The sequence below is a fragment of the Oncorhynchus tshawytscha genome, linkage group LG13 (assembly GCF_018296145.1).
Source record: "Oncorhynchus tshawytscha isolate Ot180627B linkage group LG13, Otsh_v2.0, whole genome shotgun sequence".
Taxonomy (NCBI): Eukaryota; Metazoa; Chordata; class Actinopteri; order Salmoniformes; family Salmonidae; genus Oncorhynchus; species Oncorhynchus tshawytscha.
Genome location: NC_056441.1, coordinates 50,603,117 through 50,675,205, shown reverse-complemented (window position 1 = coordinate 50,675,205; position 72,089 = coordinate 50,603,117). Strand labels below are relative to the sequence as shown.

The 72,089-nt window shown below is 42.5% G+C and overlaps 3 protein-coding genes across 4 annotated transcripts in view; 1 reads left to right on the top strand and 2 right to left on the bottom strand.

The window, feature by feature from the left end:
• The window catches only part of LOC112265078 (prostacyclin receptor), a 50,124-nt gene extending 46,225 nt beyond the window's left edge, over nt 1-3,899 (top strand). Inside the window, exon 3 of the mRNA XM_024442104.2 lies at nt 2,839-3,899. Coding sequence (XP_024297872.1) covers nt 2,839-3,165 — 327 coding nt within the window. The 3' untranslated portion in view covers nt 3,166-3,899. The remainder of the gene's footprint in view (nt 1-2,838) is intronic.
• Nucleotides 3,900-19,622: 15,723 nt separating this feature from the next.
• calm3a (calmodulin 3a (phosphorylase kinase, delta)) lies at nt 19,623-32,877 on the bottom strand. The gene is made up of 6 exons (XM_024442103.2): nt 32,688-32,877; nt 23,257-23,287; nt 22,692-22,835; nt 21,435-21,541; nt 20,382-20,517; nt 19,623-19,752 (listed from the first exon to the last, which is right to left on the bottom strand). The coding sequence occupies exons 1-6, from the start codon at nt 32,688-32,690 to the stop codon at nt 19,724-19,726; spliced, it is 450 nt and encodes a 149-aa protein (XP_024297871.1). The 5' UTR covers nt 32,691-32,877; the 3' UTR covers nt 19,623-19,723.
• Nucleotides 32,878-41,343: 8,466 nt separating this feature from the next.
• Nucleotides 41,344-67,806, bottom strand: LOC112265076 (galaxin). Of its 2 annotated transcripts, none has more exons than XM_042295869.1 (12): nt 67,718-67,806; nt 64,936-64,967; nt 64,254-64,396; nt 63,437-63,565; nt 62,896-63,122; nt 54,498-54,529; nt 53,816-53,958; nt 46,287-46,387; nt 45,348-45,577; nt 42,885-43,213; nt 42,603-42,659; nt 41,344-42,435 (listed from the first exon to the last, which is right to left on the bottom strand). In XM_042295869.1, exons 3-12 carry the CDS (start codon nt 64,393-64,395, stop codon nt 42,164-42,166), a joined length of 1,662 nt encoding a protein of 553 aa, XP_042151803.1. In that variant the 5' UTR covers nt 64,396; nt 64,936-64,967; nt 67,718-67,806; the 3' UTR covers nt 41,344-42,163. The 2 variants fall into 2 exon arrangements, with proteins under 2 accessions (XP_042151803.1, XP_042151804.1); XM_042295870.1 differs by having other exon boundaries at nt 42,257-42,435; nt 42,542-42,659.
• Between the last annotated feature and the right edge of the window lie 4,283 nt (nt 67,807-72,089).

The window sequence follows — 72,089 nt, the reverse complement described above, 5'->3', positions numbered from 1 at the left end:
CCCTGCTATACCCGCAATAACATTTAGTTAAATATGTGTATGTAACAAATTTAAATTTGATTTGATTTTTGAAACACTTGAAAGTCACTCGACCCTCTGTCTTATCACTCCCAGGAACACCTGTAGTCAGCATTAGACGGCAAATTAACACAGTATCATCAAGACTTTGGTCACAAAGATACATGAAAACAGGAAATGGTTCTTTCTCTCTCTCTCTGGGATCCACTGCTTTGCTGTCTCTGAGATGAGCAGAAACATAACTTTATCATCCCGTTGAAACAGGATCTGAAGGAGAAGGGGCGCAACAGTCCTCCAGGAGCCAAATGGAGACTAATAGGCCACTATGGACTTCCATTATGGGGCCTGTTTCCTGATAGCAAAGGCCATCAACAGCACCAAATGGCCTATAATGGGTCCATGTTGCCCTGCTCTGGCCCCACACAGACTGTACCCAGGTAGATGCACCCTTAGGTGTGGGTGCATGTGTTTTATGATTCTTGTATATGCCTTTTCCAACTGATGGATCGCCCCCCCCCCAGACTGTGCTGCCACTGCACCCTGTCACAGAGCCTTATAAACCACACACATTCATCAGTATGGAGCATGTTTAACGAGCGGCTGATGCCTCTCATCTATCCTGCGTTCCAAACCCACACTCCGTGACAGTGCCCGTGATTTGTGTCCCTCTTAAAGGATACCAGGTCTGCCCAGAGGACCATATGTGGCAGGGTGGCAAGGAGAAGGTGGCAACAGTAGCAGTGTTTTTGTGAGATGTTTTGGCAACATGTAACAACAAACACCATCTTAGGCTTTTTTCACAGTACACATCCAAATCACATTTCCTGCATTTTATTTTATTTTCTATGATTGTGTTTAAAAATATATACATATTCTTCTATGTATGTTTCCTAGGCTCCTGCCTTGAATGTATAATTGCTTGGTCTTATAATGCAGGGCTCCCTCAAAAAAAGAGACCTTGTTCTCAATGGGACTCCCCTACCTAAATAAAGGTTACAAATGTGTGACATCCCACCTGGACACCGTCACCATGAAACCATATTATGTATTCATCTATCACTGTTCAACAGGTTCCTAGTTTGTAACCATAATTCTTAGAGGCCTTGTAATATATTAGCCTGGCTTTCACCAGCTCTCGAAGTCACAGCTCGCTGTGTGGTCACGTGGGTCGCACGTCAGCCAGGTTAGTAATATATGCCATTCAGCAGACACTTACTGACGTACTGACTTAGTCATGCGTGCATACATATTTTACATATGGGTGGTCCCGGTAATCAAGCCCACTATCCTGGCATAGCAAAGTACCATGCTGAAGCAACTGAGCTACAGAGGACCACAATGGTCAGCCTGTACAGTATAGGGCCTCTCAACTGTCTTATGAACTGTGTCTGACCCTTACTGCCGCAGTTCAGACTCCGAGAGGAGCCCATATAACATATACGTCCTCTAACTCAGCCTGGGGCTACAGTAATGGCAGCAATGGTAGATTTATTTCACTATCCCTCAGTGCGCCACACTGGATGACACGTATTTCACCCCTAGGCCATCCTTTCACTGTGAATGAATAAGTGAGCCAAAAGCTGGGACCAGCAGCTGAATCAGGGAACAGCTGAATTGGGGAACAGCTGAATCAGGGAACGGCTGAATCAGGGAACAGCTGAATCGGAGAACGGCTGAATCAGGGAACAGCTGAATTGGGGAACGGCTGAATCGGGGAACGGCTGAATCAGGGAACAGCTGAATCAGGGAAAACATGCTGTGTTTATAATTAATCCTCCACTCCTATGAATGGAATGAATTACAATATCTGTGGTCCCCTACATCCATCATTAGTCCTCTTGATTAGGATGCTTTGGGGTTAAGTTTAGGGTTATGGTTACAATTAGGATTAGGGTAAAGGGTTAGTGGTTAGGGTTGCGGGTTAAGGTTAGGGTTAAGTGTTAGGTTAAGGGTTAGGGAAAATAGGATTTTGGGTGGAAATAAATTTTAGGTCCCCACGGGGATATAAAATAATGTGTGTGTGTGTGACTATTTTGACATCAGTTGTGCAATGTGGGGATTCACTTCCATTAAAGGCATTGCTAAATTTCTACAGAGACATTAGTTCACTGTGGTTGTGGCAATTGGCCAACACAGACACAGTGTCTGCACAATGTTCTCCGCCTTTTTATAATGTCCGTCAGTGCGTTACAGGACATTGTCTGTTTTGGCTAGTTAGCCTATGGGGGAGATGAGAGAGTGCGGTGCTGCTCCTACTCCCTCCTGCATGCTGATTTGGCACGGCTCAGACCTGTAATGGTCCCTGGGCTGCTCCCACTCCGTCTTTTGGGTTATTACTTTTCACTCCTAGGCCTTAGCAACAGGGAAACATTTACGCTGTGACACGACACCACTCAATCAGGCCACGTAATCAATTATGGGGCTGTTTATTGAATATATCACAGGAAATAAGGGGATTGAAGACGGAGGAAAGGAATGAGGTGGCTGAAATGCTTTTGGTGCCAGCTGCTCTCTGTGGCCAGGATGTCTGTCTGTCTGTGTCTGCCTGGCTCGTTCTGCACTGTCCTGTATACTGGCATGTGATGGGATTTTATAAAGTATCTTGTCCTTACTCCTCGCTTTCTCCCTTGTCACTCTCTTCCCCCACCCCTTAGTATCCAGCACTGTATTTTTCTGCTGTGTATCTCCACATAAAACTTATTTTACATTTTATTTTGACGAGTAAGAGTAGCTGCTGCATGTGCAATAGCTAATTGGGATCCTAATAAACTAAACTCCTCAATATCTAACTCTCTCTCTCTCTATGTCTCTCCTCCTCAGATTGCCGGTTTTGCCAATGCCATCGAGCCGGTGGGTGACGACCAGGAGAACCTGCTGGCGTTCCGTTTCCAGGCCCTCAACCCCATCGTGGACCCCTGGGTCTTCATCATCTTCCGCAAGTCCGTGTTCCGCCACCTCCGCTCGCTGCTGCGCTGCCGCTTCACGGGGGGAGCGGTGAAGAACACGGCCCACTGCACCTTCTCCTTAACCCCTGACGACCACAGGGAGTCTCCCAAACCCTTGCCCTCTGTTTCCTTGCAGCCCAAGCTATACTCCAGCCTCTTATGTGGGGGTGGGACTAGGGGCAGGAAAGAGAATGGGATTTAGGGATGGATGGATGTAGGAGAGCAGACATTTGGGGGAAGGGGTTCGGGATTTAGGGTTTGGAGAATTAACTTTTTTGATTATTAGTACCTTATCCACTGTTGACTAGGATACATATAGTATACCCGATGCATGAGTATACCCGATGCATGAGTATACCCGATGCATGAGCTACATGTTTCATACATGTGATTGCCATATAAAAAGACTGCAAAGTGAGCGATTATGCCTCCAAACACACTGAAAACAAAACAAAAAACTCCAAGCAACTGAAATGGATGTATGCAGGAGACCACTAAGGGATTCATTATGGACAACCAGCCCTGGAATGGCAAAGGACTCTGTTGACATACAGTGCCTTCAGAAAGTATTCATACTTTATTTTTACCTTTCAGCAATTCAGTTAATAACAAATTCTTATTTTCAGTAATGGCCTAGGAACAGTGGGTTAGCTGCCTTGTTCAGGGGCAGAACAACAGATTTTTACCTTGTCAGCTCGGGGATTCGATCTTGCAATCTTTCGGTTACAAGTCCAACGCTCTAACCAGTAGGCTACCTGCCACCCCTTGACTTATTCCACGTTTTGTTGTGTTACAGCCTGAATTCAAAATAGATTAGATATATTGTTTTCCTCACCCATTACACACAATACCCCATAATGACGAAGTGAAAATATGTTTTTAGAAATGTTTGTAAATGTTTTGAAAATGAAATACAGGAATATCTTATTTACGTAAGTATTCACACCCCCTGAGTCAATACATGTTATATTCACCTTTCAGAGCGATTACAGCTGTGAGCTTTGCAGCAAACCTGGATTGTACAATATTTGCACGTTATAATTTTTTTTAAATCCTTCAAGCTCTGTCATTGCTATACAGACATTTTCAAGTCTTGCCATAGATTTTCAAGCCGGATTTAAGTCAAAACTGTAACTAAGCCAATCAGGAACATTCAATGTCATCTTGGTAAGATACTCCAATGTACAGTATATTTGGCCTTGTTTTAGGTTATTATCCTACTGAAAGGTGAATTCATCTCCCAGTGTCTGTTGGAAAGCAGACTGAACCAGGTTTTCCTTTAGGATTTTGCCTGTGCTTAGCTCTATTCCGTTTCTATCCTAAAAAAGTCCCTAGTCCTTGCCGATGACAAGTATACCCATAACATGATGCAACCACTGCCATGCTTGAAAATATGAAGAGTGGTGCTCAGTGATGTGTTGTGTTGGATTTGCCCCAAACATAACGCTTTATATTCAAGACATAAAATCAATTTCTTTGCCACATGTTTTGCAGTTTTACTTTAGTGCCATGTTGCAAACAGGATGCATTATTTGGAATATTTTTATTCTGTCCAAGCTTCCTTCTTTTCACTCTGTCATTAAGGTTAGTATTGTGGAGTAACCACAATTTTGTTGATCCAAACTCAGTGTTCTCCTATCACAGCCATTAAACTCTGTTTTAAAGTCACCATTGGTCTCATGGTGAAATCCCTGAGTGGTTTCCTTCCTCTCCGAGTTGGATACATGTAGCTTTGTAGTGACTGGGTGTTGATACACCACGTAAAGTGTAATTAATAACTTCATCGTGCTCAAAGGGATATTTAATGTCAGCTTTTTTTTTTTACCCATCTACCAATAGGTGCCCTTCTTTGGGAGGCATTGGAAAACCTTTGGTCTTTGTGGTAGGATCTGTGTTTGAAATTCACTGCTCGACTGAGGGACCTTACAGATACTTGTAAGTGTAGGGTAAAAACCATGTTAACCACTATTATTGCACGGGTGAGTCCATCAAAATTGAATAAAATGTTATTTGTCACATGCGCCGAATATTTACTTACAAGCCCTTAACCAACAATACCGTTTTAAGAAAAATATTTACTAAATAAAGTAAAAAATAAAAGAGCAACAATAAAATAAGAATAATGAGGCTATACACAGGGGGTACCAGTACTGAGTCAATATGCCAGGGTTCAGGTTAATTGAGGTAATATGTACATGTAGGTAGGGGTAAAGTGACTATGCATAGATAATAAACGGCGAGTAGCAGCAGCGTAAGAAAAGGGGGGGCGACTCAATGTAAATAGTCAGGGTGGCCATTTGATTAGCTGTTCAGCAGTCTTATGGCTTGGGGATAGAAGCTGTTAAGAAGCCTTTTGGACCTTGACTTGGCGCTCTGGTACCGCTCACCGTGCGGTAGCAGAAAGGGTAGCTGGAGTCTTTGGCAATTTTTAAGGGCCTTCCTCTGACACTGCCTGGTATAGAGATCCTGAATGGCAGGAAGCTTGGCCCCAGTGATGTACTGGGCCGTACGCACTACCCTCTGTAGCGCCTTGCGGTCGGAGGACAAGCCGTTTGCCATACCAGGCGGTGATGCAACCGGTAAGGATGCTCTCGATGGTGCAGCTGTATAACTTTTTGAGGCTCTGAGGACCCATGCCAAATCTTTTCAATAGGTGTTGTTGTGCCCTCTTCACAACTGTCTTGGTGTGTTTGGATCATGATAGTTTGTTGGTGATGTGGACACCCAGGAACTTTAAGCTCTAAACCTGCTCCACTACAGCTCCGTCGATGAGAATTGGGGCGTGCTTGGCCCTCCTTTTCCTGTAGTCCACGATCATCTCCTTTTGTCTTGATCACGTTGAGGGAGAGGTTGTTGTCCTGGCACCACACTTCCAGGTTTCTGATCTCCTCCCTATAGGCTGTCTCATCGTTGTCGGTGATCAGGCCTACCACCGTTTTGTCATCGGCAAACTTAATGATAGTGTTGGAGTCGTGCTTGGCCACGCAGTCATGGGTGAACAGGGAGTGCAGGAGGGGACTAAGCACGCACCCCTGAGGGGCACCAGTGTTGAGGATCAGCGTGGCAGATGTGTTGTTGCCTACCCTTACCACCTGGGGGCTGCCCATCAGGAAGTCCAGGATCCAGTTGCAGAGGGAGGTGTTTAGTCACAAGGTCCTTACCTTAGTGATGAGCTTTGAGGACACTATGGTGTTGAACGCTGAGCTGCAGTCAATGAACAGCATTCTCACGTAGGACTTCCTTTTGTCCAGGTGGGAAAGGGCAGTGTTGAGTGCAATAGAGATTTGCATCATCTGTAGATATGTTGGGGCAGTATGCAAATTGGAGTGGGTCTAGTGTTTCTGGGATGATGGTGTTGATGTGAGCCATAACCAGCCTGTCTAAGCACTTCATGGCTACTGACATAAGTGATACAGGCCGTAGTCATTTAGGCAGGTTACCTTTGCTTTCTTGGGCACAGGGACAATTCTTTACCATTAAACATATTATTTGACTTGTTAAGCACATTTTTACTCCTGAATTTATTTAGGCTTGCCATAACAAAGGGGTTGAATACTCGAGACATTTCAGCTTTTCATTTGTAATGAATTTGTAAGCATTTCTAAAAACATAATCCGTTTTAAATTCAGGCTGAGTCAACAAAATGTGGAAAAGTCAATTGGTATGAATAGTTTCTGAAGGCAGAGTATATACACACCCGGTGAAGCCCGTGAAAACATTGCACTAGGTCTTCTGTCCAGGTATCACTGAACTCCATTTCCAAGCTGGGGAGAGAATGTTCCTGTTAAAATATCTACTAATAATTTTGTTAGCTTACCAAAGATGGTATGGTGGTGTCCACTATTACTACCTTATGGAATTTAGAATTCATCACTTCCTGAATGATTTCACATCTTGTAAATGTACAAAACAGACAATATGCCCTTGCATATGCCCAAGTCATTCAGGTCATTATCTTAAAATGACATTCACAACAGTGTAGTCAATCAACATGCAGGAATGAGAAAGATGTGATTTTGTTATGCTGTGTTTTATTGACAACTTCTTTGCCTTTTAAAATGTCTCTCTGATCGGTCACATAATGGATGTGCGGGATGCAGGTCCCAGCTAGCCTCGTACGAACCATCCTGATCTCGTGAGCTGACGTGCACGGATCCGTGTCGCGAAACAGAATGTAAGCGCGTGAGATCAGAATGGTTCGTACCAGGCTAGGTCACATCAGGTCATCTTTCCTACAACGTGACGGCCTCTTCTTCGCGCATGTCCCCTGAATCTGGTCAAGTTTTAATGAGGGCCAATCTCTCTATCTTCTTTTAAGGATGAATGGATCGTGGATCCTATGCATGTGCACGTGACATGTCTTAAATCCATGTCTCAGTTTCCAAACTTTTGCGTCCAACACTTCCGTCATCATACGCTGTTGTGGGTAATCAAATCTAGGGCGTATTCTGGGCTCATTGTGAGAGACCTGTGTCTATGGCGCTATTCTGTTGTACAATATAGTGTATGGACATTCCTTAGTGCACTCACTCAAGAGGGTACCTATTATCTAATTCTTATCAAGCTAATTCATTTGACCTATATTGTCACAGCAAAATAATCCTGCAGCAAAATGATTTGAACGTTTAGTCCATATTGTTTCTTGATCGGTGGTTATAGGCTATTAGCTGGTAAAAAAAGAGGCTACATGAAAAGTGCAATACTGTTAATATAACCCGTGTGTTTTCAGTGAATTTATGTACATCATGATGCTCATATGCATTTAATGCAGTGTAGTGATCAAATGAAGATCCTACATCTGTATGAGTCTGTTTGAATGTAGTCAATATATGAACTGCTCCTGTGTCTGTAGTTCTGTCGTTGAAAAAGCTCACAAAACGATGTTTGAAGTTGTTGCTTTTTCTGTCCTCTTTCTCCTCCGTCACTATGGCTGCGGTTACACAGGCAGCCCAATTCTGATATTTTCACATACATCAGATTTTTAAAAATAAAACTTTTTTTTAGAGCTGATCTGATTGTTAAATAGGCCAATTACAAAAACAAAAACAAAAAAAAGATCAGAATCTGGCTGCCTGTGTAAACGCAGCCTCTGATAGTGATTGCATGAAGAGTGCTGTGTTTGCTGGTGGTAAGTCCTTTTTGTGTACGTTTCTATGTGTTCTCTCAGTTGTATGGATGTTTTGTGCTGTTGTGTTTGATGTTTGTGTATGTGATTTGTGTTGTGTTTTGCGGTGTGTTGTAGTGATTTTGTTTCCTGAGCTATGATGTGCCACATGCCCAGTGTGTGTTCCAGTCTAGCTTCTTGCACTTGAGAATATACGGTGTCAGATATGTTCTTGCAGTAATTGGGATCAATTGTAACAAATGTGAATACATGTTAGACATGTTTTATATATATATATATATATATATATATTTTTTATATATATATATATATATATATATGTTGCTGTACATGTTCCTATGTAAAAATATTAAAATGCTAAATAAAGATTAAGAGTATATATAACGTGTGTAACTTCCCTATTGTGTGAATTACTTTCCGCATGTACACTACCGGTCAAAAGTTTAAGAACACCTACTCATTCAAGGTATTTCTTTATTTTTAGTATTTTCTACATTGTAGAATAATAGTGAAGACATCAAAACTATGAAGTAACACACATGGAATCATGTATTAACCAAAAATGTGTTAAACAAATCAAAATATTGTTTATATTTGTGATTCTTCAAATAGCCACCATTTGCCTTGATGACAGCTTTGCACACTCTTGGCATTCTCTCAACCAGCTTCATCTGGAATGCTTTTACATACAGTCTTGAAGGAGTTCCCACATATGCTGAGCACTTGTTGGCTGCTTTTCCTTCACTCTGCGGTCCGACTTATCCAAAACCATCTCGATTTGGTTGAGGTCGGGGGAATGTGGAGGCCAGGTCATCTGATGCAGCACTACATCACTCTCCTTGGTAAAATAGCCCTTACACAGCCTGGAGGTGTGTTGGGTCATTGTCCTGTTGAAAAACAAATGATAGTGTGCATTGAATTCTAAATAAATCACTGACAGTGTCACCAGCAAAGCACCCCCACACCATCACACTTCATGCTTCACGGTGGGAACCACATATGCGGAGATCATCCATTCTCCTACGCTGTGTCTCACAAAGACACGGCGGTTGGAACCAAAAATCTCAAATTTGGACTCCAGGCCAAAGGACAAATTTCCACTGGTCTGATGTCCACTGCTCGTGTTTCTTCGCCCAAGTGTCTTTGCAGCCATTCGACCACGAAGGCCTGATTCACGCAGTCTCCTCTGAACAGTTGATGTTGAGATGTGTCTGTTACTTGAACTCTGTGAAGCATTTATTTGGGATGCAATTTCTGAGGCTGGCAACTCTAATTAACGTATCCTCTGCAGCAGAGGTAACTCTGGGTCTTCCATTCCTGTGGCGGTCCTCATGAGAGCCAGTTTCATCATAGCGCTTGATTGTTTTTGCGACTGCACTTGAAGAAACGTTCAAAGTTCTTGAAATGTTTCGTATTGACTGACCTTCATGTCTTAAAGTAATGATGCACTGTTTTTCTCTTTGCCTTTTTGGGCTGTTCTTGCCATAACATGGACTTGATCTTTTACCAAATAGGACTATCTTCTGTATACCAGCCTTACCTTCTCACAACACAACTGATTGGCTGAAACGCATTAAGAGGGAAAGAAATTCCACAAATTAACAAGGCACACCTGTTAATTGATATGCATTCCAGGTGACTACCTCATGAGGCTGGTTGAGAGAATGCCAAGAGTGAGCAAAGCTGTCATCAAGGCAAAGGGTGGCTATCTGAACAATCTCAAATATAAAATATATTTTGATGTTTAACACTTTTTTTGGTTACTACATGATTCCATATGGGTTCGTTCATAGTTTGTCTTCACTATTATTCTACAATGTAGAAAATAGTAGAAAATAAAGCAAATCCCTTGAATGAGTAGGTGTTCAATAACTTTTGACCGGTAGTGTTTGTTTTATTAATCTGTGACTATACAGAAATTAAACGTGGAAAATATACTGTATGTCTTGTAGAATTCACAGAGCTTTAAGACATTACCTGTGTGTTTACATATAAAGTATAAAACAAGACAAGATAAATAGGAAAATGGTTTAGTTGGGATTTAGACAACATAGCTGCTTTGAACATGCTAGTCAGTCAACACACAAAACAATTGCATCTGGGAGATGACATGAACGTTTACGATTCTTAGAAATATATAGAAAAAAACTGTTGGTTTATTGACTAGATCAACATCTATGGTTTTACAGTAAGTATACATATGCAGTCATAAAGTATTCATAAAACTTCACTTCCCCATATTACATCTCGAAAGATCGTATCAGAAGCAGGCAGAGCATATAGGAAAGGTAGTTGCAGAATAACAACGACGCAGCATATAACCTACAAAAAAAGAAAAGAGGTCATCGAACGACAACTGACAGTATAGAGTTGGCACGGACCCCAGCATCCCTCACCAGAGGGACTATCATCTGAATGAGGGCAGGAAACCATAACCAAGACATACTGTAGACTCTGCAAAAAAATAAAGCCTGCTCCTTTAGCAAATACTTACTGGAAGAAAAAAACTTTAACACGTATAAAAAGTAGAGCAGCTTTACTGGCATATTAAACTGTAGATGCTTCATTTCACCGCAGTGTTTGTGTGTGGGCGAGCGGGCGCGTGTAAGAGGATGTGAGCAAGATTACAAGCCAAAAACAGTTTATTCATAATGACGCAACAAATTCCATATGTCATATTCTCCGGTAATGGGATTCCACTAAGTGGTTGAAGATGGTCCTTCATTTGCAAGATGATATTTCCTGGGATAACAATAGATTTATTCATCACTAAGAGCCAATACAGAAACAGGCGCTCTGATACCATCAAAAAGCCCTCTGCCTGTCTTCATGGTCTTTCATCATCGTCACCGTTATCACAAATACTTTTGTCGAGCGAGGTGAATGTCATTTTGTGCAGGCTAGTCACATAGCTGATTCCTCATGTAATCACTCATGGTTTTGTATTATGTGGGCTCAAAACTGTAAAACCATCAGGCCTGTCTTTTGAGACAGTAGCATTCCAGATACACATTTGGCGCAGATCATTACTGATGATTATATCTTGCGATGTCTGGAGAAGTGTTTTACATCTCAGGAACATCATTAACATAATAAAACGGTCCTATAAACAAATCTGTATCTGAAATGCCGTGCCCGGGTCGTTCGGCAGTGACAATATTTTCTAAATGCGTCCTTCCTTCATTGAAGTCATTGCTAATGTATCACAATACTTTTGTCAATTTAGTCATGACAAGTCGATTATGAATAATGCAATATATTATATGCCATTTAGCAGACGTGTGTATCCATATAGGTGGTCCCAGGAATTGAACCCACTATCTTGGCATTGCAAGCTTTACCAACTGGGCTACAGAGAATCAGAAGCATGGAAGGATGCTTTGCTCTAGTTTTGGAACAGCGCCCTGGTCTGTTCCACGGACAGGAAGCCCATCACCCTGGTTATCTGTGATTCACCAGAGTCTTGACAGTGATGAATCTTTATCTGAAGCAGAGCACTAATGAACAGCAGTCCTGGCCCTCACTGAGGTTGTAATTAAAAGTGTTACTTGATTAACCAGATGGAAATAGAATGGACGAACAGAACAGGGAGTGATGAACTGAGATGAACCAGACTGATACGTAGCAGTATACACACACTTCCACGTGAGTATTTTCTTTCATTGTCTTTCATTTTTTCTTTCTTCCTCAGCACTCAAGTCTTTCTCAAATTCTAATTACGGGGGGGGGGTAATTGCCCACCTTATCTGTCAGTAACCCTGACCCTCACCTGAGACACTCAGTCGACATCTTTCCCTTTCCTCCTGATAAATGATATTGTGAAACAGTGATCATCCTTTGACCTCTGACCTCTTCAGCTTGGGGGTGTGTTGAGAGATACAAAGACTAAGGGCTTGATTCAATCTGTAGCACTGAAGATCCACCCTACAGAGCGATGGAAATTTAAAGGCTATGTTTCCGCGTTCGTAGAGACTGCATTCATGGTAAACGCTGCATATGTCGGGTCAATTGGAAATGACCTTTAAATTTCAGGCATGATATAGCGCTGAACTTTGGCAATATGGATTGAATCGCGCCCTAATGCTTAATTGTGTGACATTGCAAAGGAAAGCCTTTGAGAGTTTGAGAAGGGTTTTAAGTACAATGATAGAGTCTATGGGAAATTCTCATCTGAAATCAATCCATTGACTTATTGATCTTACAGGGAATTTATGTTGAAAAGAACATGAACCAAAGTGCGATTTTCAAACAGCAGTTTTCTAAGTGTTATTACATGGGGAGCCCCTTGTCTGTCTTTTATTGATAAAAAGGCCATGATCCTCCGAGTATGACTCACATTTCATCTAATTTCAAATACGATCTGCATTTTCAGAGGGAACATCCTGTGTTCTAACAACACCAGAATGATTGTTATATTTTATTTTGGTGGCTATTTCCAGACTGATTTTCAAAATCAAAATCAATTATTATTATTTTTTTTACAGGAATGAGAATCCTTCTAGTTTTCTACATAGATATCATACCTCATTGCTGATTGGACACTTTCAATCGAGAACACACAAAGCAAAATCAAAGATTGATATCTTGACTTGAGGGACAATACACTTTTGCTCTCTGTGCAGCATGCTTCGTGTTACCTAGTTTACCTTAAGGTGATGTGTTTAACAGAGATGGTGTTCCACTCCAGGAAATTCCGTCAAGGACTCCTGGCAATGACTCCCCATGGAGTAATTATAATGACCATCAGCGATTAATATGTCAACCTCCAGTGAAAGGTAGGCATCTGTTTTCTGTAACTTGGAACAGAGGACATCACTCCTTGTGGTGCATAGAGGCTAGACACTTCCCTTAACCAAGGGCTTTTTGGTTAAAGGGAAAGTAATTAATGAGTTTCTGCAGATGGATTGATCCCATCTGACCACAGCTATCCCACTTTTCCAGAAGTGCATGTCTGTCCAGTTGGGCCTGTTCATGACTGCAGAACAGAATCAAACACCTCATTATAAAAGGTCATGACTTCCATGCCTTCGTTTAACCTTTAGATTTGTAATGGCAAACTAAGTGAGGGAGACACAGTCACTGTTACAGCCCTAAGGGTCAATGTCCAATGGCCCAAGAAGCTCTCTGAAGTAGCTGGGGCAAATCATGTTTCTCTCTTTGGCTGCAGTTATCAAAGGAATTGCCCTGACAGGCTACCAGAATGGGGCTTTTTAGATAAACGCAGAAAATAAAGTCTGAGCTTAACACGGGCTTAGAAGATACATTTTGTTCTATGTGATATAATATCAACCAGTTAACATGACTTCATGATTTATGAAGCCTTTATGCGCTTAGGTGCTTGTTTTGATTACATAAATCCTTCAGAATTCCCAAAACGTTATGTTAGCGGATTAAGATTATTTCATAGAAGAAAATGTATAAGATCTCCTAGGCCTGTGTTTACCACGGACCTTATTTGTGGCATTTATCCCGCAAAAAACATTAATTTCCCCATAGGCTTTGACCAATCAGCCATGGCGTAGTTATTGACTTAAAAAATATGCAATTACTATTGCTCCCCAATGGGCACAGACGTCAATTCAACGTCTATTCCACGTTGGTTCAACATAATTTCATTGAAATTATGTGGAAACAACATTGATTCAGTGTGTGCCCAGTGGGTCTCTATACCTTCCAGGTTATAATAATATTATTGTATTTTGCATAGTATATATATATATATTTTTTTTGTATAGTGTTTTTCATTACAAACAGGAATATCAAAGTCGCTTTGAAAACCAAAACAAATCTAGTGATCTAGCAGGCCGTGGTTGATGGTCTTTCACAACTTCATACGTCTGGTTGGAAAGGCAGTTTGGAAAGGCAGTCAGTAGCTTTAGCGGAGGGAGCAGTGGCGTACCACAGGAAAGAGCAGTGCTCTTTTTGGGGGAGGAAACAGTTCACTTCCTACAATTCTACTCATTTCACCAGAGAAAAATGTGCAATTTTATAGCTAAACTCATGCTACTCTACATATTGTGCCATGAGGCCGAGAGAAAATGTTGCTGTTTTAAAGCCCATTTACTGCTATTCTACACATATTGCCATGGGGCAGAGAAAATTTGCAGTTTAATAACTAATCACATATTATTCTACACATTTTGCAATGAGTCTGAAAGCATTTAGCATTTTTAAAGCTAATTCTACACAATTCAAACCAGTTCTGCTACATTTGATATGTGGTACAGTAGTAGCACATCAAATGGCCTGAACTCTCAACTTGAATAACTTTCGATTTGATGAAAAAACAAACATTTTTTTCAGTGGTGACGGGTGTCTGTAAAAAAATGATGGGTGGCAAACAATAACTGAGTCATGAAATGCGAGATAATTAGAAAGGCTACATCGATTGTGTTATATTCCCTACTTAGATTAATGTCAGGGGATAATTATATTATCTTATCAATGAGACAGAGACAGAGCAACAAACACCTAAATGAATAATAAGGCTTACGTTAGACCAATACCTTCCAGACCTTGAGGTCTGCTGAACCGATCTCAAGCATTAAATCAGTCTCACCTCATTGAAATGTTAAAAGTTCAGTCGCTTTTTATATTTCCACACTATGAGGTCGAAATAACACTCTGAAATTGTGAAAATTGTGATAATTCCATTTTAGTGTGGGAGCTTTAAAAACAAATTAAGCCTGGAATTTCAGCCTGTACAGCATGACATCACAATCTGATCTGATTATTCTGACCAATGACCAGTCATCTTTTATTTGCATATTCATCCTCCTACTGTGACGGGGTAAACGGATGAACTCTGGATTATAGACAATCCTATCCGCAAATCAGGGCTGTGTATGTCAATATATTTACATTTGTATCAACACAGCCACAAAATCAGACTGAGCATATCAATGGCAAAAGGAGGATCAGGGAAATACATTATAAAAATATATGTTGAGTTATTTTCATGCAATAAACACACAGTGGTGATTTAAAAATCAAATGTTATGTCTACTTAAACGATAATGCCCGAGAAGCCGGTGTTTGGAGGGTATATTGGCACCGGTGTTGTTAGGCAGCAGGTAGCCTAGTGGTTAGAGCGTGGGGCCAGTAACGAAAGGTTGCAGGATCGAATCCCTGAGCTGACAAAGTAAAAAAAATATAAAAAAATGTCATTCTGCACGTGAACAAGGAACTTAACCCACTGTTCCTAGCCCGTCATTGTAAATAAGAACTTGTTCTTAACGGACTTGCCAAGTTAAATAAAACAAGATGAAGTAGGGGGCTGGCAATCTGTGCCAATATATCCTACAAACACTGGCTTTGAGGGCATTTTCACTTGTATACAACGGGTTATCAACATATTCAAATAATAATGGATTTATTTTCGTTAAAATCGTTATTTTGATTAATTTATTCATATTATTTCATCCTTCCACAAGATATAATCCTGACACAAATCTAGTGTTACTGGAGACGCGACCCAGTTGTTCAGTCTTTTTGTTCTGTATCTATGGACGCAACCCAGTCGTTTGTTCTAAGAGTTTCATTGCCATACTGGCTGGAAACGTTATCCCTTTCTTGCTAGCTAGCCAACTACAGTTAATTTACAGTCACATCAAAAAGCCAGAATAACAGCAAAGTAGCTGCATTTGCATTTGTTTAAGCTGTTTTCTAGTGACATTTATTTGCATATATCCATAACATTGAGCTAATGAAGCGTGATTTTGTCTGGCATAGAAAATGTGCTCCCTCGTCAGGACACTTGTTCAGAGGAGCTAGCCAACAAGACAGCTACAGGAACACAATCACTTCAAACAGAAGCTAGAAAGACTGCAAATTGGCTGTGTGTTGTTTGAACTTTTTTCTATTTAATTATTTTTGTATATATCCATAAAAAGGATGCCAGGCGATTCATGATTTTGACTGCCTGAGAAACGCTGTCTCGTCCCAACTCCCGACACGTTCATTACTATGGGACAGCAGGAGATCAAATTTCAATATTGAAACAATGGTGCAAATGTCAGAGACAGACAAGGTTTACACAAATCTCCGCTGTTGAAAACAAAATGTTAGTCTAAAAGAAATGTGAGATACTGTCTAGATGCTTTTATAGTGGCGATCAAGTTTATAAATTGCCTGGCTGGGCTGATGAGACAGTGGATTGTGCAGTCAGATGGAACAGAGTAAATAGGCATTTTAACGTCATAGATTTGGCCGGTGGCAATTTGTGGAATGGACACCGGCTGGAACACGGTTTTAACCAATCAGCATTCAGGATTAGACCCACCCATTGTATAAAAATTCTATAACTGTCAGCTGACAAAGGCTTCTGAGCAGATTCCAAGACAATGATACAGCATCATCTAGTGAGGATATGTGAAACTACACCCAGAGCAGAGCATCACATAAGGCCATTTTGTCCTCCACACAACTATGAAAAGGTGAGGACAACACAAGAGTTAGAGGACTCTATATGGATAAAACCCGCTTTGGCATTTATGGACATTGAGGGCTTCCACCATTTGAAAGTAGTTAACTGAGTGGGAATTCCTGTGTTAAGGAAGGATCACATAATTCCACCTTCAGGAGAGATCAGCCAATGAATTATACTTGTGAGCAAACACTAGGTGGCAGTAAAAAATTTTTAGTTTATTATTACACCTTGTCGGCTCGGGTATTCGAACCAGCGACCTGTCAGTTATTTGGTTCCTTCAGATCTGCTGTAGTTGGAAGCATATTTTGTCTACTACCAGTAGGGTAGGCACTCTAATGCAACAGACCAATACCTTGTATATTCACTGAACAAGTTTACTCCTAAATATCAGATTATATTGAATTTCTTACACTAGTGCAGTAACATCTCTACATAAATTGTAGTTTACTCCCCTTACACAGGCACGTTGCCCATTCACGATCATGTGTTTAAAAAAAACTTTTCATTTATTTTTTACAACCACCAGACTATATTTAGGCAGTTGAAGTACAGTAAAGGGGGTCATAGCTTTCCAGCTGAGTGATGTCCTCAGGTTCCTAATTAATGTACCGGAGCTACTTACTGTACTATAAAATAATCTATCACATCCAACCGGCCCCAGAAATGATGGGTCTCATTGGCTGTCCCTGTCCGTCACGTGTGGGTCGGACTTGGAGTTACAGGGGTGAGATGTAACGAACCGGACTGACCCGGATTACCAGAGGCTCCTGTGGCAATCCCAGGAGCCACCAAATATAGCCTGGTGCAGCCAGGGATAGCTCTTCTTACAGAGGCCGGGGTGACCTCCTCTGACACAATCTCAGAGGGTGTCTTGTAAAGGATATTATGAAGACTGCAAGGAGACTGGCAGCCTGGGATACACACACTAACGGAACTGAGTTGAAGTCCCATCCATACTCCAAATAACTGCCATGAGTACATGCTAAAGTCAGCGCATTTTACACAAACAAGTGAGCAATGAAAATGGCAATTTAAGTATTACGCAAGACAAGGAGAGTCATATAGTGAAGTACAGTCACTTTATTTATTCATGGCAAACAATATTTCACATCTTTAAATTTGTACGCTATCTCCAGAAGATTAACAGTCCTTAACCATGTGTCTTTTCCAACCTTCCAATCAAAAGTTAACCAACCAGTAAAAGCTAGCCAGAAAGTTTTAGTCCCAAAGTTGTCTTTTAAGCAACAATTCAATACCTACGCTAGCATTCCTGTCATTCAACCCTAAATACATTTTAAACCCTTAATTTATACCAGCCTGAAATGTATTTTTTCAACTCACTGACAAAAATAAATATATTAGTGAATATATACTCTGTTCAGTAGAACAGCAAGCAGAGCACGGATAAAAGATGTGAACACTTGACAACATGAGGATCTGACAAATCCATAGGAGCAAGAGACAAAATGAGTTATTCCAGCAGCAGCAACGTTGACTTTTTCAGAACATTTCCAAATATACGATTTCCACCAAAGTGCAAATAGGTATGTACTGTATATAGTTTATATTGTATATTCATATGTTCTAATTTGCTCTTGCAAGAAGCGCTCTTGCAAGAAGATTGAGGCTTTCGAGTATTATGGCACATTTCAAAACATCACAGGTCATACTAGATCAACAATAGGTCATGCAAAGTTTTAGATACAGTAATATTTGTGACCAAAATGTTTAATTTATATTAATATTTGATAACACATTTAAAAAGCAGAACATTACTATTTGTATCAGGATATATGTTAGCAGATAAAATATATTTACAGCAATGCTCTCAAAGTGTGTTACCATAATCAACGATATGAAACTGCTCATCTACATACTCCTATGCCATAGGTCAGTGGTGCTGGGAAATTAAAAGCCTTGTGTATGAGAATGAAAGACAACAGCCTGCCCAAACAAATAAAAAAAATAAAAAAAGCCTATTAAAACCAACCAACCAGTGCTTTTCTAAATCAACTCCCTATACAACCCCTTAGGGATGAGAGAATTCTCTCAACCTAGCACCAATGAAACTCCTTCCACTGTAATTTGTGCACCAACCGTTAGTGACATGTATTTGACAAATTATATATAATATATATAACAGTGTACAAAACATTAGGGACACCTGCTCTTCCATGATAGACTGACCAGGTAAAAACTACTATCCCTTATTGATGTCACTTCTTAAAGGGGAGGAGACAGGTTAAATAATGATTTTTAAGCCTTGAGACATGGGTTGTGTATGTGTGCCATTGAGGTTAAATGGGCAAGACAAAAGTTAAGTGCCTTTAAACGGGGCATGGTAGTAGGTGCCAGGCGTACCAGTTTGAGTGTGTGTCAAGAACTGCAACACAACTGGGTTTTTCACACAACAGTTTCCTGTGTATTTCAAGAATAGGCCACCACCCAAAGCACATCAAGCCAACTTTGACAACGATGGGACGTATTGGAGTCAACATGGGCCAGCATCCCTGTGGAACGCTTTCGACACCTTGTAGAGTCCATGCCCAGACAAATTGAGGCTGTTCTGAGGGCAAGTGAGGGGGGTTGCAACTCAATATTAGGAAGGTGTTCCCAATGTTCTGTACACTCAGTGTATAGCAATATATTTATGTATATACCTCCAGTGTGTATACAATCCACAATGGGATCAGAACCACCTTGTTGTGACATGACTGTCTCAGAAGGGGTGCATGCAAGAAGGCAGTTACCCAATTCAATGTAAGAAATCAGCACTGCGATTTGTGACTGCACCGTTAGCCTAAATTGTTTTCAGGATAGGAAAAAGGCTCAAAATAGTAAGCTTCTCTCTATGAGGAAAGACAGCCATATCTGGTATGGATTCCTATCCCTCTGCCTCGTCCGTGTTGCCCTTTCCTCAAATTTAGTCAGCATCTGGGAGCCTCCGAAGGATCTTACTCTGGAGTAAGGGCCTCACGCCTCGTTAAAGCTTGGTCCATTAACATCTGTTAGGGATTCATCTGCAGTCGCTCTTAAAACAGATCCCGTAGAAGTAGTTGGATTTTTTTTGATTAAAGAATTTTGTACATTGAATCATTTTTTTGTTTTACATTTTGGCTTGATTATTGGTTTGTTTTCTTAAAGACAGAGTGATCTTAGGAGGACAAGCAATGTGAGAGAGAGAAATGTGTGAGAGCACAGTCCACTTCACTTGGCTGTCATCATCTGCACAAACTCTGGAAGGCAGAACAAAACAGGGAGAAAGAAATAAGAAATCCACAAGAATAAAGGGCATTCAGTTAACAATGATTACATCCCAAGGCATATAAGATTGGAACATGAGGAACCAATGTCTTCAATACTATTTTCAATTCAACGAACAGTGATTCTTTATTACGGTAAGCTGTGAGTGAGCATGTCATGTATAAACCAATCTTTTCGCCTTTCTTTTTTGCATCAAAGCAAATAGAAATAAAGTGCACAAAACCAGTTTGTCCCTACCCGAGGACTAGAGGAAAGCCTGAAGCGTCGCTTCAGTGTAAATACAAGTCTTGCCCTGGCTTAACTGACAGGGGCAACAGTGGAAAGACACCGACTTCAAAAAACTCACAGTAGATATGAGGATGAGCAGGAAGAGGGAGGAAAAAGGAGAGAGAAAAATACCCGGTTTTAAGAGAATCTTTAGCCCTTAGGGGAGCTTTTTTGCCAATCTTAAGGTACCAGGGAAGTTGAAGAAATAGTGATAGCTCCACCTTGGCTTGCAATGGGCTTACTAAGGGGAGCTTCCACCATTTTGTTTCCACCTATCCATTTTCTTTAGATCTGCAAACACACGAGCGGGAAAGCGGAAGGACGTTGAGCTCACCCTCATAGTTGACCTGTCCGTCTCCATCAATGTCGGCCTCGCGGATCATCTCGTCCACCTCCTCGTCTGTGAGCTTCTCCCCGAGGTTGGTCATGACGTGCCGCAGCTCTGCCGCGCTGATGTAGCCGTTCCCATCCTACAGGGAGAACAGGCTCATTCAATAGGCAAAGAGCGAAGGCTCTACATACAGTACTTTGACCTGTCAGAATGAGATTAGGTCTAAACAAGAGTTTCCTATCTCCCTCTCCTGAACACAGCCCGGACTTATCTGATCTGCTGGTAAATTAAAATGGTCCCTGGCTGCCCCATCTGTGTGACAGCCAGAGACATGCATGGCTCTGGTCCATCTGCTCACCCAGCCTCAGCCTGGCGTTCTCTGGCTCTAGCTCTGCCAAGTCTCAAGAGCCGCAAAGGGAGAGATGATAAACAGAGCAGGGGAATGCTGACACAGACTGGCATCCTAGCAGACTGGCACCGTAGCAGTAACCAAGGTTCTTCAGGACAGTTGCACAAATGTCCCAAGGAAACAAACCTTACAATAACATCGAGCCGTCAAATAGGCTGCAAACAACCGCAATACACACTCCCAAATCACAAGGCTCTGTTTAAAGGGGTTGCATTGTTCCAGGCTGCACAAAGCAATATAAACCCAGCCAATGAGCTCTCCCTATTAGCTTGTGACTCAGATTTCTGCACTGCAATAATCAACCTGCGAGGAACGTTATACTCCGCTCCCTGTCCACAAACAAAGCCCTCCTCTCAGCAACACAGTTAAGGAGACACAACCATGATGACTAACACATCAGGATTGCAGAGGCATGCACACGAGCAGTGGCGCCATTGTCCATCACACATTCAACATCACATTCCTAAAACATGAAGTGTTAGTCTCGCTCTCTCTCCCCCCTACAATCTCTTTGGTCCAATATTCACAACTCCACGCAAAAAAAACCTAAAACAGGTCATCAAAATGGCTCATGTTCCAAAACACTAAGCACATTTCCAATTGACTGAGTACAACAATCAAAAGGAGATGGTGTGGAGCGCGAGTACCTTATCAAAGACTCTGAAGGCTTCTCTGATCTCCTCCTCGCTGTCTGTGTCCTTCATCTTCCTTGCCATCATTGTCAGGAACTCTGGGAAATCGATCGTTCCATTACCTAAGGCCAAACAAGACAGTCTTGATTTTACATTTGTGTGCACAGACAAAAACTAATTTTATTTCAGAATGAGCAGTGTTGAGATCTTGTTGGGACATTTTGGAATGAGCTCAAAAACGATATCCTCTTTGCATCCGATTGCAAGGGCAGTACCATTGACTCAATCTCCATTTTTAAGTAGTCCATTTTCTTCTTCTATGAGTTGACAAAAACTGAAAGGGTGCAAGACACCACCTAGTGTGTTGTTTGAACAGATAAAAGCCAAGGTTGGCGCATTTCTGCCACCTCACAAGTATAATTAATTGGCTGATCCCTGCTGATGACCCGGGTGGAATCATGTGATCCTTCCTTAACCCATAGGAAGTCCCACCTAGTTTACTACTTTCAAAATGGTGGAATCCCTAAACGGCAATAGAGAGCAATAGTAATGGGGTCTTTTTGTAGGCACCAACTTTACCATTGCTTATTGGCCAAAAACAACAAGTGGGGTTTTGAGGGTTTTTGGATAAATACAAGCTTAGAACTTACACGCTTTGTTCTATGAGATAATGTTCATCCGACAACGTCACTTTGTGAATTATGAAACACTTATGTAATCAATACAAGCACATACAGGCTTCATCATTTATAAACGGAATGTTAACGGACTGATATTTTATAGAACACAACGTGAAAGATCTCCTAAGCCAGTGTTAACCTCAGACCTTATCGGCTTTTATACCAAAACCCCATTCATTTCCCCCATAGGAATGGCTGAACGAGCCAAAAAGGTAAATCATTTCCGGTTTTAGGACTACAAGCTGACGAGCTGCATGTCCATGCCAAAGACATGTTTTATCCATCTAGAGTCCTCCAACTCTGCGGGTGAGCCTCTGTTGTGTGGGAACATTGGATATTTGAAATGTGATCCACCATGAAACCAGAGCCATGGTGCCATCCAGGGAGGGTGGCAGGTAGCCAAGTGGTTAAGACCGTTGGGCCAGTAATTATGCAGTGTTTGTGTGTGCGTTCCCATTCATCCACCATGTCAATAATGTACAAGGGTCAGCCTTGTTGGGTTCTGACCATACGTGTGCGTCAGCAAGTGTGAATGAGTAAGTCAGTGTGTGTGTGTGTGTGTGTGTCATTGTACACGTCTCTCTAATCTTACCATCAGCGTCTACCTCGTTGATCATGTCCTGTAGTTCTGCCTCAGTAGGGTTCTGTCCCAGAGAGCGCATGACAGTGCCCAGCTCCTTGGTGGTGATGGTGCCGTCACCGTCCTTGTCGAACAGTGAGAACGCCTCCTTGAACTCTGATTACGGGAACAGTGTGGGATTGGTGGAAATGACTATATTGGCTATGTCCAGTCTAAATGGTCTTCCTATCCTTCATCTGAACTGATGTGAGAGAACTGGACAGGTAAGGGCAAATTCCCAGAATGCATTCAAACATATTGATTACACACAATTGTTCAGATCTGTGCAGATGAAGAAAAAACATACAAATACTGAAGAATGGTTTGTACAAGATTAGCAGCAGTTGTACAAACTAAACAGGCAGAGCAGCCTACAATGTTGGTCACTAGAACTACCTTGAGGAGCCAAGAGCCTAAGGACCCACATTATCTGCCAACCGACGTGAACTCAGTCACGTCTACTAACTGGGATTGGATTGAAGAGCTTTGAAAATGGACAGAAAGAACCTCACTGTTCAGGGTTAGGGGTAGTACTCACCAGCAATCTGCTCCTCAGTCAGTTGGTCAGCCTGTGAAGACGAGAGGAAGCAAGAGTGAGAGTTGTCCACTGCCCTTGATATATTATAGCCTAATTGAGGTAAATTACACCAGTCGCCTAATGGCTGCTCTTTTACTCCTGTGTGTAAAACCATACCTGCTCCATCGTATTCACATGAGACCAGATGAGTTGACATGGCAGTGATACGCTCACCCATATAACCTCAGTGCTCACAGGAGTAGGACAACGTTCACATGCACACTGCTACCCCATTATTATTTGGAATACTCAAGTATTCTGTTTGAGTTGACGCATATAAGCATTTCCGGTTTACAATAACCCGAAAAGGCGTGTATCCTGGTTATGAGAAACCCAGATAAGATGCCTGGGATATGTTGATTTTAGACAGGATAATGTGGCATGTAAACATCTTACCCAGTTTACTTTTTTTCCCGCGGTCAATCCTCCATAATTTATTTGGCTGATATTCTGTATTGGACCACATAGCCTACTGGCTACTTTCACCCCTACATTTCTGCTTATAATTTCCGACATTTGGTAGGCCACATTTGTCAACTAGTTAGATACATACAGCTTCTCTTCTGTCATAGCCTAACTTGTTGCCCCAGAACACTAAATACAGTAGTGCTCACCAGAATGCCTTACATGGATAGAATCAACGCATTAGTAATCTAGTTAACACAGGATACTTTCCAGAATATTTTTTAAATGTGGTCACTGATCTCAGGCCAGTTAGCGCATTCCCGCCAATTAGATCTGTTTCCAGTACTTGCAATTTCAAATCAAACTTTATTGGTCTCATAGTTTTGCAGGTGCAACAAATGCTTGTTTATAGCTACAACAGTGTAGTAATACCTAGCAAATTAATTTAAAACCACAACGCAGAAAAATAGAGAAATATCAGCACGAGCAAAACAAAGCACGAACCACTGCATTTAATCACGGAAAGAGGACTGTGAATATGGCCGAATATGAACAGTGTAGTTATTCCCCCCGCAAGGCAATCAAACATGCGAAACGTCAGTATAGGGACACAGTAGTCGCAATTCAACGCCTCAGACACGAGACATATGTGGCAGGGTCTACAGGAAACGACATCTCACTTCCAGACAAACTAAACACCTTTGCCCGGTTTGAGGATAATACAGTGCCACCGTCGCGGCCCGCTAACAAGGACTGTCCTCCCACCCTTCTCTGTGGTCGACATGAGTAAGACATTTAAACGTTTTAACTTCTCTAGGGTAGGGGGCAGCATTCGGAATTTGGGATGAAAAGCGTGTCCAAATTAAACTGCCTGCTACTCAGTCCCAGAAGATAGGATATGCATATAATTAGTAGATTTGGATAGAAAACACTCAAGTTTCCAAAACTGTTAAAATAATGTCTGAGTATAACAGAACTGATATGGCAGGCGAAAACCCGAGGAAAATCCAACGAGGAAGTACTTTTATTTTGAAAGGCTGTTTTTCCATTGAAAGCCTATACACCATACAATGGATATACACTGCTCAAAAAAATAAAGGGAACACTTAAACAACAATGTAAATCCAAGTCAATCACACTTCTGTGAAATCAAAACTGTCCACTTAGGAAGCAACACTGATTGACAATAAATTTCACATGCTGTTGTGCAAATGGAATAGACAACAGGTGGAAATTATAGGCAATTAGCAAGACACCCCCAATAAAGGAGTGGTTCTGCAGGTGGAGACCACAGACCACTTCTCAGTTCCTATGCTTCCTGGCTGATGTTTGGTCACTTTTGAATGCTGGCGGTGCTTTCAATCTAGTGGTAGCATGAGCCGGAGTCTGCAACCCACACAAGTAGCTCAGGTAGTGCAGCTCATCCAGGATGACACATCAATGCGAGCTGTGGCAAGAAGGTTTGCTGTGTCTATCAGCGTAGTGTCCAGAGCATGGAGGCGCTACCAGGAGACAGGCCAGTACATCAGGAGACGTGGAGGCCGTAGGAGGGCAACAACCCAGCAGCAGGACTGCTACCTCCGCCTTTGTGCAAGGAGGAGCACTGCCAGAGCCCTGCAAAATGACCTCCAGCAGGCCACAAATGTGCATGTGTCTGCTCAAATGGTCAGAAACAGACTCCATGAGGGTGGTATGAGTGCCCGACGTCCACATGTGGGGGTTGTGCTTACAGCCCAACACCGTGCAGGACGTTTGGCATTTGCCAGAGAACACCAAGAGTGGCAAATTCGCCACTGGCGCCCTGTGCTCTCCACAGATGAAAGCAGGTTCACACTGAGCACGTGACAGACGTGACAGTCTGGAGACGCGGTGGAGAACGTTCTGCTGCCTGCAACATATGAGGAACTTTAAATTATGAGATTTGATGTTTTGAAATTGGCGCCCTGCACTTTCACTGGCTGTTGTCAATGGAATTATGATAAGATTATTTCACTTAATTCAATGTGTCTGTAAACAATTATTGGAAAATGACTTGTGTCTTGCAAAGTTGATGTCCTAACCGACTTGCCAAAACTATAGTTTGTTAACAAGAAATTTGTGGAGTGGTTGAAAAACAAGTTAATGATTCCAACCTAAGTGTATGTAAACTTCCGACTTCAAATGTATTTTACACCATCTATTGCGTCTTGCCTATGCCGCTCGGTCATTGCTCATCCATATATTTAAATATTCTTATTATATCCCTTTACTTGTGTGTGTGTGTGTATTAGGTAGTTGTTGGGGAATTGTTAGACATTACTGCACTATCGGAACTAGAAGCACAAGCATTTTGCTACACTCGCATTAACATCTGCTAACCATGTATGTGACCAATACAATTTGATATATACAGTACAAGTCAGAAGTATGGACACACCTACTCATTCAAGGGTCTTTCCTTTGAAGACATCAGAACTATGAAATAACAGATATGCATGTAGTAACCAACAAAAAAGGTAAAAATCTAAATATATTTTATATTCCTCAAAGCAGCCACCCTTTGCATTCTCTCAGCCATCTTCATGAGGAATGCGTTTCCAACCATTTTGAAGGAGTTCCCACATATGCTGAGCACTTGTTGGTTGCTTTTCTATCACTTTGCGGTCCAACTCATCCCAAACCATCTCAAAATGGGTTGAGGTCAGGTGATTATGGCAGCCAGGTCATCTGATGCAGCACTCCATCATTCTCCTTCTTGGTAAAATAGCCCTTTCTACAGCCTGGAGGTGTGTTGGGTCAATGTCCTGTTGAAAAAAAGAAATGATAGTCCCACTAAGCGCAAACCAGATGGGATGGCGTATTGCTGCAGAATGCTGTAGTAGCCATGCTGGTTAAGTGTGCCTTGAATTCTAAATCACCGAGAGTGTCACCAGCAAAGCACCCCCACACAATCACACCTTCTCCTCCATGCTTCACAGTATGAACCACACATGCGTGGATCATCCATTCACCTGTTCTGCATCTCATAAAAGACACAGCGGTTAGAACCAAAAAAAAAAAACTCAAATTTGGACTCATCAGACCAAAGGACTACTTTCCACCGGTCTAATGTCCATTGCTCGTGTTTCTTGGCCCAAGCAAGTCTTATTTTTATTGGTCTCCTTTAGTAGTTTCCTTGCAGCAATTTGACTATGAAGGCCTGATTCATGCAGTCTCCTCTGAACAGTTGATGTTGAGATGTGTCTGATATTTGAGATGCAATTTCTGAGGCTGGTAACAAATGAACGTATCCTCTGCAGCAGATGTAATTCTGGGTATTCCTTTCCTGTGGCGGTCCTTATGAGAGCCAGTTTCATCATACGCTTTATGGTTTTTGCGACTGCACTTGAAGAAACGTTCAAAGTTCTTGAAATGCTCCGCATTGACTGACCTTCATGTCTTGAAGTAAGAATGAACTGTCGTTTCTCTTTGCTTATTTGAGCTGTTCTTGTCATAGCCCTGTTTGGTAAAAGACCAAGTCCATACTGTCTTCTGAATACCACCCCTACCTTGTCACAACACAACTGATTGGCTCAAATGCCTTTAAACCTCTTAGAGCTCGGGAATATTTTTTCAACATTTTGTTAAAAATCGCGCAAAATTTCAAAGTCCTGCTACTCATGCCAGGAATATAGTATATGCATGATTAGTATGTGTGGATAGAAAACACTCTGAAGTTTCTAAAACTGGTTAAACCATGTATGTGACTATAACAGGACGTGTTTAACATGCGAAACTCAAAGGAAAACTGTTCACCCCCCAAAAAAAGAAAGATCAATCCGCCAGTTGGCTGTATTGTCTATGGCCTGCGAAAATATATACCTTTCAGTTTACAAGTCCTACAGCTTCCACACGATGTCGCCAGTCTTGGCAATTTCCTTGAAATTGGTCCTTGGTCAAACGAAGAAGAGACACTTGATTTCATCCGGTCCACGACAGGATGTTTTGGAAGAGAGAATTATCTACCATCATTTCCAGAGGTGGAGCTATTGAATACACATCGCCCCGCGATCAATTTGATCGATTATTAATGTTTACTAATACCTAAAGTTGGATTACAAAAGTAGTTTGAAGTGTTTTGTCAAAGTTTATAGGCAACTTTGTTAATTTTTAAAAATGACGTTGCGTTATGTAAAGAAGTTTTTTCCTGGATCAGACGGGCTACATAAATGGACATTTTGGTTATACATGGACGGATTTAATCGGGAAAAAGACCCAATTGTGATGTTTATGGGACATATAGGAGTGCCAACAAAGAAGCTCGTCAAAGGTAATGAATGTTTTATATTTTATTTCTGCGTTTTGTGTAGCGCCGGCTATGCTAATTCTTTTGTTTACGTCCCCTTCCGGTATTTCGGGGTGTTGCATGCTATCCAGATAATCGCTTCTCATGCTTTCGCCGAAAAGCATTTTAAAAATCTGACTTGTTGGCTAGATTCACAACGAGTGTAGCTTTAATTCAGTACCTTGCATGTGTGTTTTAAAGTTTGAGTTTTAGCGAGTACTATTAGCATTTGGCGTTGCACATTTCCATTTCCTGTTGGCTAGGTGGGACGCAGACGTCTCACTTATCCCTAAGAGGTTTAAGGAAAGACATTCCACAAATTAACAAGGCACACCTGTTAATTGAAATACATTCCAGGTGACTACCTCATGAAGCTGGTTGAGAGAATGCCAAGAGTGTGCAAATCGGTCATCAAGGCTTAAATCGAAATGGCCAATTAATTAGGGCCGATTTCAAGTTTTCATAACAATCGGAAATCGGTATTTTTGGGCGCCGATTTGTTATTTTTTTATACCTTTATTTAACTAGGCAAGTTAATTAAGAACACATTCTTATTTTCATTGACGGCCTAGGAACGGTGGTTTAACTGCCTTGTTTGGGGGCAGAACGACAGATTTTTACATTGTCAGCTCGGGGGATCCAATCTTGCAACCTTACATTTAAATAGTCCAACGCAATAAAGACCTGCCTCTCTCTCGTTGCACTCCACAAGGAGACTGCCTGTTACGTGAATGCAGTAAGCCAAGGTAAGTTGCTAGCTAGCATGAACCTTTTGTGACTAGGGGGGCATTATTTTCATTTTTGGAAAAATAACGTTCCCGTAGTAAACGGGATATTGTCAGGACAAGATGCTAGAATATGCATATAATTGACAGCTTAGGATAGAAAACACTCTAAAGTTTCCAAAACTGTAAAAATATTGTCTGTGAGTATAACAGAACTGATATTGCAGGCGAAAGCCTGAGAAAAATCCAATCCGGAAGTGACTCATCTTTTGAAAGCTCTGCGTTCCAATGCGTCCCTATTGAGCAGCGAATGGGCTATCAACCAGATGACTTTTTCTCCGTATTCCCCAAGGTGTCTACAGCATTGTGACGTAGTTTTACGCATTTATGTTGAAGAATACCCGTAAAGCAGCTACATTGCGCAACTGGTCACCTGATGGCTCCCAGAGTGATTCTCACGTAAAATACAGAGGTAGCCATTATTCCAATCGGTCCTACTGAAAAACCAATTGTCCCGGTGGATTTATTATCAAATAGATATTTGAAAAACACCTTGAGGATTGATTATAAACAACGTTTGCCATGTTTCTGAAATATTATGGAGCTAATTTGGAATATTTTTCAGCGTTTTCGTGACTGCAATTACCGGGCGATTTCTCAGCCAAACGTGAAGAACGGAGCTATTTCGCCTACAAAAATAATATTTTTGGAAAAAATCTAACTGGGAGTCTCGTGAGTGAAAACATCCAAAGCTCATCAAAGGTAAACAATTTAATTTGATTGCTTTTCTGATTTCCGTGACCAAGTTACCTGCTGCTAGCTGGACAAAATGCTATGCTATCGATAAACTTACACAAATGCTTGTCTAGCTTTGGCTGTAAAGCATATTTTGAAAATCTGAGATGACAGGGTAATTAACAAAAGGCTAAGCTGTGTCTCAATATATTTAACTTGTGATTTTCATGAATAGGAATATTTTCTAGGAATATTTATGTCCGTTGCGTTATGCTAATTAGTGTCAGTCGATGATTACGCTCCCGCACCCGGGATGGGGAGTTACTAGAGGTTAAACTTATCTTATAAAAAACAATCAATCATAATCACTTGTTAACTACACATGGTTGATGATATTACTAGATATTATCTAGCGTGTCCTGCGTTGCATATAATCTGACTGAGCATACAAGCATCTAAGTATCTGACTGAGCGGTGGTAGGCAGAAGCAGGCGCGTAAAGATTCATTCAAACAGCACTTTTGTGCGTTTTGCCAGCAGCTCTTCGTTGTGCGTCAAGCATTGCACTGTTTATGACTTCAAGCATATCAACTCCCGAGATGAGGCTGGTGTAACCGATGTGAAATGGCTAGCTAGTTAGCACACGCTAATAGCGTTTCTAACTTCATTCATTCATAGCGTTTCAACTTCACTCTGAGCCTTGGGGTGGTTGTTTCCCTTGCTCTGCATGGGTAACGCTGCTTCGAGGGTGGCTGTTGTCGTTGTGTTGTTGGTTCGAGCCCTGGGAGGAGCGAGGAGAGGGACGGAAGCTATACTGTTACACTGGCAATACTAAAGTGCCTATAAGAACATCCAATAGTCAAAGGTTAATGAAATACAAATGGTACAGAGGGAAATAGTCCTATAATTCATATAATAAACTACAACCTAAAACGTCTTACCTGGGAATATTGAAGACTCATGTTAAAAGAAACCACCAGCTTTCGTATGTTCTCATGTTCTGAGCAAGGAACTGAAACGTTAGCACATATTGCACTTTTACTTTCTTCTCCAACACTTTGTTTTTGCATTATTTAAATAAAATATAACATGTTTCATTATTTACTTGACTAAATTGATTTTATTGATGTATTATATTAAGTTAAAAGTGTTCATTCAGGATTGTTGTAATTGTCATTATTAAAATAAAATTGCCCGATTAATCGGTAGCGGCCTTTTTGGTCCTCCAATAATCGGTATTGAAAAATCATAATCGGTCGACCTCTAATCATTCATATATATATATATATATATATACACACACACACACACACAGTATATTAAATGGTGTAAGAAACTGGGCGACCATGTGTCTGCTCCATCGAGATTTCCACCCGGAGCGTGCTCGGAGGCCTTATTCTCCCTCCCATCAGTTGAGGACGAGGTCTTATGAAGCCTGTCTCAGTCAGTCAGTCAGCCAGCACACTTTGGGCTGAGGAAGTGTGATCAGGGATGGGTATAAATACACCTCAGTACGCCTGCTATAATTAGAGTGGCACGAACAGGGTCGCCAATGTAGCACAGTGTCTATTACCATCTCTGTTGCTTTTTGTGGGTCTTTAGATGTGTCACCACATGTATAGCATTAATTGCTTGAGAGGGAAAGTGTGCATGCACCTCAGAAAATAAAACACCAAAGGAATAGGTTAGTGTGCACAACCGACAAAGCCAGGGGCACACCGATTTTAATCAAGACATGTTCATTACAGTTAAAACAAATTTAAAAAAATAGTTATTAGTTCATTGTTGAGAGTCTTAATGATTTGCTTGTCAGCACTCAAAATATGAATATCATCCCCATATGATGCATTTTGCCTTATATGATTCTGCATTTAGCAGAAGTTCAGTACAGTTTAGAAAGAATTTAGCCCAGGACATGTACTCTGCTCTCTCAGTGAGTCACATCAGGAGAGGAAGAAGGAAAGGGCAGCAAGCAGACTGCAGCTTATTCTGTCCACGCAGCTGGATGAGGAAGCAAGCAGTGGTTAAGGATACAGTTAGTGTACTCCTGGGTGTGAGCATTTATAAGCTAGTGTCAAGCACCAAATGACTCAGGAAAACAGTTGTCTTTGAGAAGTACTGAGATCCCATGTGCCATACTGTACAGTCCTGGTTAAAGGCTGTTAATATCTTATTCACTGTGAGGTGGTGAATTGGTGCGGTCTCGGTTTTTGGCGGGCAGATGGCAAGATCTTCAGATTGTCAATTGCGTCTTATCCTTTAGGGCAAAACAAACCACCATGAATAATACAGACTTAGCACCAAGGCCTCACTTTCATCCCCCAAAACAGCAATTTCGAGGGATAAAGCAGAGCACATGCCTTCGTTTGTCACGCAAGGTATTTTAGTCTCATTTTTGCAAAGCATGCACTGCGGATCCCGTGTCAGTATACTGCACCAACCATGATGTGGTTCAATGCAGGGGGGGCGGAAGGCGTGTGGTAGAGAGGGGCAAGGAAGGAGGGGTAGTAACGAAGATCATTCACGAACAGCAGACTGCGGATCAACGTGGTGCAATACGCAACAACACCACCGGGAAAGGCTCAAATGTCGCGTAGGTATTGAAAACGAAATTTTCGCAACACGATGCACAACAAGTATTACTAGCTAGATCATCTTGCCAGTTAGCTATGTTATTGAAAACATGACAAACACAAGTTCACTTGCCAACTAATACTATCGAGTAAGTTCATTCAATTGGCAGTGTTAGGTTATAACATCAAACAGCGCTAACCACAAGCACAACGCCCACTCACCATTCGTACACCAACATTAACTAGATAACGTTAACCCGATACGAGTGAAACGAATGACCTTAGCTAGCCGTATGTTAAATTAGCCATGGCTAACGTCTCGACAAACAATACGTGCCCACAATCAAGAGTTGTCTTATTGTCCGTAATCCACTGAGTCCTTATGAGCTTTTCCAACTGCCATTTCGTGGTTATTGCAACGCCGAGCCAACAGCCCGGCCAGGTGGTGATATGAACAGTTGTGCTGCCAAACCGATAAACTTTGTCAGTCACATCTTATTTAACTAGCTAGTTTACGGAAATATAGCTAGTTAACTACATAGACGTTGCTCGAACCCAATACGAATTCATGATAGCTAGCGAATTTATGACAGTCAGGTAACGTTAGCTAGCTGGCTATAGCATTCGCTTGGATGTGTGTGGCTATACTCACCATTTTATTATGTTAGGTCTTCAAACTTGGAAAATATGAAGTACTAAATAGTCAATGTTCCCCTCGTGGCTGGCAAACTACCTGTAGTCAACGTATGTATCGTTGTTTAGTCCTGAAATGTTATTCACTAGTCTCTTCTCTGCGAAGTTGCCCGGAAACACTAGGGACCGCGTCACTGCCGATGTGGCCTCATTTGCACTATATCGCTCCGCGAAGTGACATATTTCGCCCCCCCCATCCCACGAACCTGCCAATCTTAACTGCACACCAAATGCGTCAGAATAATAATTTATTCACTTTATATTGACCACTGCACTCACTCATTGCCTAGAACGTCCCGTTACTCATTAAAAAAAGAAAGTAATTGTACTATTTGCACTATTTGCTTGCGCTACGCTCGTGCATTGACGAGAAGCAGACGCGCTCGTTATTTCAGTTTATCGAAGCGGTGAACAATAGCCAATATTTGAAATGGATATACTGCACATTGTAATTTGATAGGTATTATTTTTGATCAAATATGACCACAGTGGTGCAATGAGATGAGCTTCAACTTGGTCAATGTAACGCAGATCCTTATTGGTCCAGAGAAACGGGCAGAAAAGTACCCGGTTTTGTAATTGGCTGGTTGTAAACTGCATTGCGCCAAATTGGATCTATACATTGCAGAACTAATGACTTTATAATTTGCTGTTGTATAAATCGTTCACTGTGTGCTAATATAGGTTTTGAATATGCTGATTTCATATATGACTAATTGGTCAATATGTAAACCGTTTGCAGTAGCCTAGTCTGGTAGTAGTATAGTAGTCTGACATCATGTAGGTCTATATGATAAGGAAAAATGTATGATGTTGATCATATTTTTCCACCTCAGTACTAATGACATTTAAATGGAACCATGCCATGGGTCTATAATAACTGCTCCTTTGTGTACATACAAGTAGATATATAGCAATAATTCTTAATTGCGTTTGTGTGTCATATGAAGGTGGTAACAATATTTAGTCAGACCTAACTCACACTTTTCTGTTTGTGGATCTGTATCATAGTCATTGACATAACAGACCCTGGACCAGTTATTGAGAGGCAAGGAGGAGGAAATGTCAGAGGGAATTTTCTGGAGTGTCTAGTCTTTTCTGTCTTTCATTTATTTGCACACAATAAAAAGTCAGGACAGTAGTTGAAAAAAGTTGGAACAGTAGAATATGCAGTCCATCATAACAAAATCCACATGGCTTTATCAACGTGCTCCCTCTTGTGGAGACAAACTGCATCATGAAACCACAAACAAGGGTACATGCTAAACTCTAAGTATTGTCCTACAACCAGCATCACAGGCCTAATGCACTTTATGGGGAGAGTAAAACTGGTTCCACGATACATTGAGTACATTAAGGATACAGCATAAAAAGATGAAAAAAAGGTTCCAAGTAACTTAATTACGAAAGATTATACCTTCAGTTATCAGTGTTGTCTATATTCAGGTAAATGCCGGATATTTTGTAGCCAGTGTCCCTCCAGTTAGGAGATATCGTACCAGTCATGGTAGTCCAACTTGTGTGACATCCCCTCCGGGAAGCCTGCATCCATGTTTCCCCATTTCTCTGTCTTTGGTGGTGCTCAAACCCATGTTCCTGTGGCACAGAGTTTCCACTGTGGCATCAGCACACAAGCATCTACCTGCCCGGTTTGGCAAAAACATGGGCAACAGTGGGCATCGTAGAGGTCTGCCGTGGCACAGGCAGCTACACAGATGGATCAGCTGACCCAGGATCCAGTTCAGGCCCTGTTTATGATGACAAAGAGAGCATTGAAGAGGTTGTAGGTACAGCATAACCCCAGGAGCATGAGGAAACAGTTAGCCACCTGGTAGGTGGCCTGGTAGGTGACCTGGTAGGTGACCTGGTAGGTGACCTGGTAGGTGGCCTGGTAGGTGACCTGGTAGGTGGCCTGGTAGGTGGCTAACTGCTCCCCCCCCCCACTGGGGGCTCTTCCCCTCCACTGGGGGCTCCTCCGTAGGACTCTACCAGGCTGTTTACCAGGTCCCCCGAAGCCCACCGTACTGAAGGCCACAAAGCAGAAGTACAGGGACTCGATGTAGCTCCAGCCCTCCATGACAGAGTAAAGCGTGGAAGCACCACATGCCATACACCAGGGTAGCATCAAAAAGTATGAGAGTGACAGAATACACAGAGGGCCTCCACCCATCTTTCCCACCCTCCATGTCTCTTTCCTCTCCTCCACCCTCGGGTTGGTTGCTGTTGTCCCGTTGCCTGCTGTTGTGTGTTCTCCTCCGGTGGCACCATCGCATGAGGAAGCCCAACATGGTGATGACCCTCTCCAGGAAGAGGTTGAAGAAGAGGATGGCAGAGCAGCCCAGCAGGCCGTAGATTACCAGGAGGACTTTGCCCTCTGTGGTGGATGGGGTCAGCATTCCAAAACCTGTCCGAGAGGGAAACAGAGAGAGTGGCGGAAAGAGGGAGTTTGTGAGGGAGTTTGCGATTGTGTCAAACGCTCCCACCGTTTCTGTGGTGATACAGTGGACAGTGCAATAATACAGTGGTAGAGTGTGGCTGTAAAATTATTATTGCACTTCTGCAACTAAGGTTTCTAAAATAGTATCTCTCCTTTCATATTTATTTGTTGTTTCTACTGTAAATTAATTGTTAACTTCATTATTACCTATTGGGGTTTTCCCATATCTATAGCTGTTATGTCATGCACATACCCCACAGAAAAGACCCTGTAGCTATTACAGTAGACATGACAACACCGTTTGACAAATGTCAATACAAACCTATTACTGGTGATGACTCCATGGTCCATCCAGATCCAGCCCCTTGCATAGCAGCGGGAAGTAGGGGTGTTGAGTGTGCTGCAGCACCCTCTGGTAGATCAAAATAAATAATTAATAGTAATACAAAATAATAATAATAATAAATCACAAGATGTGTGAACTAGGCCTTTGTATGAGCGGATAAAAATAATCCTCAGCACACCCACGTCAATCAGTGTAGATGAAGGGGAGGAGACAGGTTAAAGAAGGATTTTTAACCCTTGAGACAATTGGGATATGGATTGTGTATGTGTGCCATTCAGAGGCTGAATGGGCAAGACAAAAGATTTACAGTGGTCTGTTAGACAGACACACACACAGGCACAGACACACGCATACACACATAACATACGCACTATACACACTGATTTTGTGTTGTAGATAGTATGTGGTAGTAGAGTAGTGGCCTGAGGGCACACACTTAATGTGTTGTGAAATGTAATGTAAATATGGAACAAATAATTATTAAATAAAGAAATACAAACCGTTTCCTGTGTGTATCAAGAATGGTCCACCACCCAATGGACATCCAGCCAACTTGACACAACTGTGGGAAGCATTGGAGTCAACATGGGCCAGCATCCCTGTGGAATGCTTTCGACAACTTGTAGTCCATGCCCCGACAAATTGAGGCTGTTCTGAGGACAAAAGGGGATGCAACTAAATAAGAGAACATGTTTCTACATATTTTTTTTTACACTCCGTGTATATTCAGTATTCACTGCATCCACAGCTTGTGTTGTTTCTTTCGGTCAGCAAGTCAACCCCACCTCATTCTTCTGGATAGTCATTCCCAAGCTATGCTGAAGCAATGCCTCCTTTTATCAGATTATTTGGAGATCATTCATCCAAATGGAGTCTCCTATTATACTGTTATTATACTCCTAATAGATGCTTTGACTCAGCCTCCAGTATTTATGCTGCATTAGTTAATGTGTCGGGGGGCTAGGGTCAGTTTGTTATATCTCGAGTACTTCTCCTGTCCTATTCGGTGTCCTGTGTGAATTCTCTAATTCTCTCCTTCTCTCTTTCTTTCTCTCTCTCGGAGGACCTGAGCCCTAGGACCATGCACCAGGACTACCTGACATGATGACTCCTTGCTGTCCCCAGTCCACCTGGCCGTGCTGCTGCTCCAGTTTCAACTGTTCTGCCTTATTATTATTCGACCATGCTGGTCATTTATGAACATTTGAACATCTTGGCCATGTTCTGTTAAAATCTCCACCCGGCACAGCCAGAAGAGGACTGGCCACCCCACATATGCTCTCTCTAACTCTCTCTTTCTTTCTCTCTCTCGGAGGACCTGAGCCCTAGGACCATGCCCCAGGACTACCTGACATGATGACTCCTTGCTGTCCCCAGTCCATCTGACCGTGCTGCTGCTCCAGTTTCAACTGTTCTGCCTGATTATTATACGACCATGCTGGTCATTTATGAACATTTGAACATCTTGGCCATGTTCTGTTATAATCTCCACCTGGCACAGCCAGTAGAGGACTGGCCACCCCACATAGCCTGGTTCCTCTCTAGGTTTCTTCCTAGGTTTTGGCCTTTCTAGGGAGTTTTTCCTAGCCACCGTGCTTCTACACCTGCATTGCTTGCTGTTTGGGGTTTTAGGCTGGGTTTCTATACAGCACTTTGAGATATCAGCTGATGTATGAAGGGCTATATAAATAAATTTGATTTGATTTGACACACACCTCGCAAGTAGAGTAAGTAGACCCGAGTCTTTGACAGCATCTGAGGTGTGTATGTTTACTCCCGGACTCTCCAGGCTGCTGTCTGTGAACTTACTTCTTTATTAACGCAGCTGATCTTTGCCTCCATAATCACCTTTCATTGCCTGTTTATAACCCTCTCCAGCTCAAATTAGTATTTTCCCTGAGTTTATTCAAAGGATATTGGCCCTAGTAGTGGTACAGCCCACTCTAATTTGTAATGGCTCTAGAAAGGAGGATATAATATTTGAATTAGTCTCTAAAACAGCATGAAATTACATTTGACATGTGGGCTGTTCTGTTCTAAACCGTTTGTATGAAATGAAAGATGTGGTCCTCCAAACATTTTATTTTCTCTGTGTAGGTCATAGAGAGCATAGATCTCCTCAGCTGTAGTGATCTCTCTGACATGGTCAGTGTGTTAGAACTGTTTTAGTATAGTGTCACGTTTGGCTTTCTTTGAGACTCTTCCTGTCAGAGCTTGCTAGTGCCTACATCATACAGTAAGAGGCTGTGTGGTACACTTGAGAGTGATGTGGCTAACTGGGAAGGTATCCAAGGAGTCGGACGATCTCCCATGACAAGAGCCTGGAAGGAAAGATAAAATTTCTTGCTCACTTTCCTCTCATTTCTTGCCAAGTTTTCCCCTAAATTGTTTCTGCCGCGAGTTGTTTTCCATTCCCGTTCTATTTCTTTGATCGTTATAGTACCTAGTACCTTATAGTGCATGTACTATTTTTGGACCACTTCAGAATTCCGACAGTTCTGAGCAATTTTTTGGTGCCTGTGTCAACGGGTTATTTTGATTTAATTTCATTGTGGTTTAGGAGGCGGAGGATTCATTAACCGGGGGTATATTCTATTGCTTTCTCCAATCACCTAAAGATCAGTGATTACCTTACGGAAGAGAGGAGGGAAGGGTGCGTTTTTGAACAAACCCCCTTGAGACACCATCACATCAGTTTCTTCCATTATTTTTCAGTATATATTATCATTAAAACACTAGATAGTGTTTGTAGTGTATAGAATTGTTTGCCCTGTAACTGCATCCTCCCATGAATGGAACTGGACAGTTTTGATTGATGGTTGTTTATGTTGAATTGAACCAAATCTACTTTGTCTTTCATACAGCAGTTATGTTATCATGCAGATGCCAGCATGGCTGTGGCCTCCCTCCCAGCCATGTACAATAGTCAGCCTGTATTTAAATACTGCTGGAAGGAATGACACCTTGATTTAAACAGTTGTTAAGCCTTATCCAAAGATCAGCTCTCTCTTTATCTCAAGTAGGAGAAAGGAGCAGCAAGGTTCAACCTCTACAGGATTGTGTGTCCCCTGCAGGACGGTTGATTTGCATGAGGTTGTAAGTAACAATAACATTTCCCAGGACATAGACATATCTGAAGTTGGCAGAAAGCTTAAAATCTTGTTAATCTAACAGCACTTGTCACGCCCTGACCTTCGTTATCTTTGATTTCGTTATTTATTTGGTTAGGTCAGGGTGTGACAAGGGTGGTGTGTTTAGTTTTTGTATTGTCTAGGTTTTTTTTGTATGTCTGTTTTTTTTCTAGTCTAGGGGTTTATATGTCTATGGTTGCCTAGATTGGTTCTCAATCAGAGGCAGCTGTTTATCGTTGTCTCTGATTGGGAACCATATTTAGGTAGCCATATTCCTTGGGTATTTCGTGGGTTATTGTCTATGTATAGTTGCATGTCAGGACGAGTTGTTTATAGCTTCACGGTCGTTTTATTGTTTTGTATAGTTTGTTTAGTGTTCTTCCTTTTATTAAAGAAGAATGTATTCACATCACGCTGCGCCTTGGTCTCATCGTTACAACGAATGTGACAGCACTGTCCAATTTACAGTAGCTATTACAGTGAAAGAATACCATGCTATTGTTTGAGAGTGCACAGTTATGAACTTGAAAATGTATTAATAAACCAATTAGGCACATTTGGGCAGTCTTGATACAGTTTGAACAGAAATGCAATGGTCCTTTGGATCAGTCTAAAACTTTGCACATACACTGCTGACATCAAGTGGCCCAAATCTAAATTGCGCCTAGATTCCTAAGTCATATATTGGCCTTTCTCTTGCATTTCAAACATAATGGAACAAAAAACAACAACAAAAAAAACGTTGTTTTTCTTTGTATTATCTTTTACCAGATCTAATGTGTTATATTCTCTTACATTAGTTTCACATTTCCATAAATGTGTTTCCTTTCAAATGGTATCAAGAATATGCATATCCTTGATTCAGGTCCTGAGCTACAGGCAGTTAGATTTGTGTATGTCATTTTAGACAAAAAAAATACATTAAAAAATGGTCAGATCCTTAAGAGGTCAAACAATAGTGATGTAGTGTCACATAGCATACCAAATACACAAAGCAAGTATTGTCAGGACACAGTATGTTTCTATGTAAGTCCGATAAATTAATCTTCTTGATATGAATGTTTATCCTTTTAGGTTGTGAATTTCAGTCCATTTATGTGTTATGTAAATAGGATGGTAAACATGTCCATTGTACTACAGAGTGTTTCTGAAAGTGCAGCACATTATTGCCCTTATGTTCAGATGTTGTCAGCAGTACAACCTGTTGATTGATGGTCCTCTGTCCTCTCTGACAAGTGTGCTTTGTAAAAAAAAACATACCAATTTCAGATAAAAGGCTCAAAAACACCGATGCCTTTTTGACCTCTGTGTGTGAAGGAGTACCCTGAGGAAAAGCATGGCTCTTGGCTAAAAAAGGGTGCTTGTTCAGGCAACGTAATCTTCTTTCGATTATGTCATCTGATGGTTATCAACTCCATAATGAGCATTCGCTTTCATTTTTACCAAGAGTGGTCCTTTGTAGCTAAATTGTTAGAGCGTGGCGCTTGCTATGCCAAGACAGTAGGTTTGATTCCTGAGACCACCTGTAAGTAAAATGTATATAGAGTATACTGAACAAAAACAGAAATGCAACATGCAACAATTTCAAAGATTTACTGAGTTGCCGTTCATATAAGGAAACCAATCAATTGAAATAAAGTAATCATGCCCTGATCTATGGATTTCATATGACTGGGGATAAAGATATACACCTGTTTGTCAAAGATACCTTTAAAAAAAGTAGGGGAGTGGATCAGAAAACCAGTCAGTATCTGGCGTGACCACAATTTGCATCATGCAGCACTACACATCTCCTTCATATAGAGTTGATCAGGCTGTTGATTGTGACCTGTGGAATGTTGTCCCACTCCTCTTCAGTGGTTGTGTGAAGTTGCTGGATATTGGCTTGAACTGGAACATGCTGTAGTACACATTGATCCAGAGAATCCCAAACATGCTCAATGGGTGACATGTCTGGTGAGTAGGCAGGCCATGGAATAACTGGGACATTTTCAGCTTCCAGGAATTGTGTACAGATCCTTGCGACAGGGCCGTGCATTATCATGCTGAAACATGAGGTGATGGCAGCGGATGAATGGCACGACAATGGGCCTCAGGATCTCGTCACGGTATCTCGGTGAATTCAAATTACCGTTGATAAAATGCAATTTTGTTTGTTGTCCGTAGCTTGTGACTGCCCATACCATAACCTCACCGTCACCATGGGGCACACTGTTCACCACGTTGACATCAGCAAACCGTTCGCCCAAACGACGCCATACACATGGTTTGCGGTTGTCAGGCCGGTTGGACGTACTGCCAAATTCTCTAAAACGACACTGGAGGCAGCTTATGGTAGAGAAATGAACATTAAATTATCTGGCAACATCTCTGATGGACATTCCTGCAGTCACCATGCCAATTGCGCACTCCCTCAAAAGTTGAGACATCTGTGGCATTGTGTTGTGTGACAAAACTGCACGTTTTAGAGTGTCCTTTTATTGTCACCAGCACAAGGTGCACCTGTGTAACAATCATACTGTGTAATCAACTTTTTGATGTGCCACACTTGTCAGGTGGATGGATTATCTTGGCAAAGGAGAAATGATTATTAACAGGAGATGAAAACAAAAGTTGTGGACAACATTAGAGAGAAATAAGCTTTTTGTGCATATTGGAACATTTCTGGGATCTTTTATTTCAGCTCATAAAGCATGGGACCAACACTTTACATGTTGCGTTTATATTTTTGTTTAGTATATATCAGTTTTATATTATTTTATTCATAATTTGACTTTGCTCATAAACGCAGCCAAAGACTCAGTGCCCTAGGATGTTTATGCATTGCTTCATTCAAGTCTCAGAGGCAAGTTGTAGGAGTGGGCGAGCATGTAACAACCTTCCAATTCCCGTTGATCCTTTAATCTTAAACAACATTCTTTAGTTTAGTTTAATAATTCGACCATTTAAAAAGACAAGCACACATAACTTAAAAGCCATGCATGCACATTAAGTTTAATTTTTTTTTTTTTTTTACAGGGACAGTGCACATTAATCAATGTTTCAGCACACGCAGAGCAACAGAACAAAAAGCAACAAGACAAAATTCATAACATCTGAATAAAATGAATAAAAACATTGAGGATGACACACAATAAAGTCTGGGACTTGAGACAAGTTGGCTAGACAAGATCAAACACAGTATGGCAGTGAAATAATCAAACAAAAATGTGATCCTGTGATCAAGTATCAGATAATGTGGTACGTGTATGATGATGGGAAAAAGGCAACCACCCCCCACAAAACCACCTGAATTGATGCATGGTGAAGTCATACACCTACACACAAATGCTTGGTTAAAATAGGCTTTTTTTCCTGCACAATGTGATATTCACTTCACACACATTGTCTACTTGTCGAACCCCATCTGAACCCAAGATGAGCTTTTTATTACACCGTTGATTGTTAACAATGTACTTGCAAACAAACACTGTAAAGCTTTCAAACATTATGTAGAGCTTTACTCTGGGCAAGAAAAAGGTTCAGCACATGGTAAGGATGGAATGGAGAGGGAAGGAATCGTCGCTGAGATCAGAGATGAATCTTATGGTGCCTGAGAAATTATTTTTCACCCAGATGTAAGTGTTGCCCGGCACCAGTTCAGGGAAGCTGCAGTGGTCGGGTAATGTGACGTAGTGAGGGGAAGGCACGGCGCTGACATGGCCACGCGAGGCCAGCATGTACATGGCGTTCACCATCACGATGGACCGCTTATTGATCTTCATGGACACACTCTCCACTGTCCCTACCAGAACTGAGACACACACACACACACACACACACACACTTTAGATAAGCGTTGTGAAACCACTGTACATCCAGGAGTCAAAGAAGATTCTAGTGCTTCCCACTGTTCTTACTAAAGATCAAAGTAGTGAGTAATGTTTCCTGTCATCTTGTGCTTCAAACTGGAGGCCTTACTTCTGCTGTGACACAGGACTTCAGTCTTCAGATCCCCCAGTGGTAGAAGTCTGGGTCCTGAGGATAATGAACAACAGTCTAATCAAATGGACAGAGACAGACTCCAGGCAGGGACACATCAGAAGACTTCCCCTTTATCTTATATGAACTAGATATATAATTAAATATTCATATCACTTGTCTGACTTGTAGGTTGGTCTTTCAGAGACCTTTCGGAGATAAACAGACGCAACTCAAGCTGTGGCATAAATCACGGATCGATTGTATCCTGTTCCCACTGACCTGGAATCACGTTATTGGTGGTGTTGTGTGGTTCAGGCCTTGGGTGCAGGACCCCGGCGCAGCAAGACCACAGGGAGGCATTGGGATAGCGGTGCCCACAGCAGGTGAACCCTGGCTGGGTAGGGTAGAGCAGGTCTAGCCCTTGGGCAGAACAGCAGGTCTGGGTGGAGCCGGCCTCCATCAGGACACTCCCACAGCACTGGGCCTCACCTGGGAGCCTGTCCTGAACCTGCAGGTTGTACAGAGTCCCTGCACAGCACTTCATCTGTCCACTGCTGGGGTCGTAGGCCTTCCCTCCGCAGCAGGAAACATTTCTCAACCTGTGGTGTCTTTGAAGAGAAAAAATACTTTACTTCACAAAACCAAGAGAACATCATCTCATAATTTGGTGTCTTTCTTTAATGCTATTGTGCTGTCCTGTTGGGTGATCACCATATGTACTGATCATTAAAAATGTTATGGATTTGTTACAATTTTTTTTTGTATTTTATTTTTTCCCTTTTTTCTTCCCAATTTCGTGGTATCCAATTGGTAGTTACAGTCTTATCTCATCGCTGCAACTGCCGTACGGACTCAGGAGAGGCTAAGGTCGAGAGCCATGCGTCCTCCGAAAACACAACCCAATGAAGCCACACTGCTTCTTGACACAATGCCCACTTAACCCGGAAACTGAGCAATCAGAGGAGAAGGTCCTTGGTCAGCGAGGTGACCAAGAACCCGATGGTCGCTCTGACAGACCTCCAGAGTTCCTCTGTGGAGATGGGAGAACCTTCCTGAAGGACAACCATCTATGCAGCACTCCACCAATCAGGCTTTTATGCTAGAGTGGCCAGACGGAAGCCACTCCTCAGTAAAAAGCATATGAAAGCCTGCTTGGAGTTTGCCAAAAGGCACCTAAAGGACTCTGACCATGAGAAACAAGATCCTCTGGTCTGATGAAACTAAGAACTCTTTGGCCTGAATGCCAAGCACCACGTCTGGTGGAAACCTGGCACCATCCCTACGGTGAAGCATGGTGGCGGCAGCATCATGCTGTGGGGATGTTTTTCAGAGGCAGGGGCTGGGAGACTAGTCAGGATTGAGGGAAAGATGAACGGAGCAAAGTACAGAGAGATCATTGATGAAAACCTGCTTCAGAGAGGTTTACTTTATCCTTTTGGTATACCTTCCAACCTTCCAACATTTTCCTGTCCTGCTAAGCATTCAAAATGTATCAACTGCTTTTGGGTGTCAGGGAAAATGAATGGAGTAAAAAGTACATCATTTTCTTTAGGAATGTAGTGAAGTAAAAGTCTAAGTTGTCAAAAATATAAATAGTAAAGTAAAGTACAGATACTCAAAAAAACTACTTAAGTAGTACTTTCAAGTATTTTTACTTAAGTTCTTTACACCACCGGAAATAAGGCCATGCTCATAAAAATAAAAAAAATCATCCCCTCTAATAGTAAACGGCACCTACTGCCACCGGATTCAGCCACAGAGTCAAAAGGAAAATTGATTGAAGTGCGTTACTCACAACTGCACTCACAGACTTCTCTCTTGATTCATGGCCAAAGTATTGAGTAATGGCATCTGTATAAATTCAGACTGCCATGCAACTTCACAGGAACCGCGCTACAGGTCGTGACCCACAAGCACAAGCCAAACAACAGGACTAGTTAGACAAAAACCACTACCTACTGTGTGACCCCTTTCCTGGAAACCCAAAAGCAGACATACCACCTCTCCAGTCTGGCTGTCTAACTGTCTGAATACCACTGGCTGGAAAAAGTGAAGTGAAGGAAAGAAAGGGAGGATACCCTTAGACCTGTGGCTTCTGCGGTTGACACCCTGTTGAAATATGTCTGGGAGGCAGTAGTTTGGAAGACATGGTGCATTCCATTAAGAATTATCCAACATCTGAGGTAGTGGGTATGTTATTTTATCAGAATTGCATCCATCAATGTCTCTCAGACATAAACATACAAAGATGCACACCCAGTCTCAGACAGTGGGTGGGAAAATATTTTACACAGTTAGTTATAGTACAAGCACGCACGCACAAACTTTCAAGACATTGCATCAACAATTTGGGCTCCCGAGTGGCGCAGCGGTCTAAGGCACTGCATCTCAGTGCTAGAAGCGTCACTACAGACCCCGGTTCGATTCCAGGCTGAATCACAACCGGCCGTGATTGGGAGTCCCATAGGGCGGCGCACAATTGGCCCAGCGTCGTCCAGGTTTGGCCAGGGTAGGCCATCATTGCAAATAAGTATTTGTTCTTAACTGACTTGCCTAGTTAAATATAAATAAAAACACTTAGACAGGGAGGCTGGATACATTCTGCTGAAGATGAAGTGATCTAATTATTAGCCCTTAGGCACTCTGAACTGTGCTTGCAGACAGTGATAACCCCACATATTTGGGATAAACTACCTGACTAGGTTCAACTATCTACAGTTTCCACACTACAGTGCAACTCACTTGCGTCCGTTGCAGCAGATTTCATTCCGAGGGTAGTATGTCTCCTCCCCACAGCAGTGTTTGCCTGGATCGTTCAGATGAACTCGTGAGCCACACACCATCTCACGGGATGGCAGATACAAGTGGCCACCTGGGGAGCACTGGTACCCATCCTCCACCACATGGTGCAAGGTCTGGTTACAGCACAGCACCCCTCGGTCCTCTACACCATACGGAGTTGTACCGCAGCACTGGGAGAGAGACACACCAGTCAGCACGGTAACAACACACACACACAACATGAATAACAGACATGGGTATGTGCATGCCACAATCACAAAAGTTCACATGCTATAAAAGAGAGTCTAACTTTCTTACCAGGGGACCTGTGCACTCATCCTCTACCAACAGAGTGCTAAGCGTTAGAAAAGAGACCTCTAGTTATCCGTCGTCTGACACACTCTCACACAAAAGAGGAGCTGCTCTACTCTCAACTGGTTGCAGGGTGGGGCTTACAGAACTAAATGTACTGTCAGAACTGACATGGTACCGCATAGAGCCCAAGTAAAGCAAACACCATATATAGTTATTGTTACTGGTAAATCACGGGGCAGATTTTCTCCTTGATAGACAGCACTTTAGAACATTGGCAATGAGTATGGGACACCCACTTCCCAATGGGGCCCTGTCTAAACATTCTGAGTGGACTTAAATCGGTCTGTTGAAAACTTATAGTGTCAGCCTTGTCTTACATTGCCACTTTTAGATATTTCGGCCATTTTAGACAGGTACTTTACCTGCATTGTCTTTATGCCTCGACCAACAACAACTCAACAGGTAGATGGATGATTAAGCTGTTTTACTTGACTTTGACTGACATGAGGAGAACTGAACCTAATGTAGTGGAGGAGGATCAGTGAACTAGGCTTTAGCTGTAGGCCTTAGATCTACTGGACTCACCAGGTTTACTCCAAGCACCTTATTGGACACCTTCCCGCAACAGCAAGTTTTGATGTCTGGATTGTACACCTTAGAGCCACAGCTAGCACTATGGTAGTGACCTGGGCAGACAGATGGGAAGGAGGGAGGACCGTGATGTTCAAGAAAGGGAGATCATGAACTAATTTGTAATTACCCAACACAATCAATTACCCAACACAATCTACATTGTTTCCAGCAGGAAGATGCGAGGAAGATGCCAGGAAGATGCGAAACAATGTACTGTTGCTTAAGAGGGCCACATGAAAGAGGTTCTGGTTGTTATATGCAGTGATGTAAAGTACTTAACCTTGTGTAGTCTTAACATTCTGAATACTCCCCTTGTCCTAAGGGTAAAAAATGACCCGCTTTCACTAAACCCCTAAAATAAGGCAGCCTAATTAAATTTTAAACCCCAAATCTAACACACCTGTCATAATTGTTTTCTTTACTAAAGTAGAGGTTTATTATTATTATTTCTAAAGTTACTGCATAGGTGTAAACATTTTATTTTAGCAAGACATAGCACTTGTATAGCCTAAGAAAGTAGCAGAAATGTGCAGAAAGAAGTTTTGAATGCATTTTATTGAAGGGAAACAATAACAGTCTTGAACCTTTTTGGCAACATCGTGATATATTATTATATACTGTACAATGAGGAATTCAACTACAAAATACTAGTCTTCTCCCATTTTTTGAACCATTGCCCCCCACCCACAAGGTGTATAAACAACAGCAATAAATAAGAATAAAATAAGATAATAGATACAAAACAAATACGTGAACATAAAGAACATAAATCAAACAAGTCTAATTAGCACATGTAGGACAGTATGCAAGTGTGTGTGCATGGACTTTACAGATGTATTTCTCACATGTGCAGCACATAGTATTTGTTTTACAGTTTCCTCCTCTTGCCTGCCCCAGCTGCAGACTCAGGTGGATCAGGACAAGATTCAGCCCCCTGAACAGCTTTCACAAGCGCTGCAGAGGCTGCTGTACGGGGGAGGCGCTCCCTTCTTTGAATGTGTGGGGTTACAAGTACCTTTCCCAGCTGCTCCAGGAACATCCTCATGTTCCACTTATCAGGAATCCAGGTAGGGTTTATCTTGTTCCATATCATGAAGGCATTGTATGAGGACACATCAGTGATGTTATGGAAGATGACCAGGAGCCATCGGGCTGTCATCGTCCTGCAGCTGTAAGTTCCAAACACCTCCAGGTTGTCCACACCTCCTTTGTTGTGGTTGTAGTCCAGGATGATGGCTGGGTTCCTGTCCTCACGAGCACTGATCTCAGCCGTTTTGTGCAGTGTGCTCAGGAGGAGCACATTCTTGTTACTCTTTGGGAGGTAAGAAACTAGAGTGGTGGTGAAGGCAAACTTTTATGAGGCCTTTCTCCCCCTTGTTGCGAGGAGTGCAGGGGGGAGCTCAGGCTGGTTCTTTCTAATTGTGCCCACCATGGTGATCTTCCTCTTCAGGAGCTGCTGTCTGAGTTAAGAGGTGAAGAAATTGTCACGTGACATTGTGCCCCCTCAGCCCATCAACCCGCATCCCCTGGTTCTTCTCCGGGTCTCCACTAGTCGGCTTCCCTGTGTAGACTTGCATCTTCCAAGAGTAGCTGGATTGTGCATCACAGGGCCATCCATATCTTGATGCCATACTTTGCTGGCTTGCTGGGCATATACTGCCGGAAAGGACAGCAACCTTTTTACAAAAGAGATTACTATCAGTAATTAGTATCAGTGTCACAGAGAACAATCACATAAATCAATTATATTACAGAAATACATAATAAAATGAACTGTGAAAATCACTTACATTTTTATTTTCATCTGTAATGTACCTCTGAATGGAACCAGTTGCTCATAAACCGTTACTTCAGGCCCAGGGTTGTAGAGGTATGGCAGACGCTCCACCCACTTCTCCCAGACCTCTCTTACGGTCGCCAGTTTGTCTCTCACACATCTTGCAGGTCTTCAAATCGTAGCATTCTTGAGAAAGTGTGAAATACTTTCAGTGGCATCATGGCACGGAAAATCACCCTTCCACTCTCTGCATCCCAGAGACGACATGTAGCCTCGCCTCGGGACCTATACACACTCGCTAAGATTAACAGCCCTATGTAGGCATGCAGGTCAATCTCATCCATCCTTTTACAGTTCCATATTTACGGAAACCTTCCAAATTTGTCATCTCCAGGATAATCTTTTCAATGGCTCGTGTGATGAACATGTAGAATGTTGAGGCGATGTCCTGGCCAAGGGCAACTGCATGTCTTGTGGGCCCGGGGTTCATCCTTATGACATTGTGTGCTGCCATCCTTCTCTGGTTGTCATATGGTGACAAGGACCATGTTACTTTGCTGTTCTTTGACAAAAATGTCTCTCTTTCAGCTTGGGGTATTTCTTCTTCATCTGAAGGTGATGCATCGTGCTCTGGGTTGTATTCTTCCCCATCTTCTTCTTCTTCATCTAAAGGTGATGCATCGTGCTCTGGGTTGTATTCTTCCCCATCTTCTTCTTCATCTGAAGGTGATGCATCGTGCTCTGGGTTGTATTCTTCCCCATCTTCTTCTTCATCTGAAGGTGATGCATCGTGCTCTGGGTTGTATTCTTCCCCATCTTCTTCTTCATCTGAAGGTGATGCATCGTGCTCTGGGTTGTATTCTTCCCCATCTTCTTCTTCATCTGAAGGTGATGCATCGTGCTCTGGGTTGTATTCTTCCCCATCTTCTTCTTCATCTGAAGGTGATGCATCGTGCTCTGGGTTGTATTCTTCCCCATCTTCTTCTTCATCTGAAGGTGATGCATCGTGCTCTGGTTGTATTCTTCCCCATCTTCTTCTTCATCTGAAGGTGATGCATCGTGCTCTGGGTTGTATTCTTCCCCATCTTCTTCTTCATCTGAAGGTGATGCATCGTGCTCTGGGTTGTAATTCTTCCCCATCTTCTTCTTCATCTGAAGGTGATGCATCGTGCTCTGGTTGTATTCTTCCCCATCTTCTTCTTCATCTGAAGGTGATGCATCGTGCTCTGGTTGTATTCTTCCCCATCTTCTTCAGATACCTCCTCCTCTTCTAAATCTTTGTTCTCTTGTTCCTCCTGGACATCTGAAAAAATCTGATCTACGACCTGTTGGACACTGAAATATGCACTCATGGCTTCACCAAAGAGAGAACTGGGGGGGCTGTCATCTGCAGCACCTTTATAGCCTCTGACTGCATTCCCCATTAGTAAACAATGCTTTCAATAATTGTTTATTTTGTCTGAAATGTTGTCTATTTTGTCTGACATTGTTTTAATTTTGTCTGTGAACTTGAGTCGTGTGTTTCTTGTTTTAGCTTTGTCTGAGTTCAATCAGTAGTGTGTGTGTGTATGTGTGTGTGTGTGTGTCTTTGTGGTAAATTATTTTATAACTGCCGGGTCAAAAATGACCCTAAGACGATCTTTGTACCCGGTGGTGTACAAATTTAATGGAAATATGAGCAAAGGCAATGTTTCACTTTTTCTAATGTTGGGGTCACTCTTGGAAAAGTCATAAAATTTCAAGTTGAAAAAAAACATCATTTAGGGGGTTTTCTCTGCTGTTAAACAGAGTGGTCATTTTTTACCCTTAAGACAACACAAGGTTTAAGTTAAAATACTTTAAACTACTACTTAAGTTGTATTGGGGGGGCATCTGTACTGTACTATTCATATTTTGGACAACTTTTTCTTCACTACATTGCGAAAGATAATAATGTACTTTCTGACACCCAAAAGTACTCGTTACATTTTGATTGCTTAGCAGGACAGGAAAATGGTCCAATTCACACTCTTAACAAGAGAACATCTCTGGTCATCCCTACTGCCTCTGATCTGGCGGACTCACTAAATACACATGCTTCGTTTGTAAATGATGTCTGAGTGTTGAAGTGTGCCCCATGCTTTCCATAAATAAAAAACAAGAAAATGGTATCATCTGGTTTGCTTAATATAAGGAATCTGAAATTATTTGTACTTTTACTTTTGATAGTTTAGTATATTTTAGCAATTACATTTAATTTTGATACTTAAGTATATTTAAAACCAAAATACTTTTAGACTTTTAGTCAAGTAGTATTTTACTGGGTGACTTTCACTTTTACTTGAGTCATTTTCTATTAAGGTATCTTTACTTTTACTCAAGTATGGGTACTTTTCCCATCACTGGTTATATGTGACCTATGTAGCCCAGTAATCTCCTCCTATTAACTCTGTACATGAATGGCGCTGATGCGTTGGTAGTACCCATCTCGGTAACGACCATGTTTTAATTTTTTTTAAATTGACTTTCATTTATTCTGGGGAGCCCAATTGAGACCAGCATCTCATTTGCAATGGTGCCCTGAGAACAAACATTCCATCAACACAGAAGATACAAACTAGTCAGCTATGAATACGAGGTCGAGGTCCAGTCGATCTTCTGATACAAGACGCAGTGATGAATATTGAAACTGTAACCTGTAATAAAGCGAAGGACGCTATGGTAGATGACATCCAATGGTATAAGAGTAGCAGCTGCTGAATTTTGATAAATGGTGACACCATAGTCAAGAACTGTCCGGAAAATTGACTGCACAATGTCATGACTGTCCTGTGAGGATCCAAATAGGTCAGATCAGCTTTGCACTAAATAACGCCAACCAGACCCTCTCTCACCCATTTAGGGTGAAAAGTATACACTCTACAGTGGGGCAAAAAAGTATTTAGTCAGCCACCAATTGTGCAAGTTCTCCCACTTAAAAAGATGAGAGAGGCCTTTTCATCATAGGTGCACTTCAACTATGACAGACAAAATGAGAAAAAAAATACAGAAAATCACATTGTAGGATTTTTAATTAATTTATTTGCAAATTATGGTGGAAAATAAGTATTTGGTCAATAACAAAAGTTTCTCAATACTTTGTTATATACCCTTTTTTTGGCAATGACAGAGGTCAAACGTTTTCTGTAAGTCTTCACAAGGTTTTCACACACTGTTGCTGGTATTTTGGCCCATTCCTCCATGCAGATCTCCTCTAGAGCAGTGGGGGGCTGTTGCTGGGCAACACAGACTTTCAACTCCCTCCAAAGATTTTCTATGGGGTTGAGATCTGGAGACTGTCTAGGCCACTCCAGGACCTTGGAATGCTTCTTACGAAGCCACTCCTTCGTTGCCTGGGTGGTGTGTTTGGGATCATTGTCATGCTGAAAGACCCAGCCACATTATCTTCAATGCCCTTGCTGATGGAAGGAGGTTTTCACTCAAAATCTCACGATACATGGCCCCATTCATTCTTTCCTTTACACAAATCAGTCGTCCTGGTCCCTTTGCAGAAAAACAGCCCCAAAACATGATGTTTCCACCCCCATGCTTCACAGTAGGTATGGTGTTCTTTGGATGCAACTCAGCATTCTTTGTCCTCCAAACACGACGAGTTGAGTTTACCAAAAAGTTATATTTTGGTTTCATCTGACCATATGACATTCTCCCAATCTTCTTCTGGATCATCTAAATGCTCTCTAGCAAACTTCAGACCGGCCTGGACATGTACTGGCTTAAGCAGGGGGACACGTCTGGCACTGCAGGATTTGAGTCCCTGGCGGCGTAGTGTGTTACTGATGGTAGGCTTTGTTACTTTGGTCCCAGCTCTCTGCAGGTCATTCACTAGGTCCCCCCGTGTGGTTCTGGGATTTTTGCTCACCGTTCTTGTGATCATTTTGACCCCACGGGGTGAGATCTTGCGTGGAGCCCCAGATCGAGGGAGATTATCAGTGGTCTTGTATGTCTTCCATTTCCTAATAATTGCTCCCACAGTTGATTTCTTCAAACCAAGCTGCTTACCTATTGCAGATTCAGTCTTCCCAGCCTGGTGCAGGTCTACAATTTTGTTTCTGGTGTCCTTTGACAGCTCTTTGGTCTTGGCCATAGTGGAGTTTGGAGTGTGACTGTTTGAGGTTGTGGACAGGTGTCTTTTATTCTGATAACAAGTTCAAACAGGTGCCATTAATACAGGTAACAAGTGGAGGACAGAGGAACCTCTTAAAGAAGATGTTACAGGTCTGTGAGAGCCAGAAATCTTGCTTGTTTGTAGGTGACCAAATACTTATTTTCCACAATAATTTGCAATTCATAAAAAATCCTACAATGTGATTTTCTGGATTTTTTTTCTCATTTTGTCTGTCATAGTTGAAGTGTACCTATGATGAAAATTACAGGCCTCTCTCATCTTTTTAAGTGGGAGAACTTGCACAATTGGCGGCTGACTAAATACTTTTTTGCCCCACTGTATATGTGTGAGGTCCATCCGATGCATTGTGTATGAAATCTGAAATATTATGAAAGTGTTTTGGTTAAGAGAGGGATGGGATTTTAGAAACATTTTTCTATAAGAGGACATTTTTCTATAACTGTGCACAGTAAGTAGTCACCTCCCCCTTGAGTGAGGTCAGAGAGCATGTCAGCCTGCCGGAACCGCCCCTTTCCTGCAAACTGTATAAATTATTGATTAAGAAATTAACATACTAGAGAGACGTAGAGCTGCAGCTCACGTTTAAAGTGGATTCAAAACGTTTAATCTCAACACGAGGTAGGGACAATAAAGTCACCTCCTGGACAATCACTGGTACGGCTGATTAGCTGTCTGAAGTAAAGTATCTAGAAAGCGAATTGAAGTGGAACCATTCTACTACTCTTCTCAAACCCCCGTGGTACGCTACTCTCATCACCCCACTGGGAACCATCGACACGGCTGGCTAGCCTACCTTCAAAGAAGCATCTTTCAGAGCGAATTGAAGGAGAATAAACTTGTAGTTCTGTTCAGGACTACACGACAAGTCACAGGATACCGGACGACTGCAAAGGAGAACAGTAGAAGATGGGTGAGGGCCCCTTTTGGACAATCAGAGCCTTACAAGCATGGAGCAAAAAGGCCCAACGGACCCCCTTTCCAAAAAGGTCCGGTTAGGAGGGATACACGGCAAACCAAGGCATTTACACGTAAATACATTCATTATTTCTTACTCCAAGCAGACAGTGGTTCGTGTGCAAATTATAAGTGAGAGTAACCTGTTTTAGAGAAATGTAATCATCGAATATTGTAAGAGCTTTCATTGTCTGCTTATATGCTCCCTTTATTTATCTTACGGTTCTGACTTGGTGTACAGGGAGAACACTGTAAGAATGGCCCATGTTCTGAATTCTGTCACTGTGCATTTCAAAAGTGCTAAACAAATTGTTATATTGACTACGTCCGTCCTAGCTCGCTCATTAATGTCTTAATCGAACGCCATACTTACGCCATAGTTTGTGGATCTCAATTGTCATTAGAAACCACATTTAAGCAAGTCAGCCATATCAGCTATGTTTCTTTTAAAGGCAGTAAATGAGGCTAAATCTTATCGCTGCCAGACAAGGCTCCGCTGATAGCCAGGTGTAGCAGTGGTAAGATGTTGAGGCTGCTGTTGGGACAGCTTTATGTAGGCCGTTTGTGGGCACCGTGCTGTCTTACCTGGAGTATGGCTGAGTGTTCCATCACAGCAGGTCTGGTCATGTGAGTAACTTTGTCCCTGGAGAGATGTAGGGTTCACACAGCAACGTTCTGTTATTGGGTTAAAGCAGGCACTTTGACCACAAGGCTTCTCCCCAGGCATACTGCATGTGGAGAAAGACACACACACAGACACACACACACACAATTAGATGCATAATAAACATGTACATAAAGACACACATAAACAAACCATAAACATAATTATATGTACACAAATACACATGCTCAAGCTCAGTTACTCTTTTATTTATTTTTTAAATAATCCATAAGCATGTTTTTAATCATTCCACCCCTCTCAGACAAAAGGTTGACAGTTAAAGGTTGAGGTTTTCATAATATCAATGTGCTTGCCGGCAGACCATTCCAATGTCTCGGGCCAAGACCAAGAGCCTAAACCCACAAGGAAAATAAAACTATTTGTAACACCTACAAAGAACCTTCAGAAAAGCTGACATGTTTAAAATATATATATATATATTGCATCATTTAAAACAGGTGTCATTCCCATTGTGGCTTTGACCCAAAAGGACCACTTATGATTTTATAACCTGAATGTAAATGAAATGGTTGAATTGAACATTGAATAAAGAAAGTTAGACATGAGGTTCAGTGTATGGTTGAAGGGAAAAGGAAACCTTACCAGTTTGGAGAACTCTGAGCAATTGTTTTGTTCTGAAAAATAGAAAGAACAAAATACACACAAAGATGACAAACCATCATAATATGAAGTTTCATTACAACCATACAAAACGAGTAGGTTGCCTTTTACTAACATTAAACATTGTCCTTTCAGATGAGATATTTCTTAACGTTCAGTTTTTCACTGATATTTGCTTCATGTACAAGTAAAGGCATTGTGGTAGGAAAAGGTTCACAAAAAAAAAGAGAGGCATGGCATAGGCTGTCACAAATCCCTGGCCATAGAGAGGCTTTTATTCTCTATTTTGGTTAGGACAGGGTGTGACTGGGGTGGGCTTTCTAGTTTCTTTATTTCTATGTTTTCTATTTCTTTGTGTTTGGCCGGGTGTGGTTCTCAATCAGAGGCAGCTGTCTATCGTTGTCTCTGATTGAGAATCATACTTAGGCAGCTTTTTCCCCACCTGTGTTTTGTGGGTAGTTATTTTCTGTTTTGTGTTTCTGCACCTGACAGAGCTGTTCGTTGTCGTTTTGCACTTTGTTATTTTGTTTCAGTGGTCAAGTGTTTTGAAAATAAATCATGAACACGTAGCACGCTGCGCTTTGGTCCTCTTCTTCAGACGAGCGTGACATAGGCTAGACATAACATCAAACAAAACAGCCTCCCCACCCTCCCCAGCTGAGGGACGGGGCTGGAGAAATGTAATCACTCTCTAATTCATAGAAAGAATCAATGGGTACATATTATTCATTTAAATGTCCAAAAATGGATGTAGCAACTGCTGATTGCCCCTTTAAGGACTTTTAACACCCTTCCACATTACATAACCCCCCCCCCATATACTCAATATTACACATCCCCTTAATATCCAAAATACCTGAATATTGCACATCCCTATAACCTCCCTTTTATATTACACACTTGGTTACATTTCACTGTAGTTCACTATCGCATGTTCACTAATGAGTGAGTCCAAATGTAGGGTGATGATGGCGCCGACAGACATGGCAGCTCTGCTTCTAGCTCCTAAGCAACTTTGCAGTATTTCATTTTTTTGTGTGTTATTTCTTACATTATTAACCCAGAAGGGTTTTTGTGTTATTACATACAGCCGGAAATAACTTTTGGATATCAGAGCGGTAACTCACCAACATTATAACCAGAAATATGACTTTTACCCGAATTGGATCCTTTGTTCGTACACCCCAGGGCAATTAACTTATCCCAGAGGCTGCTCCAAGATGCCACCAGCGGAGAAGAGATATTTAGAGATATACTTCTAGTCCAGTGCGACCAGCCACCGCTTCCGAGTATTTTACTCACTACTGTTTAGTCCCTGGATAATAAAGTAGATGAGCTCAGGGCGAGGATCTCCTTCCAGAGAGACATCAGGGACTGTAACATACTCTGTTTCATGGAATCATGGCTCCTTCCAGATATACTGTCACCGTCCATACAGCCAGCTGGGTTCTCAGTACATCGCGCAGACAGGAATAAAGACCTCTCCTCGAAGATGAAAGGCGGTTGTTTATGTTTCATGATTAGCTAATCTTGGTGTGCTTGTGATAATGTACAGGAACTTAAGTCCTTTTGTTCTCCCAGCCTAGAATATCTCCCAATCAAATGTCCACCATATTACCTCCCAAGAGCATTCGCCGGTTATAGTCACAGCCATGTATATTCCCCCTCGAGCCGATACCATAACGGCCCTCACTGAACTTTGTGCAAAGTGGAAACCACATATCCTGAGGCCACATTTATTATTGGCAATTCAACGGCTCAGACATGAGACGTATGTGGCAGGGTCTACAGACAAGCACGGACTACAAAGGGAAAGCCAGGCACGTTGCGGACACCTACGTCTTGCTTCTGAACAAGCTAAACACCTTCATTGCCCACTTTGAGGATAACACAGTGCCACCAACGTGGTCCGCTTCCAAGGACTGTGGGCTCTCGTTCTTCGTGGCCGACGTGAGTAAGACATTTAGGAGTGTTAACTCTCGCAAGGTTGCCGGCCCAGACGGTATCCCTAGCCGTGTCCTCAGAGCATGTGCAGACCAGCTGGCTGGAGTGTTTACGGACATATTCAATCTCTCCCGATCCCAGTCTGCTGTCCCCACTTGCGTCAAGATGTTCACCATTGCTCCTGTACCCAAGAAAGCAAAGGTAACTGAACTAAGTTACTATTGCCCCGTAGCACTCACTTCTGTTATCATTAAGTATTTTGAGAGGCTAGTTAAGGATCATATCATCTCCACCTTACCTGACACCCTTGACCCACTTCAATTTGCATACCGCCCCAATAGATTCACAGATGATGCACTCACCATTGTACTGCACACTGCCCTTTCCCATCTGGACAAGAGGAATACAAGTGTAAGAACACTGTTCGTTGACTAAAGCTCAGCCTTCAACACCATAGTACCCTCCAAGCTCATCATTAAGCTCGGGGCCCTGGGTCTGAACCCCGCCCTTTGCAACTAGGTACTGGACTTCCTGACGGGCAGCCTCCAGGTGGTGAAGGTAGGAAACAATACCTCCACTACGCTGATCCTCAACACAGGGGCCCCACAAGGGTGCATGCTCAGCCCCCTCCTGCACTCTCAGTTCACCTATGACCCATTACACGATGGCGCCGGAGGAGAGGGCTGCCGTCTTATTGGCTCTTAACCAACCATGCTATTTTGTTTGTTTTTTCTCTTTGTTCGTAACTTGTTTTGTACATAATGTTGCTGCTACCGTCTCTTATGACCGAAAAGAGTTTCTGGACATCAGAACTGCGATTGCTCACCTCAAGCTGGACAAAGAGTTCTTCTTCAAAGAGTCGGCCGGGAGGGATATACTACTACAGACACCTGACCAGGCCCAGATCCCCGTGATTCGCTGGAGAAGGAAACAGAGATTTCACAGATGATGCAATCTCTATTGCACTCCACACTGCCCTTTCACACCTGGACAAAAGGTACTGTATGTGAAAATGCTATTCATTGACTACAGCTCAGCGTTCAACACCATAGTGCCCTCAAAGCTCATCACTAAGCTAAGGACCCTGGGACTAAACACCTCCCTCTGCAACTGGATCCTGTACTTCCTGATGGGCCGCCCCCAGGTGGTAAGGATAGGTAACAAGACATCTGCCATGCTGATCATCAACACGGGGCCCCTCGGGGTGTGTGCTCAGCTCCCTCCTGTACTTCCAGTTTACTCATGATGGCAAGGCCAGGCACGACTCCAACATCATCATTAAGTTTGCTGATGACACAACAGTGGCAGGCCTGATCACCGACAACAATGAGACAGCCTATAAGGAGGTGGTCAGAGACCTGACCATGTGGTGCAAGGGCAACAACCTCTCACTCAATGTGATCAAGACAAAGGAGATGATTGTGGACTACAGGAAAAGGAGGACCGAACATGTCCCCATTCTTGTCGACTGTGCTGTGGTGGAGCAGGTTGAGAGCTTCAAGTTCCTTGGCATCCACATCACCAACAAACTAACATTGTCCAAGCACACCAAGACAGTTGTGAAGAGGCAACGGCAAAAGCTATTCCCCCTTCAGGAGACTGAAAAGATTTGGCATGGGTCCTCAGATCCTCAAAACGTTTTACAGCTGCACCATCGAGAGCATCCTGACTGGTTGCATCACTGCCTGGTATGGCAACTGCTTGGCCTCTGACCGCAAGACTCTGTAGAGGGTAGTGCGTATGGCCTGGGACATCACCGGGGCAAAGCTTACAGCCATCCAGGACCTTTATACCAGGCGGTGTCAGAGGAAGACCCGAAAATGTGTCAAAGACTCCAGCCACCCTACTCATAGACTGTTTTCTCTGCTACCGCACGGCAAGCGTAACCGGTGCATCAAGTCTAGGTCCAAGAGCCTGCTAAATAGCTTCTACCCCGAAGCCATAAGACTCCTGAACAGCTAATCAAATGGCTACCCAGAATATTTGCATAGTTACTTTAATAACTTTACCTACTTGTACATATTACCTCGATCACCTCGACATTGGTGCCCCCGCAAATTGACATTGACTCTATACCAGTACCCCTGTATATATAACCCCGCTATTGTTATTTACCTCTGCTCTTTAATTATTTGTTATTCTTATCTCTTACTTAAAAATATTACAAAAGTCTTAAAACTGCATTGTTGTTTAAGGGCTTTTAAATAAGCATTTGACTGTAAAGTCTACAACTGTTGTATTTGACGCATGTGACAAATAACATTTGATTTGACTGTGTTGCCACACACTCAATCATCACGTTTGCAGATGACACAACAGTAGTAGGCCTGATTATGACGAGAGAGCCCACAGGGAGGAGGTGAGGGCCCTGGGAGAGTGGTGCCAGGAAAATAATCTCTACCTCAACGTCAACAAAATGAAGGAGCTGATCGTGGACGTCATGGAGAGCACGCCCCTATTCACATCAACGGGACCGCAGTGGAGAAAGTGAAAAGCTTCAAGTTCCTTGCTGTACACATCATTGACAATCTGAAATGGTCCACCCACACAGACAGTGTGGTGAAGATGGCTCAACAGCGCCTCTTCAACCTCAGGAGGCCAAAAATATCATGTTGTATAGCACACTGTATTACTTATACAACTAATATAAGGACAGGACATGAGACGGAGTAGAAATTAACGTGGACATGGTTTAATGCGTTTCACAGGAAGAACATTCCAAGCATTTTAATGTAGGTAAGCAAGGGGGTTACAGGTGCCCTAAAGGGACAAAACTAGAATATCAATACACAACATATTCCTCCCCTTTACCTTTGATGACTCATAAGGAAAAAGTAAATATTCACTGTTTTTCCTATTGTTTTCTTTTTAACATAAGTTCTCTTAATGTAAATAAATGAACTTTTCAGAATAACCTTTTCGAAACTAGGGAAAGAGGGTAGACTGCCTCACGTCCCAGACTTAACCCTGGGGTGTATTCTGCCCCAATGTCGGAAGTTAGTCTGAACTATATAGTCAACCTGTCAGGGGGTCGTCTTTCTCTTGCAGGGTAATGACGACGTACAGATGAGTCTACAGTCACATTGTCTCGGAGTCTTGTGATGATTTTAAAACTTGCTTCATCGTTTGGACAAACCTTTCAGCGAGGCCGTTCGTTGCAGGGTGATACGGCGCTGACTTGATGTGCTGAATTGCATATGCCATGAATGACCGGAACTCTTCAGCCACCAGTTGGGGGCCATTATCACGAACGAGTTGCGTTGGCAAGCCGAAGCGACTGAAGATTGACCGTAGCTCTTCGATGGTTCTCTCCGCTGAGGTGCTCTTCATCACTGTGACCTCAGGCCATTTGCTGTGTGCGTCAACTACGACTAAGAATATTACGATCCTCCAGTGGGCCTGCATAGTTTATGTGGACTTGCTGCCAAGGCTCTTCTGCTTCTAGCAAGCATCCAAACTGAACTGTGAGCTCGTTTCTCCTCACTAGGTAAGGTTATAGGCTGTCCGGCATCTGTCCTTCTCCACGAGTGACAATATCCACGACCTCAGGCATCACTGGATCAGTGTGGGTGAACTTTTTCACTTGGACAGACGTAACTTGGGCATTCGTCACTTCCTTGAAGTAGAAGATTTCAGCCTGGGAGTGCTCAGTGTGTGCAACAGGTAAGGGGAGCCTTGAGAGGCCTTCTGCACTGCAGTGCTGCTCAGACCTTCTGAACTTGATATCGTAGTGGTGAGCAGATAACAATGATGCCCATCGCTGCACGCAGCTGGCTGCAAGCGATGGAATGCCGGTGTGGGGACCAAAGATGGAGGTGAGGGGTCTTTGTTCCGTCAACAGTGTGAATCGTCGGCCAAACAGAAACTGATGAAATGTCTTAACTCCAAACACAATGGCGAGTGCTTCACGCTCTATCTGTGCATAATTGCTCTCGGCTTTACTTAAGGTCCGTGATGTGAAAGCAATTGGCCTTTCTTCACCTGATGGCATGATGTGTGAGACAACCGCGCCAAAGCCATAAGGCGATGCATCACATGCCAACTGTAATGGCAAGTTGGGGTTGAAGTGGGTTAGGGCCTCTGACTGAGCTAAGGCTGTTTTCACTTTCTTGAAGGCCTCCTCACATCTGTCTGTCCACTTCAACTGTTTGGTTTTGTTCAAAAGTTCATGCAGTGGCTTTAACATGTTAGCTAGGTTTGGCACAAACTTTGCGTAGTATGTTAGTAGTAGAATTCGGTATCATTGAACGCTGACAACCGACAAAGACTGACAACCGCCGAAACACCTATTCTATAACGACGTGAATTAATGTCACTCTGAACTATCCATTCTAACCACGGCAGAGAGAGAGAGAGGATGGACACTCTCCAACAGAAACAAGCTTTTCAACAGAGATCCCGATGACACGATGAGCATAAATATTTGGAAGCTAAAAATTACATTTAATATTTTCACCAATAATTTATATTCAAACATTTAAATTGAACAACAGTTCCATGTGAATCCGATAACTACAATGTGTAAACTTTCCACTGTAGAGTTTATGTCATCCAATCATTGATGACAATGTCTCAGATGACAACCAAACTTACATCATATTCATTAAGTACCAACGCATATGTTCAACTGGTCGGATTACCAAAATATGGTTCATTTCCCCCCCACCTTCTGATGTTCCCAGAATGTCTATTTAAAACGAGGGATTTTCAAATGTCACATCACTAGGGTAGAGAGAGGAAAAGGGGGGGAGAGGTATTTATGACCGTCATAAACCTACCCCCAGACCAACTTCATGACACTAGGCTGCGCAATAGATTAAATGTTGTTCCTCTCATAACAGTCAAAAATGTTGGCACAACAAATTCTGCTTTAATTCCATTTGCCAAAAAAAGTACTCAAAATGTTCTGTCTAAGAACTCCATTGTTCTCCAGATTCATCAAATGTTCCTGTATTCAAACCAATGCAGACATTTTCGGTTTATTTTTCTTTCTCACACTTTTCAGACAGTCCTTTACTCCCAGACCCTTTTTTTTACTCGTTGCTGTAACATCAAAAGCTAGCTAGCATTTGTTTGCGTCTTTCTACAGCTATTTTTTTTACGAATTTAAGTCAGACTTTCTGCAGAAGAAAATGAGCACAAACGTGAGAACGCTTCTTCCTCGTCACCAGTTTTGTTGTATAGCACACTGTATTACTAATACATCTAATACAAGGACAGGATATGAGACGGGAGTAGAAATTAATGTGGGCATTGTTTAATGCGTTTCACATGAAGAACATTCCAAGCATTTTAACGTAGGTAAGCAAGGGGGGTTACAGGTACCCTAAAGGGACAAAACTAGAATATCAATGCACAACAGATCACCAAGGCCGTCCCCTATCCGAGCCACGGCCTGTTCAACCCACTATCATCCAGAAGGCGAGCTCAGTACAGGTGCATCAAAGCTGGGAACGAGAGACTGAAAAACAGCTTCGATCTCAAGGCCCTCAGACTGTTAAATAGCCATCACTTGCCAGCTACCACCCAGTTACTCAACCCTGCACCTTAGACATGGAATCACTCGTCACTCCAGCAGGTGTATCTCACTGATCATCCCTAAAGCCAACACCTCATTTGGCCGCCTTTCGTTCCAGTACTCTGCTGCCTGTGACTGGAACGAATTGCAAAAATCGCTGAAGTTGGAGACTTTTATCTCCCTCACCAACTTCAAACATCAGCTATCTGAGCAGCTAACCGATCGCTGCTGCTGTACATAGTCTATTGGTAAATAGCCCACCCATTTTCACCTACCTCATCCCCATACTGTTTTTATTTATTTACTTGCTCTTTTGCACACCAATATCTCTACCTGTACATGACCATCTGATCATTTATCACTCCAGTGTTAATCTGCAAAATTGTAATTATTCGCCTACCTCCTCATGCCTTTTGCACACATTGTATATAGACTCCCCTTTGTTTTCTACTGTGTTATTGACTTGTTAATTGTTTATTCCATGTGTAACTCTGTGTTGTCTGCTCACACTGCTATGCTTTATCTTGGCCAGGTCGCAGTTGCAAATGAGAACGTGTTCTCAACTAGCCTACCTGGTTAAATAAAGGTGAAATAAATAAAAATAAAATGGAACACTAGTCACTTTAATAATGTTTATATACTGCTTTACTCATTTCATGGGTGTATACTGTATTCTAGTGTATTTTATTCAATGCCACTCAGACATTGCTTAATTCCATTCTTTTACTTTTAGATTTGTGTGCATTGTTGTGATACCACCTCACTGTTGGAGTTAGGAACACAAGCATTTTACTACACCCGCAATAACATCTGCTAAATATGTGTACGTGACCAATATATATTGATTTTGATTTGATGCCCCTAATGTTCTTATATGTTCAGAAGGTTCAGTGCGTATGGCACAAATATGTTTTGTACCTGAACAGTTTGCGCTGGGGGAGTACGTCGCAATTCCTGGATGGCACAGCAGCTTGCATTGAGAGGCTGAGGGTTTAATGGTTCAGTGATGTGTTGGCAGCAGCAGTGGCTTCGCGGATCAAACTGTTGGTCTCCACAGCACAGGTGGTGACGGGACATTTTGGTCAGGACCTTCCTTCCTTTATCGACATGTCCACAGCAGAGCTGGTGGTCTTTATTGTAAAGCTCTGTGGAACAGGTAATAAGGATTGATCAAGTGCTTTCAAGCGCTCAGTTCAAGTGTTACAAGGTTGACAATGTGAAAGTGAACAAAAGAGCCATGAGGTGCAGGTGGGAAATTAGGCTGTCACAAAGACTTAGCATGAGAGAATTGGGAAACATCTCACAAACAGCTTTCGGAGTAGACAGACCTCGATGGTAAAAACAGTAAAACAACAGCACCTGTTTTTATGGTTTTGGGAAGAATGAAAGAAAAACAACTACGTAATCGATGATGACAGCAAAGACGTCAATAGCTGTGATTAGACCTGATCTCGCTTACCTTTTCCACAACACTTGGAATGGGGTTGGGTCCTGGTTAGAATCTGTAAGTCACACTGGTTGAGTGGATCACAGGCCCTAGAGCCACAGCAATCTGACACCAGCTGGCTCACATGCGGAGTCAGCTGACCTGCAAGAAATGGTTGAATCACAGATAAACACATATCAAGCATATCAAAATTCATTAAAAATCCTACAATGTGATTTTCTGGATTTTTTTTCTTATTTTGTCTGTCATAGTTGAAGTGTACCTATGATGAAAATTACAGGCCTCTCTCATCTTTTTAAGTGGGAGAACTTGCTCATTAATGTCTTAATCGAAATTACGGGTTGCCTCTTATCCGCTTGTCGTCCCCTTACGCCATAGTTTGTGGATCTCAATTGTCATTACAAAGCACATTTAAGCAAGTCAGCCATATCAGCTATGTTTCTTTTAAAGGCAGTAAATGAGGCTAAATCTTATCGCTGCCAGACAAGGCTCCGCTGATAGCCAGGTGTAGCAGTGGTAAGATGTTGAGGCTGCTGTTGGGACAGCTTTATGTAGGCCATTTGTGGGCACCGTTATAGTGCAATTAATGTATTGTTTAGTGTTGTGTAGTGGCTTTGCTGGCATGCATCCCACTTCTTATTTTTTCCCCCACCAAGATTTACATGCTAAGATTGGCACTGCTCTCAGACTCAGACTCGCAAAGATGCACCCCTAGTCCGAAAGATAGGGAAAATATTTTCCACTGTTTATTATAGTGGAAACGCACACACACACAAACACACACACACACACACACTGCAGATAAGTAGTAAACCTTGTGCTGTCTTACCTGGAGTATGGCTGAGTGTTCCATCACAGCAGGTCTGGTCATGTGAGTAACTTTGTCCCTGGAGAGATGTAGGGTTCACACAGCAACGTTCTGTTATTGGGTTAAAGCAGGCACTTTGACCACAAGGCTTCTCCCCAGGCATACTGCATGTGGAGAAAGACACACACACAGACACACACACACACAATTAGATGCATAATAAACATGTACATAAAGACACACATAAACAAACCATAAACATAATTATATGTACACAAATACACATGCTCAAGCTCAGTTACTCTTTTATTTATTTTTTAAATAATCCATAAGCATGTTTTTAATCATTCCACCCCTCTCAGACAAAAGGTTGACAGTTAAAGGTTGAGGTTTTCATAATATCAATGTGCTTGCCGGCAGACCATTCCAATGTCTCGGGCCAAGACCAAGAGCCTAAACCCACAAGGAAAATAAAACTATTTGTAACACCTACAAAGAACCTTCAGAAAAGCTGACATGTTTAAAATATATATATATATATTGCATCATTTAAAACAGGTGTCATTCCCATTGTGGCTTTGACCCAAAAGGACCACTTATGATTTTATAACCTGAATGTAAATGAAATGGTTGAATTGAACATTGAATAAAGAAAGTTAGACATGAGGTTCAGTGTATGGTTGAAGGGAAAAGGAAACCTTACCAGTTTGGAGAACTCTGAGCAATTGTTTTGTTCTGAAAAATAGAAAGAACAAAATACACACAAAGATGACAAACCATCATAATATGAAGTTTCATTACAACCATACAAAACGAGTAGGTTGCCTTTTACTAACATTAAACATTGTCCTTTCAGATGAGATATTTCTTAACGTTCAGTTTTTCACTGATATTTGCTTCATGTACAAGTAAAGGCATTGTGGTAGGAAAAGGTTCACAAAAAAAAAGAGAGGCATGGCATAGGCTGTCACAAATCCCTGGCCATAGAGAGGCTTTTATTCTCTATTTTGGTTAGGACAGGGTGTGACTGGGGTGGGCTTTCTAGTTTCTTTATTTCTATGTTTTCTATTTCTTTGTGTTTGGCCGGGTGTGGTTCTCAATCAGAGGCAGCTGTCTATCGTTGTCTCTGATTGAGAATCATACTTAGGCAGCTTTTTCCCCACCTGTGTTTTGTGGGTAGTTATTTTCTGTTTTGTGTTTCTGCACCTGACAGAGCTGTTCGTTGTCGTTTTGCACTTTGTTATTTTGTTTCAGTGGTCAAGTGTTTTGAAAATAAATCATGAACACGTAGCACGCTGCGCTTTGGTCCTCTTCTTCAGACGAGCGTGACATAGGCTAGACATAACATCAAACAAAACAGCCTCCCCACCCTCCCCAGCTGAGGGACGGGGCTGGAGAAATGTAATCACTCTCTAATTCATAGAAAGAATCAATGGGTACATATTATTCATTTAAATGTCCAAAAATGGATGTAGCAACTGCTGATTGCCCCTTTAAGGACTTTTAACACCCTTCCACATTACATAACCCCCCCCCCATATACTCAATATTACACATCCCCTTAATATCCAAAATACCTGAATATTGCACATCCCTATAACCTCCCTTTTATATTACACACTTGGTTACATTTCACTGTAGTTCACTATCGCATGTTCACTAATGAGTGAGTCCAAATGTAGGGTGATGATGGCGCCGACAGACATGGCAGCTCTGCTTCTAGCTCCTAAGCAACTTTGCAGTATTTCATTTTTTTGTGTGTTATTTCTTACATTATTAACCCAGAAGGGTTTTTGTGTTATTACATACAGCCGGAAATAACTTTTGGATATCAGAGCGGTAACTCACCAACATTATAACCAGAAATATGACTTTTACCCGAATTGGATCCTTTGTTCGTACACCCCAGGGCAATTAACTTATCCCAGAGGCTGCTCCAAGATGCCACCAGCGGAGAAGAGATATTTAGAGATATACTTCTAGTCCAGTGCGACCAGCCACCGCTTCCGAGTATTTTACTCACTACTGTTTAGTCCCTGGATAATAAAGTAGATGAGCTCAGGCGAGGATCTCCTTCCAGAGAGACATCAGGGACTGTAACATACTCTGTTTCATGGAATCATGGCTCCTTCCAGATATACTGTCACCGTCCATACAGCCAGCTGGGTTCTCAGTACATCGCGCAGACAGGAATAAAGACCTCTCCTCGAAGATGAAAGGCGGTTGTTTATGTTTCATGATTAGCTAATCTTGGTGTGCTTGTGATAATGTACAGGAACTTAAGTCCTTTTGTTCTCCCAGCCTAGAATATCTCCCAATCAAATGTCCACCATATTACCTCCCAAGAGCATTCGCTTCGGTTATAGTCACAGCCATGTATATTCCCCCTCGAGCCGATACCATAACGGCCCTCACTGAACTTTGTGCAAAGTGGAAACCACATATCCTGAGGCCACATTTATTATTGGCAATTCAACGGCTCAGACATGAGACGTATGTGGCAGGGTCTACAGACAAGCACGGACTACAAAGGGAAAGCCAGGCACGTTGCGGACACCTACGTCTTGCTTCTGAACAAGCTAAACACCTTCATTGCCCACTTTGAGGATAACACAGTGCCACCAACGTGGTCCGCTTCCAAGGACTGTGGGCTCTCGTTCTTCGTGGCCGACGTGAGTAAGACATTTAGGAGTGTTAACTCTCGCAAGGTTGCCGGCCCAGACGGTATCCCTAGCCGTGTCCTCAGAGCATGTGCAGACCAGCTGGCTGGAGTGTTTACGGACATATTCAATCTCTCCCGATCCCAGTCTGCTGTCCCCACTTGCGTCAAGATGTTCACCATTGCTCCTGTACCCAAGAAAGCAAAGGTAACTGAACTAAGTTACTATTGCCCCGTAGCACTCACTTCTGTTATCATTAAGTATTTTGAGAGGCTAGTTAAGGATCATATCATCTCCACCTTACCTGACACCCTTGACCCACTTCAATTTGCATACCGCCCCAATAGATTCACAGATGATGCACTCACCATTGTACTGCACACTGCCCTTTCCCATCTGGACAAGAGGAATACAAGTGTAAGAACACTGTTCGTTGACTAAAGCTCAGCCTTCAACACCATAGTACCCTCCAAGCTCATCATTAAGCTCGGGGCCCTGGGTCTGAACCCCGCCCTTTGCAACTAGGTACTGGACTTCCTGACGGGCAGCCTCCAGGTGGTGAAGGTAGGAAACAATACCTCCACTACGCTGATCCTCAACACAGGGGCCCCACAAGGGTGCATGCTCAGCCCCCTCCTGCACTCTCAGTTCACCCATGACACGATGGCGCCGGAGGAGAGGGCTGCCGTCTTATTGGCTCTTAACCAACCATGCTATTTTGTTTGTTTTTTCTCTTTGTTCGTAACTTGTTTTGTACATAATGTTGCTGCTACCGTCTCTTATGACCGAAAAGAGTTTCTGGACATCAGAACTGCGATTGCTCACCTCAAGCTGGACAAAGAGTTCTTCTTCAAAGAGTCGGCCGGGAGGGATATACTACTACAGACACCTGACCAGGCCCAGATCCCCGTGATTCGCTGGAGAAGGAAACAGAGATTTTTCACTTGGGAGGATGATGCTAATCTCTGCCTTTCATCCTGTGAGCTGATGTTCAATCGCCACTGAAACATGTATGTCCTACCAGCGGGACAATAAAAACCTTTCACACATGACTGGACATTAAGAAAGGTCCCACAAATCCTAGACCTACTCCAATTTGTACCGCCCAAACAGATCCAAGAATGCTATTCACTGCCCTTTCACACCTGACTACTGTATGTGAGAAGCTCATTGACTACAGTTCAACACCATAGTGCCCTCAAAGCTCATCACTAAGCTAAGGACCCTGGGACTAAACACCTCCCTCTGCAACTGGATCCTGTACTTCCTGATGGGCCGCCCCCAGGTGGTAAGGATAGGTAACAAGACATCTGCCATGCTGATCATCAACACGGGGGCCCCTCGGGGTGTGTGCTCAGCTCCCTCCTGTACTTCCAGTTTACTCATGATGGCAAGGCCAGGCACGACTCCAACATCATCATTAAGTTTGCTGATGACACAACAGTGGCAGGCCTGATCACCGACAACAATGAGACAGCCTATAAGGAGGTGGTCAGAGACCTGACCATGTGGTGCAAGGGCAACAACCTCTCACTCAATGTGATCAAGACAAAGGAGATGATTGTGGACTACAGGAAAAGGAGGACCGAACATGTCCCCATTCTTGTCGACTGTGCTGTGGTGGAGCAGGTTGAGAGCTTCAAGTTCCTTGGCATCCACATCACCAACAAACTAACATTGTCCAAGCACACCAAGACAGTTGTGAAGAGGCAACGGCAAAACCTATTCCCCTCAGGAGACTGAAAAGATTTGGCATGGGTCCTCAGATCCTCAAAACGTTTTACAGCTGCACCATCGAGAGCATCCTGACTGGTTGCATCACTGCCTGGTATGGCAACTGCTTGGCCTCTGACCGCAAGACTCTGTAGAGGGTAGTGCGTATGGCCTGGGACATCACCGGGGCAAAGCTTACAGCCATCCAGGACCTTTATACCAGGCGGTGTCAGAGGAAGACCCGAAAATGTGTCAAAGACTCCAGCCACCCTACTCATAGACTGTTTTCTCTGCTACCGCACGGCAAGCGTAACCGGTGCATCAAGTCTAGGTCCAAGAGCCTGCTAAATAGCTTCTACCCCGAAGCCATAAGACTCCTGAACAGCTAATCAAATGGCTACCCAGAATATTTGCATTGCCCCCCCCCCTGCTACTCTCTGTTATTATCTATGCATAGTTACTTTAATAACTTTACCTACTTGTACTTATTACCTCGATCACCTCGACATTGGTGCCCCCGCAAATTGACATTGACTCTATACCAGTACCCCTGTATATATAACCCCGCTATTGTTATTTACCTCTGCTCTTTAATTATTTGTTATTCTTATCTCTTACTTAAAAATATTACAAAAGTCTTAAAACTGCATTGTTGTTTAAGGGCTTTTAAATAAGCATTTGACTGTAAAGTCTACAACTGTTGTATTTGACGCATGTGACAAATAACATTTGATTTGACTGTGTTGCCACACACTCAATCATCACGTTTGCAGATGACACAACAGTAGTAGGCCTGATTATGACGAGAGAGCCCACAGGGAGGAGGTGAGGGCCCTGGGAGAGTGGTGCCAGGAAAATAATCTCTACCTCAACGTCAACAAAATGAAGGAGCTGATCGTGGACGTCATGGAGAGCACGCCCTATTCACATCAACGGGACCGCAGTGGAGAAAGTGAAAAGCTTCAAGTTCCTTGCTGTACACATCATTGACAATCTGAAATGGTCCACCCACACAGACAGTGTGGTGAAGATGGCTCAACAGCGCCTCTTCAACCTCAGGAGGCCAAAAATATCATGTTGTATAGCACACTGTATTACTTATACAACTAATATAAGGACAGGACATGAGACGGGAGTAGAAATTAACGTGGACATGGTTTAATGCGTTTCACAGGAAGAACATTCCAAGCATTTTAATGTAGGTAAGCAAGGGGGGGTTACAGGTGCCCTAAAGGGACAAAACTAGAATATCAATACACAACATATTCCTCCCCTTTACCTTTGATGACTCATAAGGAAAAAGTAAATATTCACTGTTTTTCCTATTGTTTTCTTTTTAACATAAGTTCTCTTAATGTAAATAAATTAACTTTTCAGAATAACCTTTTCGAAACTAGGGAAAGAGGGTAGACTGCCTCACGTCCCAGACTTAACCCTGGGGTGTATTCTGCCCCAATGTCGGAAGTTAGTCTGAACTATATAGTCAATATAGCGCTATATAGCGCTGACTTGATGTGCTGAATTGCATATGCCATGAATGACCGGAACTCTTCAGCCACCAGTTGGGGGCCATTATCACAAACGAGTTGCGTTGGCAAGCCGAAGCGACTGAAGATTGACCGTAGCTCTTCGATGGTTCTCTCCGCTGAGGTGCTCTTCATCACTGTGACCTCAGGCCATTTGCTGTGTGCGTCAACTACGACTAAGAATATTACGATCCTCCAGTGGGCCTGCATAGTCTATGTGGACTTGCTGCCAAGGCTCTTCTGGTAAGTCCCATGGGTGTAGTGGCGCTAGGTGAAGCATGTTCCTCATCTTTTGACATGCAGAACATGACTTGACCTTGTCTTCGATAGCTTCATGCAATCTACTTCATTCGCACCATGCCACAGTGCCCTGAATGGAGTTCTTCAAGCACCTGCCTTCTCAGTGGCGGCGGTATGATAACTCGAAAACCCCATAGCAAGCATCCAAACTGAACTGTGAGCTCGTTTCTCCTCACTAGGTAAGGTTATAGGCTGTCCGGCATCTGTCCTTCTCCACGAGTGACAATATCCACGACCTCAGGCATCACTGGATCAGTGTGGGTGAACTTTTTCACTTGGACAGACGTAACTTGGGCATTCGTCACTTCCTTGAAGTAGAAGATTTCAGCCTGGGAGTGCTCAGTGTGTGCAACAGGTAAGGGGAGCCTTGAGAGGCCTTCTGCACTGCAGTGCTGCTCAGACCTTCTGAACTTGATATCGTAGTGGTGAGCAGATAACAATGATGCCCATCGCTGCACGCAGCTGGCTGCAAGCGATGGAATGCCGGTGTGGGGACCAAAGATGGAGGTGAGGTGTCTTTGTTCCGTCAGCAGTGTGAATCGTCGGCCAAACAGAAACTGATGAAATGTCTTAACTCCAAACACAATGGCGAGTGCTTCACGCTCTATCTGTGCATAATTGCTCTCGGCTTTACTTAAGGTCCGTGATGTGAAAGCAATTGGCCTTTCTTCACCTGATGGCATGATGTGTGAGACAACCGCGCCAACGCCATAAGGCGATGCATCACATGCCAACTGTAATGGCAAGTTGGGGTTGAAGTGGGTTAGGGCCTCTGACTGAGCTAAGGCTGTTTTCACTTTCTTGAAGGCCTCCTCACATCTGTCTGTCCACTTCAACTGTTTGGTTTTGTTCAATAGTTCATGCAGTGGCTTTAACATGTTAGCTAGGTTTGGCACAAACTTTGCGTAGTATGTTAGTAGTAGAATTCGGTATCATTGAACGCTGACAACCAACAAAGACTGACAACCGCCGAAATATCTATTCTATAACGACATGAATGAATGTCACTCTGAACTATCCATTCTAACCACGGCCGAGAGAGAGAGAGGACGGACACTCTCCAACAGAAACAAGCTTTTCAACAGAGATCCCGATGACACGATGAGCATAAATATTTGGAAGCTAAAAATTACATTTAATATTTTCACCAATAATTTATATTCAAACATTTAAATTGAACAACAGTTCCATGTGAATCCGATAACTACAATGTGTAAACTTTCCACTGTAGAGTTTATGTCATCCAATCATTGATGACAATGTCTCAGATGACAACCAAACTTACATCATATTCATTAAGTACCAACGCATATGTTCAACTGGTCGGATTACCAAAATATGGTTCATTTCCCCCCACCTTCTGATGTTCCCAGAATGTCTATTTAAAACGAGGGATTTTCAAATGTCACATCACTAGGGTAGAGAGAGGAAAAGGGGGGGAGAGGTATTTATGACCGTCATAAACCTACCCCCAGACCAACTTCATGACACTAGGCTGCGCAATAGATTAAATGTTGTTCCTCTCATAACAGTCAAAAATGTTGGCACAACAAATTCTGCTTTAATTCCATTTGCCAAAAAAAGTACTCAAAATGTTCTGTCTAAGAACTCCATTGTTCTCCAGATTCATCAAATGTTCCTGTATTCAAACCAATGCA

What these genes read in the sequence shown, in the direction of transcription:
- calm3a (XM_024442103.2), bottom strand. An exon ending in CCTTCAGAGTCTTTGATAAG is followed by an intron (nt 20,518 to 21,434) that starts GTACTCGCGCTC and finishes TTCTCCCTGTAG; the next exon opens with GATGGGAACGGCTACATCAG. An exon ending in CGGACAGGTCAACTATGAGG is followed by an intron (nt 19,753 to 20,381) that starts GTGAGCTCAACG and finishes TCTGCCTTCCAG; the next exon opens with AGTTTGTGCAGATGATGACA.
- LOC112265076 (XM_042295869.1), bottom strand. Translation starts at nt 64,395, where the DNA reads ATGCCTGGGGAGAAGCCTTGTGGTCAAAGTGCCTGCTTTAACCCAATA. An exon ending in TTCCAAGTGTTGTGGAAAAG is followed by an intron (nt 63,123 to 63,436) that starts GTAAGCGAGATC and finishes CCTGTTCCACAG; the next exon opens with AGCTTTACAATAAAGACCAC. An exon ending in CACCAATAACGTGATTCCAG is followed by an intron (nt 42,660 to 42,884) that starts GTCAGTGGGAAC and finishes CATTATCCTCAG; the next exon opens with GACCCAGACTTCTACCACTG.